General features: G+C 39.8%; 1 long non-coding RNA gene across 1 annotated transcript; it reads right to left on the bottom strand.

Annotated features, from left to right (window-relative positions):
* Positions 1 to 10,829: 10,829 nt before the first annotated feature.
* LOC118497107 lies at positions 10,830 to 28,482 on the bottom strand. Its single transcript, XR_004899655.1, has 3 exons — positions 28,255 to 28,482; positions 15,594 to 15,599; positions 10,830 to 10,840 (listed from the first exon to the last, which is right to left on the bottom strand). It is a non-coding gene; the product is annotated as an uncharacterized LOC118497107 (long non-coding RNA).
* Positions 28,483 to 72,089: the final 43,607 nt, after the last annotated feature.

Below are 72,089 nucleotides of genomic sequence, written 5' to 3' on the forward strand. Positions count from 1 at the left end.
TTGGCTATTCATCACCTAAACTTCCTTTCTATTTTAGGAGCACCCACTTTATGGATCTTGATGGGAGAAAGCAGCTGATGTTTTACTCACTCCCCCAGGCTCCCTTTGCAATGTGGCATGGACATGTTTCCCAGGCCCAGCCAATGAGATGCACCCTCCCTGGAACTAGCATTAAGAAACAAACACAGCAGATGACCCATATGGTGGTAAGTGGCAGCAGCTGCAGTGGCTACTTCCAGGTTGGGGTAGCAATAGCAGTGACATGGGCAGCAGCCACACAAGCTGTGGCATCCAGTGAACAGAGGCATTGATTGGTGTAAGATTTCCCTGGATTGGTTTTGTGGTATGATTTGGCTTTATTCTGATTGTACGAAACTTCTCACACTCCTGCCCTCCTGAGTCCAGGTCTCTAGTCTCCCAGTGATTTTGTGAGCTTTCAGATACCCTTTTCATAAAGTCCTGTCTGCTTGACTCAGAGTGGTTTCTGGTGCTGAAAACCCTCTTGTATCTTCCCTTCTCTTATCTTCCTCATTTTGTGTCTTATCACTCCTTGCCTTGATTTTTCATGTCCTTCTCCCAACTAGATTTTATGCTCACTGGGACTCCTTGTTCTAAAAAGAATGAAAGCCTCTGGGACATTGTTTTGCTACATATTATACTACCAGCAAGGGTGTGAAGGGCTGAAGACTGTTGTGTGGATTATATCAATCTCCAGTATCAGTTGGGACTTAACTGAGGGACCACTATTTTTAACACCTCAAAGTGTATTTAGGGCTCTTCATAAGTGCAACATGTGTGGTTTGAGCTCAAAGAACCCCTATAAAGTAAAAGAAGGAAGAAAAGTCACATAATTTTTTTAAAGGAAGGTGACAGATTGTACTTGTTAAAGATGACCACAACAATATCTTCTATATGATCTTCTACATTGTTGTTTTGCCAAATTCCATCAAGACTTGTACTCTCTCTCTCCATTTCCTTGAATCTGGATGAGCCTTGTGAGTACTTAGACGAACAGGATAAAGCATAAGTGATGCTGTGCCAGTTCTGGGCATAGGATTCAAATGGCCTGATAGCTTCTGCTTCATGTCTCTTGGAATCTAGCCACCACTTGAGAAATAGGACACATTGAAACCATAATGCTGTGAGAAGCCAATGCTATGTGGAAAGGCTGTAGTAAATGAGGTACTGTGTGGAGAGAGAGAGGCCAAGGTGCCAGACTCATGAGTGAGGAAGCCACATTGAAGGCAAATCCCTCAGCCCTATGTGCCCCAGGTGATGCCGTGTGGACCACAGACCAAGTACCTGCTGAGCTCTTCCTGTCTTCCTGATCTAAACAACTGTGAGTGAGATAAATTGTGTTCTCAGTCACTGGAATTGGGGATGGTTTGTTATGTAGCAATCAATAGCTAGAACAAAGGGCAAGGACCCATAACCGTGTAATGTTTTGAAGCATCTGTTTGTGGCCATGCAGAGTGCATTCTATAAGGGCAGAGAGTCTTCAGTGGGAACCCCAGAGCAGATGCTTCTGTCTTCTGGACATACTCAGCACCCTTAGAAAAGCCAGCCTTCAAATAAGAGAAAACTTAAATCTGTTCAAGATTGAAAAGGATCTTTTAGTCAGATGCTAGTGATTTGTACAATCATCAGGAGAGGTCTGGCATGGTGAAAGAAGACCAAGAATCATTATTAAAACTAATAAAAGCCCTTCGTCATCTGGATAGGCACAATTAATGCTCATCAGCTCTTCGCTCCCTACACCTAATGAATCAATTCTTGGAATCCTTCTGCTTCCAGGCACTGGAGGAATTAAGGAGGTTTCTTCCCCTGACTCTTTCATTCCCCTACAAAATTGCATTTACCTAAAACCTTGGAGAAAATCAGATTGCAATCAAACATCATTACAACAAGCACACACTCTGATGCATTTTATTCAAAATGCTACAGCATTTTATGTAAAACCCTCAAGGAAACACAATTTAAATAATCTCTTGTGTACTTATGCATTGCTTATATTTCTTCAGGAAACACATCTATAGCTTGCAGTAAAATAAAAAAAGGATTGCTGTTCTATTTTGTCTCATCTATGGCATTCTTTGTATTGGGTTTGGTAGCAGCTTGCAGTCGAAATCTGAGTGTTTCTGAGTTAATCTGTAAACAGATAATTCCACAAGGTTAACCTGGAAGTTAATAACTCCAGATTGCTTTGTGGTATGTGTACAGGTACTATTGGAGCTTCCTTCTGGAAACCTCTAGGTAGAGCAGTGTCAACTAATGGTCATTGGTACCAATCCAGTGCCAAGGGGAATCTCCAATCTGGGCTGCAGTGAAGAAAGAAACTTTATTCAGTGCAAACAGGTAAATTGTGATACAGCATAGCTGTAGAACAGCTCAATTATAAAGAAGCACAGCTGTGGAACCACATAGCTGTGGGGTGGCCTGGGGGTGAGGTGGCTCTGGCATGAGGCTCCTCTCCAAGTAGATAGCTCTGCTCTGCTCTGCCCGTCCTGCTCTGCACTGGCCAGCGAAGTACAGTCCTTATTCTTAGGGGAATGGGAAAGTACAGTCCCTGAGCCAGAGAGGAACTGAGTTACATAGACAGAAGTCCCCGCATGAGTCCTTGATTTTTTTCATCATTATACAAATGTGGACTCTGAATCCTTGCAGTTTGATTGGTCCAAAAGACACTATCCTGATTAGTCAAAATAAAGATGTTCTGATTGGTTAGTGAAGGTGCTGATGGGAATACAACTGCACAGTTGTACTTGGATGGAAAAAGTTTCAATCCTGTTGGTTGAAACATAATTCCAGGCACTCCTTTAGAAGGGCTGGCTCAGATGGCAGAACAGTACAGGCAAGGTAGTTTAGTGTGAGAGACAAGCAGTTCAGTGCAGACTTCTCCCTCAAATGCGATTTATGTGAGAGGCTCCTGTTTTAAAACAACTGCTAGGTTTTGCATTTTAAGTTTGAGCCCAGTTAGCCACCAGGAGCCTTTCTTGGTAGGTCTTTCTTAGGGTTCACAGTAGGTTCTGTCTTTTGCCTACCCAGGAGTCATCCCCCACCTTACTTTGATTTTTAAAAAGCAACAAGTGACCAACTCCTTTAGGGGTATACCAAGCAGTTCTTTAGCCCAAGGAAGTGACTCTTAAGTAAACAAATAAAATTCCATTCTCTTTGTCAGTGTTTAGTTCATAAATGGGCATGTTACACTATTTGGGCCCATGAGGGTCAGAAGTCTGATGTAAGACTTCAGGGACGTGTCTCCTATCTTTTCAATAAGCATACAAGGAAGGAATATTCTCCATTCTGGCTTCTGCCATTTGAGTACTAGGTGAAGCATGATGCCTGGAGCCACAACCTTGTCCCCATGAGAGAAGCCAGCCCAGAGAAAAAGTCAATGTGCTGACCAGAGTGAAGAGAGAAAAGGACCTGTGTCCTTAATTGTATTGTGAGATTCTAAGCAAAACTACCTTGGAACTGTCCTAACTCTGGGTTTCTTGCTATGTGAAAGAATATTTTTTCCCCACTTTTAGTTGAATTTTCTGTTACTTGCAATGGATAACATCCTGATACAGTAATTAAGATTATGGAATAACAGATGATTACTCTTGTACTAAAGGAAAAAAACACCTTTATCCCTGGGGAGACAAAAATATTGCATGCTTTGTATAGTAAGGATACGGGAACACATGTTGCATTATCTGTTGCTTTTGGGGGTCCATGTTTGTTAGAAGAGAAAGCAAAAGCCCTTAGGAGCACTTGAATTGAGCTAAGTTATGAAGAGCTCAAAATAAAAAGTCAAGAACAAAAAGTCACTGATATGCAGTGTTTCTCCAAGGCTTCATTAGTCCACAGGGAAAATGCAGAGTGTCTGAAAGATCTGACAGCCTAGAGTGAGGTTGTCACAGCACTGTGAAGAAGATGCATGTGTATTCCTAGGCAAGGATGGAATAAAATGGGGAAAGTAGGGTTTTAATTATTGCATCACCTAGTCATGATGTCTTAGAGTAAATGCATATTTACTGTAATTCATCTATGAGATAAGTAACAGAAATTCTTTGCAAAACATTTCTGGATAGCAGAGGGAGCTGTCCAGCTCCAGCTGGCTATCCCCAGAGAGTTGTCCCAAGATGTGGGTCTCTTGGACATGCACCAACAACCTGGCTTGTGTTTGGACACATGCTGCCATTGGTTTCTTTGACAACAATAAAAATTATGAAAACACTCTTGACACTTGGAACTGCTCATATTTTAATTCATATGTTGCAGTATCAATGGGTAGCCTGTATGCTCGGAACTAAATCCTAATGTATTTATTAGGATGAAGAAAACATACATTTTCTGATCTGACAGATAACAGCAATTCTTCAACAAGCAGCAAAAAGGCTAAAATGAAAGAGTAACCACTTCTCATAACCCTACCTCCTTGCCTCCACAAGGTCAATTTGGGTTTAATGGAGGATTTTTTTTTAAGTTGATTTCTCTCAGAAGTTTCCAAAAGAGATAAAAGAAGCCCCTGTTGTCCTAGAGCCTGGTGTTCTCCCATTGAACATAAACAGTTTTATAGAATACCAACATAAGATGAGATTACTCCATAATTTTAACGAATCAAGATGGAAAAGAGTCCATTTTGTAATCATGTCTGAACACAAATACAACTTGAAAAATGTTCAAGTCACAGTACACCAAGTGTACACCTCTCCTGGCTAGTAGTGACTGCTTCTTTAGCCTCCCTATAGTGTGCCCTCCCTCTAGATAAGATTTACTGAGATATTGTTTTAGTTTCCTAAGGCTACCATAACAAATGACCTTAACTGGGTGATTTAAAACAACAGACATTTACTGTTCCACCGTTCTGGAGTCTGGAAGTCTGAAATCAAGGTGTGCAGGGTTGGTTGCCTCTGGAAGCTATGAGTAAAAATCTGCCCCATGCCTACCTTGTAGCTTCTGGTGGCTGCTGTTAATTCTTGGCATCCCTTGCCTTTTAGATGCATCACTATAACATGTATCTCTGTCTTCAAATTGCCTTCTCTCTTGTGTTTCTCCTCTTTGTCTCTATGTCTTCTCTTCTTGGAAGGATTCTTGTTATTAGATTTAGAGCCCACCTGGTTAATCCAGGATAATCACATCTCTACAACCTTTGTTTAATTCTTTGTGCAAAGACTTCTTTTCCAAATAAGGTCACATACATAGGTACTAGGGTTTAGCATTTGGACATATCTTTTGGGGTAGGACAATTTTACCCACTCCAGATCTCTAGCCACAGAATTATTCCATCTTTCTGACAGCATCCAATCCAGAACAAGTGTCACTTTCTTAAACCCTCTCCAAATTACCTAAACATAAACTCAAATCTTATCACAATCTTTTCTAAAATTCTTACTGAGATGACCCCTAGTTCATCTTGTTGTATGTTCTCCTTCACCACAATGGGTAATGAACCCAACTTGTACAACTATAGGAGTATTACTAGTGGTCTTTCACTGGCAGGCACTGATACTTCTTAATACTGTACTTAACATTTATTGTCCCATGTCAATGCTCAGATGCAAGAATTCACTGAATCTTTGCAGCAATTCTATGAATAGGTGTTATCAATTCTCATTTTATAGATGATGAAGTTGAGGCTTAGAAACATTAGCATCTGTGTTAGGGTTCTTCAGAGAAAGAGAACAAATAGGATGATCTATCTATCTATCTATCTATCTATCTACTGATACTGTAACAGTAGGGAATTGTAACCTACTCTACCATTCTTTTGACATTGTTTCTATAAATGCTGACTCTGACTAATATGTAGCTTGTAGATAAATAACATGTTTGCATGAGAATCTAAGGAACTACATAAGATACAGACTCCAACATTCAGTCATCCCAGCTCTCAGAGATTTGCTGAACTTCAACAGTAAAACTCCAAACCAGACCATCATTTTCAAGGTCCTTATTGGAAAAGATTGTGCTGGTCTGCATGTAGAGAACTTTTCAACCCACCCCTTGACCTCTTTGTTCTGCTTTCACTTTCCCCTTTGCCTGAGTTCCTTGGACCCACAGGGCCCACAGGGCCCACAAGCCTACCCACCTGGGAATCAGCACAAGAAGTGCCCAATTTGCTTATGGGTAGTGGAGGAAGTGACTGAAAGCCAGCCAAGAGTTGAGCAAGTGGCATTGTTCCCTCTCAGAACCTTCTCCCACCTATAGACCCACAATGTAGTGACGTGGGTTGTCCCACCCTGGTGAATATCCCTAACAAGACTCTGACCCTTACAACATAATAGGTGTACTGAGACAAAAATAATGGACCAAATGAACAGATCAAAGCTCCAAAGATAAAACTAAGTGATGAAGAGATAGCCAACCTATCAGATGCAGAGTTCAAAACACTAGTAATCAGGGTGCTCACAGAAATGGTTGAGTATGGTTATAAAATAGATGAAGAAGTGAAGGCTATGCAAAGTGAAATAAAGAAAAATATACAGGGAACCAATAGTGAAGGGAAGGAAACTGGGACTTAAATGAATGATTTAAAACTGAAGGAAAAAATAAATATTCACTCAGAACAAAATGAAGAAACAAAAATTCAAAAAATAAGGAGAACCTCTGGGACAACTTTAAACATTCCAACATCTGAATCAGATTGCTGGCATTTGAAGCACCTCTCTCACAAGTTTGGCTTTCATTGTGGTAGGCAGCTGGACCTGTGTTCAGTTATCATATGTGATATATAGCCTAAGTCCCAAGATCTGCAGTTGGCAAAATAAATACCCTGGAGAGTCAAAGCTATAGTTCCAGTCTGAGTCTGAAGGCCTGATAACCAGGAGAGCCCATCATTCTAGTTCTAAGGCTGTTTTAAGGCTGGCCAGCTCAGGTCTGAGACCCAGAAAGAGCTGATGTTTCAGTTCATGTCCATAGGCAGGCCATAACACTGATGGTCCAGTTTTAAGGAAGTCAGATGGGAAGAAGACTCTCTTACTTAGTAAAGGTCAGCCTATTTGTTTTATTCAGGCCTTCAACTGATATGGGTGAGGCCCACCCATATAGGATGATCTGCTTTACTCATTCTCTTAGGGCAATCTACTTTACTCACGCCACTGATTTAAATGTTAATCTCATCCAAAGACATCCTCACAGAAACACCCAGAATAACTGTTGACCAATCAAGTTGACACATAAAAGTAACCATCACAGCATCTTTCCCAATATCTCACAGCTGGTAATTGGTGGAGCCATAATTCAAACCTTGGGCTATCTGACTCTCAAGTCCATGTTCTGCCATACTGATCCCCTATTATCTCCCTTTTCATAGGTGGGCTTTATCCAGAGACAATCTACAATGGATTCTATACTAATTCATACTGATCTTAGAATCTGAACCAATAGTTTGGAGCCAAATTACATATTGTCTCATATTTTTGCTGTTGGTTCATGTATGATTTTACTCACCTCACCTATTAGATTATAAGGAATTTGGGAATAAGGGCTGTACCTCAGGCTTCAATAATATCTAAGATTATTAAATACTGCCAATGAAAAACTGAGTCTCTGTAAATCTAGGAAAATAAATTTATTTGAGTCAAACTGAAGGCATGACTGAGAACAGAGCTCCATGAAACCTTGAAATAGTGCTCTAACTTTAGAAAAGTGAAAGAATGTTGACATGGACAGGAGGATAAATAAAAATATAGCTATGCATCAGCAGCCTTAGTTAGTTACACACATTCAAGGATTAATAGTTTTACATCAAGTGGAGAGAATGTACAGTTAAGGTAGTGCTGCCAAACACCTGGAGTTGGGAAGGGATCTGGAAGCAATTATTTTGAAACTTTTATCAGGATGTAGAAAAAATAGGTACTGCCTTCTATAATAATTTATCTTTGTAATAGGTACTGTTGGAAAGTATATATGACTATCCCCATAGAGGACCTTGGTTAAGAATTTATTGTGTTGCCTTGGTTACTGATTAAGTTGGAGCAGCTTAGACACACTTTCCTTTCCAAATACTTACTGTGGACTTGGCACTTTACATGTAGTTATCCATTTAATACTGACAAAAACACCCTAAGGTGCTACCTCTACTATCCCATTTTACAGATGAGAAACTATAGCCTAGACACTGACCCACCTGCACAAGGTTAGTGGGGCTGGAAGTGGAGCCAGGATTCCAACCCAGGCAACCTAGTCCCAAGCCCTGTGCTCTTAACTATAATTTGCTTTGCTTCTTGTATTCTTTCCCCCAGTTGCTCTGACTTCCAGCATTGCCTTACTTTGGCACCCAGAGGCTCTCATTAAGTAGTTAATTTCAGGGAATAAGAACTGTTTGGGAGGCAGAATGGCTTTGAGGTTGGCTGATCAGGAGTGTGGGGTGGAGTCCCCTTGGCAGGGTGTACTTGGCTTGTGGTTTGGCAAGTGCTACTCTCTAAGACTCTCCTGCCCAGATTCTTGGTCCTCCACTGATCTCAGCTCAAGGACACACCCTCTGGGAAGCCATGGTTGAGTGTACTCTCTAGAGAGGCACTCAGGCTGTCCTCACCTGCCTGTGTCCCTTCCAATGTTGGCCTTGAAAATGCAATGTCACCTTACTAAGCACAAACTGGCTCTTGATATTATTAGAGGCTTTCCCACCAGGAGATGTACAAACAGGTTCTGTGCAGGAGAAGAGATCTGCAGACTCATGCACGAGTGGCATAATGCCTGGGTCACTAAGCTTGGGCACACCTAGTCCTCTCAGGCTGCTGGAAGAAACTCTAACTCAGCATTTCAGGAAGTTGGAGTCATAAGACCCATCTCCTAACTCCAAGCCCACTCAGCTCCACATTATCTGAATAAGCAGGTGACATTTAAACTTCTTTAAAGTTACAGCATTCTTTAAGTGTTCCAACAACCTTAGAGTATCTGCATGTTGTCAGATTCAGAACGGGCACACAGTTTTCAGCTTGGGAAAGTGCCTCTTCTTGGTAGCTCTAAAGTAAATAGATGTTCTGTCATATGAACCTGAAGAGATGTTTATTGTTGAGGTGTCATATTTCTCAAAGACTAGACCATGAGCTCTCTAAGAGCAGTACCATATTTTATTGATCTGTGTTCCCAGTACCTAGTAATGGCTTGCAACATAGGAGTCCCTTAGGGACTTTTTTCTGAATATAAAATCTTTAGGATTCCCCCTGATCTTTTATCATATTATCATCAATACAAAACCTTGCTATAGATCATCTTACATAACCATCTTACATGAAGGTAAGAGGCTTATGTCCCAGCTCTGGGGTAAACCAGCTCTGTAACTTTGGCAATATAAGTTTACTTCTGGACCTCAAATTTATTTATTTGAGTGAACAAGTTTGGATTTGAGCAATTCTAAGTTCCTTTCAAGTTTAACATCCTAGGACTCTGCTTGTGAAATGCTCTGCAGAGAGAGGACCTTATAGAAAGGTGTTTCCTGCTGTATCTGACTTTGTAATCTAAGAGTGAGAACGCAGGCCCTGGCTGGGTGACTCAGTTGGTTGGAGCATCATCTCATGCACCAAAGGGTTGCAGATTTGATTCCTGGTCAGGGAACATACCTAGCTTATGGATTTAATCCCCAGGTGGGTAGTGTGTGGGAGGCAAGCAACTGATCTCTCTCTCTAAAACTCAATGAACATATTCTTGGGTGAGGGTTTAAAAAAAAAGAGTGAGAACATGGTCACAGACACACTGTTATGGCCCCTTGCTCTGGAGCTACCATCTTGAGGGGATGAATGAAGAAGGAGTGATGTGATAACTCCTCCAGAGCCCTTGGGGAAGTGGGGTTAAAATCAGGGTCCCTGCCTTATGGTCATGGCACCTGCTGCCAGAAGCCCACATTAGAGACTTTGCCATAGTTTCTTCTGCCTCTCCCACAACTAATCTCTGCAATCCTACTGTCAAAATATGATGCAGGTACCCCACTTTATGCCATATGCTTAGGAAAAACATCCTCACACAGACTCCTGGGGAAAAAGGAAGGACACAACTCTTTGATCTTGATTCCTGACAAAGAATTTGTCTTGGGTCTTTGGAATTTTGGGAGCAAAATAAAAAGACCTATACTTTCAAAGCTTCCCTCCTTTGATGTATAGTAGATTAGGGTGTGGTGGGGGCAGATAGTTCCCTCTGGGGCAAATATTCCTTTGTTCTTGGAGGACACCACAATGGAGATGGATATTTGATTATTCTAGAATGCAGAAATTCAGACGCTGCCTTTCCAAGGGGATCTGGTGTAATGCACAATAACAAAAAGCTGTTTTCATCGTGGGTGGAATGTAGCTCTGCAAATTGTTTTCTATAGGAAAGTGTTTCATCTTTAAAGAAGATTTAGTATTCAGAGTCTGTGAAAAAAAGTGTTTCCTCTTCTTGGAAAGTATGTGGATATTCTCACTGGAGTGGAGGCTAGAAGTTGGATGCTGGAGGGGGCGTAGGAAACCCACCCTCACTCAGGCTGATGGAGGGATCACCAGGAGAGATAGACAGGGAACTCAATTCAATTCAATTCTATACAATATTCTAGACTAATTAACCCAGGCCTTGGAAAGGGAATGATGTTTAATTTTTTGTATCCTAGTTTAATGTCTTATTAGGGACCCTCCCAGATTGGTGAGGACATTTCAACTGTTAATCATGCTGGGACATGTTAAAAGGGGATAAAAAATAAGGGAGGACTTGGGGAATACTGAACAGAGATCATGAGGAAAGGACTCCATGGAAAGAAGAACCAGAGGTCCCTTACTCTCCTTCTCCCTTCCCCTCCCTCTCTCTTCCTCTCATTTCTCCCTCTCCATCTCCAATGGAAAGAAAAGCAGAGTCTAGGTCCGGGGAAGTGGCTGGAGCTGGGCTAGGTGACCAGCAGAGGTACTTAGAGAGATTTGACCTGTGAACTTTACAATTCCTCATTTGTAGTACCAGTTTTAACTCTCTCAGAGTTGTAATTCCTGTCTGTTATTTCCAAATGTTTATTAAAGCCTTGTTATTCATTAAACTTGGGATTAACCATGCTCTTGGAAATTAAAGGCCTGGATAATCATTAGCACTAGTTCACAGGATTAGGAAGGACTGGCAGCAAAGTGAACAAGGTCCATGGAGGAAGAGAGGATAAAGATACGGACTGAGTGAATGTTAGTAGCACAATGTGGTTGCAGATTGGTGAGGTAGTTGTCATGAGGTAACCCCTCTCCCTAAATATATGAGAGCAGAAGGGATCTTCAAAGAGAGAGGCCAGGACCTACTAGATTTATGCTGGTGGGGAAACCCTGTCAGCATATTTAGTGAAGTTTCTCCTTTTTAGTGAAGTTTCTCCTTTGCCTAGAATGACACAGGACGAAGGATTACAGGGCCTTACCCTTGTGGGAAGAAGGGGATTCCCAGGGCTGTGATGAGCATGCAGGAAGCTATAGTAATGAGAATGAGTGTATGTAGAGAGGAAATAAAAAAAAAGGTTTGCTTTTGTTTTTTTGCCTTTTGTTTTTGCTATCAGGCATCTAAGTGTAGAAAGAGCATTAGAGACAGGTGTCCTGTCCTAACGGTCACAAACAGGGTACTGTCACATTTTTCTCTAGACATCACTTTTCCCACGGTGAGTGATTTGTATACTCAGGATGCTTCCACCATCCCCAACTATGTTCTCTGTCTAAGCAAATTTGCCATCATTATGCAGCAGTTTGACAAACATACCTCTCTAGTCTTTACTTCCTTTTTAGATCTTTCCGGGGGTCTACTTGGAGCTACTTTGATTGCAGCATCTAATGATCCATTGATCAAAATAGCAAGCACCTCTATGGAACTGTGCTGCTGCATCTGGTTACCCAAATTCGATCTGGTGGTTCAGGGAAAAAGATGCTCAGAGGGCTTCTCAGGATGATACATCTCAATAGTTACTGCAGTGGAAATTGTGAATTTTGCCTTTCCAGGTGTCTGTCTCAATTTTGGAAGACAGTCATTTATGTATTAGAATCTCAGATGCTATAGACATATCTATAACTACTCATCTGTAAGCCCTAGGTCCTGTTCTCTTTGCATCTGCGGTGACACTATTAGCCTGATACACATGGACACTTAATATATGTGTGTTGAATAAATGAATTAATAAAATCTGCAAATACTTATGGGAACCACATTTTCCAAGCCAATCATCAAACCATATTGTCTACCATGTTGCTTCCAGATGTATGAGAGAGTTTGGGAGTCGTCATTTAATTGCTGAAACTTCTAAGTGAATTTGGGCACAATTTTGGAGGTTTCTGGGAAGAATTTAGCATCCTTAAAAATGTAGCTGAAGGACAGTATTGAATGTCCTTCCTGACCTTAAAAAGCAGAGCCCCAGTTAAAAGCCTGAAACAAGTGAGAATTATCCTTTGTCACTTATGGTCAAGATGGCAGAGATGAAAAATATGCTACTCACTTCTTCCCACAACCACATCAAAATTACAACTAAACTACAGAACAACAATCATTCAGAATGACCATAAACTGAACTGAATAGAAGTCCTACAACTATGGAATTAAAGAAGAAACCACACCAAGACTTGTAGGAGGAGCAGAACACAGAACAGGCTGGTCCCATGCATATGTGTGGCAGATAAAAATTGGGAGAGATATCTTGACTAGCAGAGGTCCCTCTGAGGAGCAAAGGATCCCAGTTCCATACCAGACCCCCAACCCAGGGTTCCAGTGCCAGGAAGAAAAATCCCCATGACTTTTAGTTGTAAAAACCAGCAGGGATTGAGACTGAGAAAGATGGAAACTTCTGGAGTCCCAGGCGGTTCCTCTTAAAGCACCTACACATGGACTTACTCAGACTCATTCCCTCTGAGCTCCAGCATGGGGGCAGCAGCTTGAAAGGCACCAGAAATATACAGGGAGGAACTGAATTATCTAGTACCAGGGAATGAGCTGGAGGAGTAGCTTTCTCTCAGATAGAAGTGCTGGCAGAGGCCATTGTTCCTTTGATGAGGCCTTCCCACACAGAGTCAGCAAACTCCATCAACCTGGCTCACAACCTGGCCCCATGTTAGTGATTCCTTGATGCCAGGAGGAGAAGGGAGAGAGCGAGAGTGAGAGAGAGAGAGTGCACAAGAAATTAAAACCTGTTTGAAAAAGTAATGACAGAAACCTTCCCTAATTTGGTGAAGGAAAGACATAAAAGTCCAGGAAGTACAGAGAGTCCCAAACAAAATGAATCCAAAAAGGCCCACTCCAAGATGTATCATAATCAAAATGCCAAAGGTTAAAGACAGAGAATCCTAAAAGTACCAAGAGAAAAACATTTAAGTTAACTATAAGGGAGCTCCCATAAGACTGTCAGCTGATTTCTCAAAAGAAACTTTGCAGGCCAGATGGGATTGGCACAAAATATTCAAAGTGATGAAAACAAGGGCCTAAAACCAAGATTACTCTATCCAGCAAAGCTATTATTTAAAATCAAAGGACAGGTAAAGAGCTTCCCAGAAAAAGCTAAAGCAGTTTATCACCACCAAACTGGTATTGTATGAAATGTTAAATGATTCTCTTTAAGGAGAAGAGGAAGATAAAAAATATGAATGATAAAATGGCAATAAATACACATCTATTAACAGTTGAATCTAAAAAACAGAATAAATGAACAGAAAGAAAAGAAACAAAATAATAGATATAATGAATGTTTTGAGGGTTTCCAGATGGGAGGGGTGTTGGGGGGATGTAAAGTACAGTATAGGGAATATAGTCAATAATATTCTAATAACTCTATATGGTGTCAGATGAGTGTGAGATTTATCAGAATAAACAGTAAATTATGTAATGTCTAATCACTGGGATGTATACCTGAAACTCATATAATAGTAAATGTCAACTATAATTGAAAAAAATGATAAAAAGAAGAATTATCCTTCATGATCTCAATTCTCCTCTTAGAATTCTTCTTGCCTGCAGAGGGAAGATGGCAGTGGGGTAGGAGGGAGTGGATTCCACTTCTTCCTATACATGGGAGAAAAAACTAGCCAATCTATGGAGGAACAGAGCAAACAGACAACAGTAACCCAGCATATATGAAAATAGGAGACCAAAGATTGTAGCAAACATTGAAAAACCAGATGGTAAGGAGAGTGCTTCAGGACAATAAGGTCCCAGGGACCAGTGCAGGGACCAGGGAGGCTGCAGCCCCAGGCCCAGAGCCACCAGGTCTGCCACAGGGTTCTTGGGAGACAGCTGTGTCAACTGCTCCCTCCCTGGCCAAACATGGTTTGAGCAGCACCAGGAGAAATCTGGTTGCTTGAAGTCACAGAGAGGGGAATAAGGAATAAGTGGCAAACACACAGGGGCCGTGAGCACCCATGGAATCTGTGGATGCCAGCTCGGGAGAGTTAAGAGTGGTGCGGTGGCAGGCCTTGACCCTGATAGTCCCCGGTCTGGCTGGAGAATTGGGCTGTGCAAGAGGCCAGGCTTGAGTAGGAGGAATTTCTCAAAAAGGAAAAGTGAAAAGAGACAATATGGAGTTTTCCTGCAACAATCACTCTGGCTTCCTCACCACCCAGCCAGGCAGTGATCCTGAGGTAGCGCGGGAAGCCCTGTGCACTTCCCTAGCACTGGGAAGGGTGCGCCCCAAAACTGTGGAACTGGAGGCAGCCTGGTTGATTGCATGCCTGCAACCTGGGGAGAGTGCACTCTGAGGAAGGCCTGGATTCCACACCCAAGGCCCTGCTGAGAGGTGCCAGGCTAGCTCTGGGGAGAGTGCACGAGAGGCTGACTGAGTGCTGATCATGAAGGGAGAAAAGCTGCTCAGCCTGTTGCAGCCAGCAAGACCAGAAAACCTGGTGCGGCCAGTTTGAAACAAGCTAGAGGTTTTTATTTTTAAATAATTTTTTTATTTCTTAATTTTCATTATTTTTTATCCCTCAATTCCTTTTTCCTCTCTCCTTCTTTCTTGTTTTATTTTTCTTCCCTTATTTCCAATTTTATCTCTTCTTCCTTCCTTCTTCTGCTTTATTTCCTTTTTTTTTTAAATACCCACAAGTGAGACAAAAAAACTTGGAACTGTGAAAAGACCAGAGCTGGACCCAAAGAGGGGGCATCCCAATAGCTGAGACAGTGACAAAAATTTCACTTTACTATTACAGAGAACCTGCAAGTTATTGCATATTTGTATTATTATTTTTTCATTATTCCTATATCTTTTATTTTAATAGTACTTTTGTATTCCTTTTCTTTCTGTTTAGTCTTCTTTGCTTGGCTGATTATATTGTATTGTTTGACAGGTTTTCCCTGTTCTCTCTTTCATAGTGTATTGTTAATTTACTGTCCTTCACTTCACTTGTGTTCCATCAGCACACTACTGAAGGTCCTATACTCCCTATTCTTATTACCCAGATCACACAGATACTGTTATATGATTGTTGCTTCAATATTATTGTAAACAATAGCTGTTCCATACAATTGCAAATACTACACAACACCCCTCCCAGATCTTAGCCGACTTCACAGTTTCCTGAACTCTATTATTGTAGTGGTTAACTCTATTTTCTCACATACTACACCTATTTACTATCCTTTACTCTCACCTTACCTCAGAATCTGACTTCCCACAACCTCACTGCCTTCTACATCCAACTCACAACCCTCCCCTCACCAACAAGAGTCTTATCTCTCTATCCTTTCTAAAAAGTGGCTAGTTGGACGGAATATCACAGTTAACACTATACATAGCCAAAGGATTTCCTATATCCTCTCTACTGGCTGCTACTGTAAATATCATAGAATACTCTCTTGCTGTCTTAAACAATTTTGCCTTCCCCTCCAACTGATCACAGAAAAGAGTAGGTGAAAGCTGTGAACAGCAGGATATCTGCTGGAAGAGGAAACCTGACAACAAAGGAACCACCAACATATAACAACAGAAGAAGGTGAAGGAGGGAGTGGAAGCCACACTAATCTCAATCCAGGACCTATCTGGAAATGCAACTAAGTAGTGGAGAAACTACCCAGGACAAACAACTGAACAAGAGCAAGAGAGAATCCTCAAAACCTTGTACACGTGGAAGAACCAGCTTCAACACAACGTGCCCTCACCAGCACAACAAAATACAAGAAGTGGTGGACAGAGTGACCCTCAATTAACCAGCTGGTGGAAAGGACCCACCAAAGAAAGACCCAACAACAATCAAAACCCAAAGACAAACACAGAGCCAACTTAAATGACAGCCCAAGACCAATGAGCTCAGGAGATCAAGGAGACTGCACCACTGAATCTCACAGGTATTCTACACACAAGTTCACACCATAAACCCAGGGAGTCAGAACAGATCAATTTAGGAAGCTGAGGCTAACAAGAAGAGCCTCACAAACAATGGGGAGACAAAGAAACGATGCCCAAATGAAAGGAAAGGAGGAAGCCTCAGCAAGAATGCTAAATGAAATAGAGGCAACTAAAATATCAGATATTGAGTTCAAAGCAATGGTTATCAGGAAGCTCAATGACCTCACAGTGAATTACCAGAAACTGCAGGGAAACTACAATGAGCTCACTACAAACTATATCAACATGAAAAAGGAAATAGAAACTATCAACAACAGCCAAGAGGAAATGAAGAATACAATTTCTGAACTTAAGAACACCAAAAGCAGGATCAATGAGGCAGAAGATCAGATCAGGAAGCTGGATGACAAAGTAGAAAAAAAAACCACCCAGAAAGAGCAAAAAAAGGAAAAGAGGCTCAGAAAGAATGAAGAGGGATTAAGAGAAATGCAAGACAATATGAAACGTAATAATATTCATATAATAGGGATACCAGAAAGAGAAGAAGAGCAAGGGATAGATAACCTAATTGAAAAAGTAATGATCAAAAACTTCCCTAATTTGATGAGAGAAAAGTCACACAAATCGAGGAAACACAGAGAGTTCCAATCAAGAGGAACTCAAAGAGGCCCACTTCAAGACACATCATAATTAAAATGGCAAAATGGCAAGACAAGAGAGAATCCTAAAGTCAGCAAGGGAGAAACAGGAAGTAACATACAAGGGAGCCCTAATAAGGTTAGTAGCTGACTTCTCAATGGAAATGCTCCAAGCCAGAAGAGAATGGCAAGAAATATTCTAAGTAATGAGAACCAGAGGCCTGCAACCAAGGTTACTTTACCGAGCAAGGCTCTCAGTCAAGATAGAAGGCTAAATCAGGAGCTTCCCAGACAAAAGAAGTCTAAAAGAATATACTTCCACCAAAGCAGCTCTGCAAGAGATTCTAAAGGGACTGCTTTAAGGAAAGGAAGAAAGAGAGAGAGAGGAACACAGGTATGAAAATGTCAATGAATAAGTACCTATCAATAATAACCTTAAATGTAAATGGATTAAATGTTGTAATCAAAGGCACAGAATAGCTGAATGGATAAGAAAGCATGACCCACACATATGCTGCCCACTAGAGACCCACCTCAGGACAAAACCTACAGAGACTGAAAGTGAAGGGCTGGAAACAAATTTTCCAAGCATATGGACAGGAAAGAAAATCTGGGGTAGCAATACTCATATAAGACAAAATAGACTTCCAAAAAATGTCCATAAAGAGAGACGTAGAAGGTCACGTCATAATACTCAAGGGAAGAATCCACCAACAAGACATAAACATTGTAAATATATATGCACCTAACATAGGAGCACCCAAATACATAAAGAAAATCTAAGAGGACTTCAAGAAAGATATTGACAGCAACATAATAATAGTAGGGGATTTTAAGACCCCACTGTAAAAAATGGACAGAATTTCCAAACAAAATATCAAGAAAGATATTGTGAAATTGAACAATGCCTTAGATGAAATGGACTTAACTGATGTATATAGAGCCTTTCATCCCAAAGAAGCTAAATACACATTCTTTTCAAAAGCACATGGAACATTTTCAAAGACAGATCACATGATAGGACACAAAACAAGCCTCAACAAATTCAAGAAAATTGAAATCATACCAAGCATTTTATCGGATCACAAGAGACTGAAACTAGAAACCAACTCCAAGGAAAAAACCCCGAACACTCAGAATCATGGAGATTGAATAGCATGCTATTAAACAATGAATGGATCAAGAATGAAACTAGGGAAAAAAATCAAAAAGTTTCTGGAAACAAATGAAAATGAACTCACAACAACCCAAAACTTATGGGACACAGCGAAGGCAGTCCTGAGGGGGAATTTCAGAGCAATACAGGCCTACCTAAAAAAGAAAGAAACATTTCAAACAAACAACCTGACCCTACATCTACAAGAACTTGAGGAACAACAACAAAGACAGTCCAGAGCAAGTAGAAGAAAGGAAATAACCAAGATCAGAGTAGAATTAAATGACATAGAGACTAAAAGCACAATTCTAAGGATCAATGAAACCAGGAGCTGGTTCTCTGAAAAGATAAACAAAATCGACAAGCCTTTAAGTAGGCTCATTAAAAAAAAAAAGAGAGAGAGGGCCCAAATATACACAATCAGAAATGAAAGAGGGGAGATTACAACTGATACCACAGAAATACAAAGGATTGTAAGAAATTACTACAAAGGACTGTATGCCAAGAAATTTGAAAACCTAGGTGAAATGGACAAATTTCTAGAAAAATTTAATTTTCCAAAACTCAATGAAGAAGAGGCAGAAAGCCTGAATAGACCAATAACAGCAGATGAAATTGAAGCAGTAATCAAAAAACTCCTGACACACAAAAGCCCTGGACTGGTTGTCTTCACAGGAGAATTCTACAAAGCATTTAAGGAAGAGGTAACACCTATCCTTTACAGACTATTCCAAAAAATCCAAAATGATGGAAGACTCCCAAACTCTTTTTATGAAGCCAGCATCTTCTTAATCCCAAAACTAGATAGATAAAGACACAACAAAGAAAGAATACTTCAGGCCAATATCGCTGATGAACATAGATGCTAAAATCCTCAGCAAAATATTGGCAATTATTAGAGAATGTCCAGATTGTCAAGCACTGTCAAAAGTGCCCCCTACTTTTGGCATTAACCCTAGAGGATTGCAATCTCAAGTAATTTGGCAAACAGATGTTAATATCCCTCTCTTCATTTCATAGTATCAATCTAATCAGGCTTAAGTTTTAAAAGACTTGTTATGCTTATTTTGGAATGTTATATGGGTTATATATGTTGTAAAAAGTTCAAATAAGTGGTAAATGGTCAGTGAATAATAAGCATCTAAGTCTTTGAAACACTCCAAATTCTAGACCTAAGAACTACCAGGTCCTAAGAACAATAGAGTAATTAACTTGCTGCTCAAACTCATTGCAGTGTGCAGAAACAGCAGGGGGGCCTGTCTTTCCAAGCAGACACATACTCAGGTGTTCTACAGGCCACTCCCCTCTCTGGGGAGTCAACAAAAGAATATTAGAGCTCATTGGCTCAAGGTCTTTAGCTATCTAGGCCATCCACAAGAGATCAAGAATGATAATGGCCCAGGATACATTGCACAAGCCACTCAGGGAGAATGAGGAATTCGGAATAAAACAGGTATCCCCTATAACACTACGGGCCAGGCAATTGTTGTAAGAGCTCACCAGACCTTTAAAATATTATTAAACAAACAAAAAAGGGGAAGCCAAGAAACATCCCCCAAGAATTTAACCATGCTAGCAATATATATGTATCGTTTTTAAAATTGTAATGATAATTTAAAGTCACCCATAGATAAACACTTTGTAAAAAACAGGCCTACATGCCCACACCCTTTGGTCTTATACAAAGACCCATTAGGGGAAGGAAAATAGAAAGGCTCAGTTGAACTGTTAACTTGGGGAAGAGGGTATGCTTGTATTTACTTTTCATAAGGACCTTTGGGGCTGCCGGTGAAGAGGGTGAAGACATATCACAGTAAAAGGCTTTCCTGGTTGTGATCCACCTTTGCTCCGTTGAACTCCCCGAGTCCGGACTTCTCTAAGCATGTGTTACTCCTTTAAAGTGCAATTCCAGTCAACATTGCCGGGCAGATATTCATCATTGCCTGCAGGACTCTTTTCCTACCAATCTCAAAGGACAAATTGATGAGCTCCAGCTTGAGTTCCACCAGCAGCTCAGTGACTTCAAATGCCTAACTGAACAAAAAGTGTTCCAGACTCTCCACAGAAATCTACAATGGCTGAACCCTAAAAACTGGTGTGATGGACTGAATTTACAAGTTTCGGTCATGGCAGCCCTTGGGTGCCTCCTTGTCTTAATCGTTATTTGTGCTTTACGATGTATATGGAAGTTGTTTTCTCATGATCGCATTTGAAAACAGCAAATAGTAGGTTTCACAGACTCAATAACTACAATTGTTTTAAAAAACAAAAAGGGGGAGATACTGGGAACTGTCCTGCCTGGTTTCAGAAGCTGTAACCCCCCATGGCTAAGGCTGAGTGAGCAACCTTCGGACCATAAGTCACTAAGAAGACAAAACTTATCTCTCTGGCAGGAGCTCCACTTTTGCTCTTTTTTCTTCACCCTGCCTGGTCCCCAGTGCTTGATCAGTTAGCCAATGATGGGTAAGATTCCTCAAGGGAGAAATTACCTAAAACAGGCATGATCACAAGGAGGCCCCAGGGAAGGACTTGGGGGGCTATAGCAAAAGGGGGTGATGGGCCCTTGCACCTTGGCTTTGACATGGCCTGAGTCCTCATTCTGTCTATGAGAAGTCTCCTAATCTCTTGGCTGTCTTACTTCCCCTGCCTGACTTAAGCCTGAAACAATGACGGAGGGTGGTGCAGCCCTGTGCTGGAAAGGGCGAGTTCCTTGGGTGATCAGGCCTAAGAAAGAATATATAAAATCCTGTGAACCCTGCTTTGCTAAGAATGCTCTCAATTAAATGATAAGAGTCTGAGCAGGAAATGAGTTTGTTTCCCAAAGTTTTGCAGCCCTTTAGCTACAAGACCCTGACACAGAATAAGCCCTCATAGTTCTCTTACTCTATTGTTTGATCCTTACTGCCTGACAATGATTAATGAGCTTTATCTGTATTCCTGTGCCAATTGAATCCAATTAAAGCATGTTAAGGCAATGGTCAGTGCCCTTTCCCCTTGACAGAGTGGCCAGGCCGCTCTGAGGCACTCTCCCCTTGAGAGAGTAGCTGTGCCATCCTTTTCCTCCACGGGACTCAGTAGTCCATGTGAATGTCTCATCTCATCCATAATGCCATGGACACTGCGAGCCGGTGTCCACAACAGCAAACCACATCCAACAATACATTAAAAAGATCATATACCATGACCAAGTGGGATTCATCCCAGGGATGCAAGGATTGTACAATATTTGCAAATCAATAAATGTAATACATCACATAAACAAAAGCAAAGACAAAAATCACATGATCTTATCAATAGATGTGGATAAAGCATTTGATAAGGTACAGCACCCATTTATGATAAAAACATTCAGCAAAGTGGGAATAGAGGGAGCACGCCTCAACATAATAAAGGCCATATATGAGAGACCTACAGCCAACATCATACTCAATGGGCAAAAACTAAAATCTTTTCCACTAAGATCAGGAACAAGAAAAGGTTGTCCATTTTCACCACTTCTATTCAATATAGTATTGGAAGTTTTAGCCACAGTGATCAGACAAGAAAAGGAAATTAAAGGCATCCAAATTGGAAAAGAGGAAACAAAACTGTCATTGTTTGCAGATTACATGATAGTGTACGAAGAAAATCCTATAGACTCTGCCAAAAAAACTGTTTGACCTAATAAATGAATTTGGCAAAACAGCGGGATACAAAGTCAATATCCAGAAATCAAAGACACTTTTGTATACCAACAATAAAACAGCAGAAGCAGAAATCAAGAAAAAAATCCCATTTGATATACCAAAAAGAAAAATAAAATACCTAGGAATAAATCTAACCAAGGAAGTAAAAGACCTGTATACAGAAAACTACATAACACTGAAAAAAGAAATTAAGGAAGACACAAACAAATGGAAACATATACCATGTTCATGGGTTGGAAGAATTAACATCATCAAAATGTCCATACTACCCAAAGCAATTTACAGATTCAATGCAATACCTATTACAGTACCAATGGCATACTTCACAGACATAGAACAAACACTTGAAAAATTTATGTGGAACCATAAAGGATCCTGAGTTGCTGCTGCAATGTTGAGAAAGAAGAGCAAAGTAGGAGGATCACAATACCTGATACCAAACTATATTACAAGGCCATTATAATCAAAACAGTCTGGTGCTGGCAAAAGAACAGACACATGGACAAGTAGAACAGAACAGAGGGCCCAGAAATAAGCCCAAGTCTCTATGGTCAATTAATATTTGACACAGGGGGCAGCAACATAAAATGGAGTAAAAATAGCCTCTTCAACAAATGGTGTTGGGAGAACTGGACAGCTACATGCAAAAAAATGAAACTTGATCACCAACTTACACCATGCACAAAAATAAATTCAAGGTGGGTAAAAGATTTAAGTATAAGTTGTGATACCATTAAAGTCCTAGAGGAGAACATAGACAGGAAAACCTCAGATATTCCACGCAGAAATATTTTCACTGATATGTCCCCTAGAGCAAGGGATATAAAGGAAAGAATAAAGAAATGGGACCTCATCAAAATAAAAAGCTTCTGCACAGCTAAAGAAAACAGTATTAAAATAAAAAGAGAACCAACTGTATGGGAAAACATATTTGCCGATGATACAGCAGACAAAAATTTGATCTCCAAAATATATAAAGAACTTACACGAATCCACTCTAAGAAAACAAGCAACCCAATTAAAAAATGGGCAAAGTACTTGAACAGACACTTCTCCAAGGAGGACACATAGAGGATCCAGAGACATATGAAAAGATGCTCAGTATCACCAAGTAACAGAGAGATGCAAATTAAAACCATAATGAGATACCACTTCACACTGGCGAGGATGACCATCATAAACAAAACAACAAACAAGTGTTGGAAAGGTTGTGGAGAAAAGGGGACCCTAGTGCACTGTTGGTGGGACTGCAGACTGGTATAACCACTATGGAAAACAGTATGGAATTTTCTCAGAAAACTAAAAATGGATCTGCCTTTTGACCCTGCAATTCCACTGCTAGGATTATATCCTAAGAACCCTGAAACACCAATCCAAAAGAACCTATGCACCCCAATGTTCATAGCAGCACAATTTACAATTGCTAACTGCTGGAAGCAACTCAGGTGCCCATCAGTAAATGAATGGATGCAAAACTATGGTACATTACACAGTGGAATTCTATTCAGCAGAAAGAAAGAAGAAGCTCCTATCCTTTGCAACAGCATGGATGGAACTTGAAAGCATTATGCTAAGCGAAATAAGCCAGGTGGTGAAAGACAAATACCGTATGATCTCACCTTTAACAGCAACCTAAACAACAAAACAAGAAAAGAAGCAAAATATTACCAAAAACACTGAAATAGAGAACAGGCTGACAGTGACCAGAGGGGAGAAGGGAGGAAATTTCAGGGGAAAAGGGGAAGGGTTTATAAGAACAAGTATAAAGGATACATGGACAAAAACTGGGGGGATGGGGTGGAAATGGGAGGGAGGTGGGGAGGGCTGGGTGGGTGGCCTGGGATGGGAGTAAAAGACAGAAAACTGTAGTTAAACAACAATTAAATTAAATTAAAAAAAAGGATTCTTCTTGCCCCAAGGCTGGTGACTTTACTCTCTCCCAGGCTGTCTACGCCCTCCTGCTACTGTGATCAGACACTGACGCTGACTAGACCCTGGATTTTCTGTGGTGTTGGTTTAAATGAGAAAGAGGAGAGAGAAGTCCCCATGCCTTGTCAAACCAATTTGGAGCTTTACAAATATCCTCCAGAGACCTTTGGGCAGTTGAATGCTTTACCCCATCCAGAAACCTAACCATGTGCTGTTACCTAGCTTTGGGTCCAAGCTTCCTTTGTCTCCTTATTCTTCTTTATTTTATGGGGTGTATGCATCTTTCCAAAGAAACCTGGAGAATCTGCTGGAGTCAAATATTTATTTCTTGAATCTAGTAATTTGGGGAGTCTGGAAGAATATTCAGATAGGTCTGGGAGTAGAAAGCAGCCTTGGGAAATGTTTAGTCCCCTGTAAATGGAGCCTAAATGATTTTTTTTTCACTTTGATAAAAACTATGCATCCCACCTTTCCATTGTACACCTTGATGGATTAAATGTAAGCAGGTCTAGTAGGGCTAGTGCTGGAGAGGCAGAGTAGGGTCCATGGTTGACTTGGAAATTGACTGTCTGGATTTAAATTCTGGCCCAGATCCACAAAGGCTGAGGGTTGTTAGGCAGGTAGCTTAACCTCCTTAAAATCAGTTTCCTCATTTCTGAAATACTTACCTCATCGAGTCATTGTTACTACAGTTACCATAACAAAAAATACTTAGAATAATGCCTAAGTATGCCCTGCTATTATTGTTCTAGGAAGTCCTTGTGTCTGTGCTTTTCTAGAATATTTACATGATCTTAGGACACAAGATCCCCCAAGGGTTTCTGGTCAATGCCCAAAGGCTTATGGTAAGAAAAGAAAATTCACTGATGTTCTCTGGATATCTAAAAAGTAGGCCTAGTTCTCAAAAGTGTTTGTGTCCCTTAAAAAGTTCAGCTAGAAGAGTGTCTATTAGCAACCAAGGTAATGCTGTGTAGGGCCAAGGAGTCCGGCACACCAACCATGTGCTCTAGTGTCAGCCCAATCTGACATTCTTCATTCCCACTGAAAGTCCTGTTTTTGAGTGGCTACCACTGTGCTTGGAGTTGGGGCCTTTTCCAGTTCTGAGGGCTACATTTCTTGCCCTAATATGAAAATGAAATGTATACAGACCTTTACATTGTGAATGCCCGATCTTAAATAGGCGAACCCATGCACACAGTTTCATGGATGCTTCTCCTAATTTATGGGGGCTTTGCTGAACAAATTTACTAAGAACTCTCAATTGTTTTAGTGTCCTCCAAAAGACCCTGAAATTCATAGAAAGAAAATAATAGTTCTCTTATAAATTGGATATCAGATGTAGACAAACCATCAAAAACTTTAGTTGAAATCCTCTCTAATACATGATATTTAAGGATTGGAAAGCAATTTCCTCCAAATAATAATAGGGTCACCCACTTATCACTTCAGGTTTTGTATTTTGTTTTAGGAGGCTTAGTCCTTGATTTTGGTGAGGGAAAAGCTGCAATAGAGCAAAAAGCAAAATTTCATATTAGGCTCATCCCTAATATAAAAGTCAGTGTCTCAGCAAGTGTATTGTTTAATATACTTATTAAAAATGTCTTCCATTAAACAAACAAAGTAACCTCATAGGTTGATCTGATCATAAATTCCTAACCAGTCAGGTCTTGGTGGATAGTCACCACCCAGGCATATAGTAATTTCTTCAGTAAAATGTTTATCTTTGCCATAAGCAAGTATTTTTCTAGTTTCTGTGCATCATCTAGGTTAATACACCTTAGAAATAAACTGTAACCACCCTCAACAAAGCACATAATCTTGTTAACTATCCTTTAATTCAATTCCTGCTTTGCTTTTTCACCTCCATGTAATCTTCCTAACTTTCCCTCCTTAATTTCAAATGCATAAAGGAAGCAGCACAACTATTATTCACAGGAACATTTGAGATCTTGCTCCTTGGCATATGTCATCAACTTCGCTCAAGTAAACTCTTATAAAAATTCTCCACAGGAGAATTTTTGGATATTTCCTATGTTGAATTTTTGGATATTTCCTATGTTGACAAAAAGAAAAAAATAATGCTAGAAAATCGAGGCAGCATGGCCTGAGCATTCAAGTGTGCAAAGGAGCAGCACAGGGCACATTCATCCACTGGATTACATCTGCCCCACACAGAATCAACCCAACTACCAGAAGTGGCAGTGGTACAGTGAAAGAGAGGGTGTTTACACCTGCAAAAGCTTGGGCCAGGGTGAAGTGAATGAACTCACATTGACTTAGGAATTCTGTTTTTCCAAAGAGCACTCAAAAAATCTCATCCCTCAAATCTGCTCATTCTCCAACCTTCTAGCTCCCACATCTCAGATTAAATAAATAAATAAATAAATAAATAAATCACATGATTTTAAACAATGTCCAGAGATGAACAGGCAACATCATGTGGCCTTCAGCAGCCCCTCATGTTGTGTTGAGCTATTTAATCCTATACCAACCCTATGGAATGATGTGGCAAGCACAATCACATCATTTAAAAGTTGGCATAGTCTTGTGTGTTGCAGCTGGTCAAAGCCTGGCAGGTTCTCTCTAGATTTGGGGAAACAGAAGAAAATGCAAGGAGCCATGGGGGTGCTTGACACACCTTTATTCATGGGTGGGTGAGCCATGCACACTGCAAGCTGCATGCCCCTGCATGCCACACTGCATGTCACCTGTCTCCTCTCTTGCCTGTGTCCCAGTGGGGAGCTCCTATCCCCTTAAATACTTAAGACAGACAAAGCTGGAAGGAGCCAAAACAGGTTGAGATTCTGTATATGCGAGCCCACTCAGGGCCGTGGGAGTAATTATTGGGCCCAGTCTCAAGGCTATGAGAACACTATTTATCTTAGTTCCCCAGACACCTGGGTGAGAAAGCAAGATCACCTTCGTTTACCCTACAATCCACCCCTCTGGGTTCCTCACTGTACAATCTATGACAGGATATCTTCTGTAAAGGTCCCTTGGCAAGGAGGGCAGAGCCCTGAACCCATAAACCACAACAGCAGTACAGGCTACAGCAACAAGCAAGCAAAACACAAGTGCTGCCACCCAAGACAGCAAGAACCCACTGCCACTCAGTGGTTAGGGATGCCCACCATTCCTGCAAGGGATCACCTGTCAGGCATTCAGTGGCACGGGCCTCAGAAGTTAATGCCTGTAAAGCTTGACTAACATGATGGACATCAGAAACATATACATAGCATTCTGCTCCTACTAGGGCACATACCCCACCTTGGGGTGCAGTAAGCATATCTAAGGCCATACAGTTTTGCAAGGCTACTTTTCTCAATTGATACATTTGAAGAAATGCACAATTCCTCATTTAATAGGCCTAAAGAATCATGTGTTGCATTCAATGCATGAGCAGTGTGCGAAGCTAAAGCAATTATCTTAGTCTCAGTGACTATAGAAGGAGCTTGAGGAGAAAAAACAGCCAATGAGTAAAACCACCAGGGAGTATGTTTTACTCGGTGTCGTGCCTTAAATGCTGCCCAATTAACTGGCCATACTGTAAGAGTTTTCTGAACTTGAGCAGGCAAATAAGGCCATCCCCAAGTACAATGACCAGTCTAATTCCCAGGCAGATGAGGCCACCCATGTGAGCCACACCTATAGGGTTCCAGTGGCAACCTCAGCCCATGTGTCTCCCAGCAATGCCCAAGAACATGTCTTTGACACAGGTCTACAGGAGTTCAGTTCACTTGGGCTTGTCCTTGAGGCTTTTAACACAGAGAGGGACTGGCCCAGCCAATCCCACAGTCCCAGCCATGAGCCAACCCCAAGCCATCCCACATGGAGCAGCCGACCAACAGCCGGGGCTGGTCATATGGCTGCTTTGGCCCAGCGCAGTTGCCATTCCAGGTCAAATTCCACAAGGAATATGCACTGTTTTATCTGTAGACAGAAGCTGGAGAGATGTGCCATGGGAGACCATAGGACGTGCTCACGGGGATTTCAGTGCAGACCCAGCACGCTGACTGGTTAGCTACTGAGGCATAGGCATGTACCCAATCCACTATACCTAGGGGTGAAAAAGCATACAGTTATAGACATCAACAATGACCAATCACTACCCTCAGGCAATATACAGGCACATTTCTGGTCCATCAAGAAGATGGCTGGCAGATGGGGCCTCCCTGGGTGTGAATACTGCACCTTTCGTGCCTTAACTGGAGGTTCAGCATCTACTTGTAACAACAGTGGGGAACTCGTAATGGGCCATAGGATATCACAAATGTACCATGAAGAAGCATTTCATGGTCTGCTGGTCCTGGGTATGTCACCTTTAAGACTGGGGGCCAGGTTCCAGTCACTCAGGGCACTACTATTTGCAAGTTTCTCTCTACCTCCTGTCCCCAAGGGGCAACAAGAGTCACCCAATGCATGTGGGGGGCTTTTATTTCCCAAGGCCACATCCAAGTGGCTGTTTGCCCTTGCTCTTGGCCTTCAGGTACAAACAAGAGAATATTCCCCTGTTTTCCCATGCCTGGTTTCAGCAAAGCAACCTTAGTCTGTAACTGCAGCTGAATTGGAGCTGCAGTCCAGTGGAGTAGCACCTGCACCAGAGCTTCCCCCCACCTCCAACTACTCTCATTTAGAGTCAGGAGGACAGTCCATAAGCATTTCATCCAACCCCTCAGTGTAGGGGTGGCAGCTGCAGATTGCAGGCCCTGCTTTAAGAGACTATTGTACCATTCAATCATTCCAGCAGCTTGGGGATGATAGGCCACATGGAATTTCCCATCAATCTGCAAGTCCTGAGCCCATTGTTGTACCAAAGCCCCAGTAAAATGTGTCCCTGGATCACTTTCAGTGATCAAGGGTCACCCATAAGCAGCACATAGCCACTCCAGCACAGCAATTACTACTTTCTAATCTGAGTGCCATGTGAGATAAGCAGCTAAAAGTCCTGTAGCTGTGTCCACACCTGTAATAACATACTTATATCCCTCTGAACTAGATAGGGGCTCAGTTACATCCACCTGCCACTGGGTCAGCAGTACCTGTCCCCTCACCAACTGTCCAGTAGTTCCCACAGGCCTTTGGGGATGCTCTTGTAAGCAGACAACACAGGTCTCACAAGTTTTTTGTAATTCTGCTAAGGTGACAGGTAGTCCCCCAAGTTTTGTTAGTGGATCACATGGTCTTTTGTCCAGCATGTAAGAGGTAATGGTGTAGCCACTGAGCCACTTTCCTTCCTGTGAGACTGACAGGTACTGTTTCTAGCCACCGCACCTTGGGTAGAGTATTAGCCTCATGCATCCCAGGGGTGCATGTCCAGTAACATGATATACAGTGATTTGTTTCTGGTGGCTTACCTCCCAGAGATCTTGCCACAAGATCTCTGTTCCCACAATGGCCTATGCAAAACCATCCATTTATTTGCATACCATCTAGAAATCCATAATATTAGCCCCTGGTACATGGCCCAACTCTCTGTGCAAATAGTCAGGGGCTGTGCTTCATTAATAACCATGAGCCACACAGCCCAGAGTTCTGCCCACTGGCTACTCTGACCCATGCCAGTGTCAAACCAGATTATGTCTGTCTCTAGTTGAATTGCTACGGTGGTCCACACGGTGGTCTGACCCCTCCTGGGCCCATCAGTGTACCATGCATCTGAGGGAATAGGTGGCTGGCCTTTGTGGAACAGGCTAGCTTCTACTTCTTCTATAGGGACAGGAACACTAGATTTCTCATCTACATAAGTAACAGGACCCAGCACTTACTGTAGCTCAGCCTGCAAGGGCCTAGTGGACAGAGTACTCCTTTGTTGTAGAGAAGCCCCCCACTTAGCCAACTTGGGCATCTGAGCCATTGCTCTATGAGGCTTGGCCATCCAGTCCTGGACCCACCCTGCAATGGGATAGGTGGCCTGAACTGTCACAGGGACAGTTCCTGTTATAGCATCTGTGGCCAACAGGGCAGTATATACTGCAGCCAATTGTTTTTCAGTCAAGGAGTATCATACCTCTGCTCCCTTCCATAGTTGGGACCAGAAACCTGAGGGTTGACACGGCTGTTCTGATCACTGCCACAAACTCCATCCAAAGCCTTCCTGTGTCACATGCACATTTAGCTCACAGGGTCTAGCAGGGTCCAGAGCATGCAAGGCCTGGGTGCACTTAATGCTGTGTTTTACTTGTTGGAAAGCTTGTTCCAAGGTTGGGGTCCAGTTCCAGTTTGCTTCTCTTTTCACCAGTGAATACAAGAGACAAACAACCTGGGCTAGATGGGGCACAAATGCTTTCTAGTGCCCCAACAGGCCCCAAAATGTCTGGAGCTGTTTCACCATGGTAGGGATCAGAGATGGCTGAATATTATCTATCACTGCAACAGGGATGACTTCTGTCTAACCCACAGAAGACCCCCAAGAATCTGACAGACAATCTAGGCCCTTGCAGCTTAGTTTCATTGACTGCTCAGCCTCATGACTTCAGGTGTGACAACACTTGTGGCACTGCCTTCTCTGACTCTGTAAAAGCAACACTGGTTAGCAAAATGTCATCAATGTAATGGAACAGGCGTACCTCTGGAGACCTTGACCATTTAGCCAGGTCCTCTGCCACAAGCCTGTGACAGGTAGATGGCCTGTGCAAGTACTCTTGAGGGAGTACAGTAAAAGTCCACTGTTGGCCTTCTCATGTGAAGGCAAAGTGATCTTGACTCTCCGGAGCAAGGTCAATGGAGAAAAAGGCATTTGCTAGATCAGCTACAAAGTGTTAAGTTCCCAGCTCATTAGTTAACCAGTTCATTAAATCCACCACAGAAGGGACTACTGCATGTATTAGAGGAATGACCTTATTGAGCTCCCAGTAATCAACTGTCATTCTTCATGTACCATCTGGCTTTTTTACTTGCCACATAGGAGAGTTAAAAGGACCATGGGCAGCCCTAATACGCCCACCTTCTCCAACTCCCCGATAGTGGCTGTAATTTCCTCCTATCCTCTGGGCAACCAATATTGTTTCACTGCCATTACCAGTGGTGGAGGTGGCAATTACACAGGGAGGTGGCTAGCATGTCCCCTCAAAATGCCTTTTACCACTCACACCTGCAGGTGAAACTCTCCTGCGGTTGTGTGTAGCCACAGACTCTGGAGTATGTCAATACCCAGGACATACTAGAGAGTGGGGGATACATAAATGGTGTACTCATGGGGGAGGGGCAAATGCCCTATACCCAGAAAGAGTTGTACAGCCTTCACCCTCACACTTTGTCACCCATAGCCGTCAACAGAGACCTCAGGCCCCAGACACTTCTCAGGCTTTCCATGTAAGAGGGTACATTCAGCTCCTGTATCCACAAGAGCTAACACTCGCTGGACATTTTCAGGGGACCAATGAATAGGCAATTCGACATGCAGCCTCCGGTCCGTGCCTGTCTACTGAAGATGGATCCTTGGCCTCTCCCCTAGCCAAAAGTCCAAAGGATATCTCCTCCTTCATCTCGGGAGATTGATGCAGCCAAATGATCTTCCCGCTAGATTAGGACGGGCTTATTGGGGCTCTCAGGGCACACCCCCAGATTTCCCCATCCATTTCTTCTTCTGGGGCTGCAGGAAGTGTTGGTCAGCTTGCAGCTGCTTCCAGAGCTCTAACAGGTTCATATTTGATTTCCTTTCAATCTTAGTGTGATCACTCCAGCCCCTAAAAGATCTGACCACACCTATGTTCTAGTAACCTGCGCGAAAGCACAGTTCAACCAGGAAACAGAAGGACTCAGAGAGACTGTACAAACAGCTTTTTGTTGTTGGCGAGACTGCTTCTCCCAGATTGGCCACCATAGTCCTGACGTTGTTTATGTGACAACCCACATACTGTACCAGAATCCCCATTAGTGAGCTGAAGGAGGTGCGGGGATTGTGCTGGAGCACAAGATCCTTCATTCCAGCTGTAAAAGATTCATCATCAGGGCCCTGTATATTGGGGTTGAATATGACCTGGCACATGCCTAACTCCTGCAAGATTTGCACTAAGTCTGTAAAGCACTGCCACTTACTCACCGTATCTGGCACGTCACCCACATTTGCCTAGACAGTAAGTATAGCCACCATTACCCGCTCCATCAAAGAATGTGAGCCCTGTCCCCCACCTTGCCTCCAGCTATTCTGCAGCTCCTGGCACAAGGATGGGTGTGTTGTGATGGATGCTAACTTTTCCATTTGAGTGGCATTGCACATGATTCTACCCACTCCTAAATCCCACAGGCCAAGAGCCATGCAGCTAAGAGCTCCCCAGGTTGCTAGTGAAACTGATTCATAAAATCCACCAGTTTGTCCTGTGTGTAAGGTCTATAAGTGATATGTTCTACCACTTGAATGAGACCTGCAGGGTTCCCCCTAGGTGCCATAGGTTGCTGGGATTTCATTTTCTGTAACACTATGGGGTGGGCCTTCCAGGAATGTGATTCTGCATCTATGTCATCTCCCTCTGCTTAGACTGGCCTGCTGCAGCAGGAGACGGGGATTGGCGTTGCTGTTCTGTTGCTGGCAGATCTTCTTCTAGGCACCAATTCTGGCTTCCAGGGCTTCTTCTTGTCCTTAGATCTCATGTAGTTTCGCTGCACTGGGAAGCCTGGTCTCTGTCTCAGCTTGCAAAGCTGTAAGAAACACCCATCCTATGGCCTCATCGGCTGCATGGGTGCTGGCCACTCCAGGGTCTCTCCAACCTCCAGCAGGGCTTTCTCCATGGTGTCATGTGCACCACTGACATCCAGCCACTCTCTTGGTGGGGCCCGTGATGCCAGGACGCTTGCCACCAGGTGCCACATCCTGGTATGAGACTACCTATCAAGGCTTACCTTAGGGAGCCCCAGGGGCTCCTCTGTGTGAATCCGGACTATGCCAATTGTGTTGCAGCTGGTTAAGGCCTGGCAGGTCCACTCTAGATTCCGGGAGATGGAAGAAAATGTGCAGAGTCATGTGGATGCTTGGTATGCCTTACTCACAGGTGGGCGAACCACGCATGCTGCAAGCTATGTGTCCCTAAATGCTACACTGCATGTCACCTGTTCCCTCTCTTACCTGTGTCCTAGCAGGGAGCCTTTACTCCCTTAAATACTGAAGACAGACAAAGCTGGCAGGGAGCCAAAAGAGGTTGAGATTCTACACATGTGAGCCCACTCAAGGCTGTGGGAGTACTTAACAGAGCCCAGTCTCAAGGCTATGAGAACACTATTGATCTTAGTTCCCCAGACACACAGGTGAGGAAGCCAGATTGCCTGTTTACCCTATAGCTTGCTTTAGTCCTACCCTCTGGTTTCACTCATGAGGAAAATCACTGTTCATTTCATTTAATAAGCTTTCCTTATTCATCTGTTACCTGTTAGTCACAGGGCAAGGCTGGAATGCACTACTGTGAATAAGTCCCACCTGATCTCTGCTCCATGGTAAAGTCTCATGGCAAAGGAAGGGAAGCAGCACATACATACACTGTATTGAGTTCTGTGATGAGAGAAGCCCAAGATCTTTGAGACACATGAAGGGAAATACAACAGGTGTGGAGCATCAGGATGGGCCTTGAATAGAAGGTGAAGGGTGAGAAGGAGGAAGGAGGGCAACCAGTGAGGGGAGTGGGAAGAGAACTCCAGACAGGGTTGGAAATGAGAGAGGGTGGCCCTTTGGGAGAGATAAGTGATTAGCTGAGTGTCACATAATTGGTGGATAACTGCAGAACTGTGACTTGTAAAGGAATGAGGCTTTGATTGTATTTAGACTTAAAATTTATAAAAAGCCATTTTATTAAACTCAAGCTTACTGTAAACAACTGTGGTAGGGAAAGAGCAATTAGGAAGAACTGTATCAAATACTGGAAGTTGCAGTAAGGTTTTTATATAATAAAAATGAAGGAATAAGCTCTGGGAAATAAAGAGCTCCCCAATTTTTACTATAACAGTATATATATAATAAACACTATAATAAGATAAATAATAATAACCTTTCATGATTTCATTGAAAGTTTATTTTTGGAGTAATTAACCCGTACAATTTATGTAGCTTTACTATCTCCTTCATTAAACTGTTTTTTTAACTTTTCACAATTATCTAAAATATATTTTTCCAAGTTTTTCTGTCCTGATATGTTTATATTTTAGATAAATATAGGCTCTGTAATAAAACTTGGAAGAATTTTCTTCCTTTTTCTACTGAATGTCAGGTATTCAGCAAGTATTTCCTGAGCAGCTGGTGTGTGCCAGGCAGTGTTCTAGGCACTGGGGATATAGCAGTGACCAAAACATATGCAGTACTGGCTCTCCAGGAATTTATATTGTAGTGCGGGGAAGATTATATGTACACCAACCAGCCAATAAATAAAAGTATTTCAGGGGAATTGGCGTTATAAAGAAAAATAAAGCAAGGTCTGGGGGCAGGGGGAGTAGGGAAAAAGAGAGGTCCTATTTGTAAGGAGATCAGAAAAGCCTCTCTGAAAATGGGGGTCAGATTAGAGTGGTAATGGTGAACATGGGGAGAAGTGGGGAGATTCTTGATATATTTAGAATGCAAAGTCTACAGATCTGTGGAGGATTGAAAGAAGGTTGAAGTAGACACATACGTTGGGGCAAGAAGATGAGAATATAGAGAATTTTGTTAATGACAGGCCCGGACCAGAAGATAAAAGTCTGGGGCTTGGGGTTGTATGTGACATTGGGTCAGATTAGGGAATTTATGGAGCCATATGATAATGACAGTCAGGAAGATGTCAATGACTTAGGATCCCTAGGTGCTTAGGGTGACTGAGGTAGTCAGGGATGGTGGACATGACAGGGTTGTTCCTGGTGAACCCCAGGGCAGGTTGTGATGTCAGAAAATGAAGGCAAAATTCCCAGGAGCACACAGGGCTTTGTGGGACTTCACCTCAATTACACTGAGATGGGGTAAATTGTGGTGGAAGAGTGGGGCACTGGGGCAAGCTAAACTCTATGTGTGCTTTCTGGCACCTAGGAGATGCAGGATCAAGGCAAACATATTTTGTTGGGCCCCTATCTGTATAAACAATGTGATTAAAAAATGTCTCACAAAATTGATAGGTCCATTGGAGGTGATTCATTCATAAAGATTTAAAATAATGGACAAGGAAGTGGTACTTAAGTATTTTTAAATTTTTCAATCTAAGGATGTGATGAGTTTTCATAGTGCCCAAAAAACATTTGTTTCCATTCAGATCCAAAAACTATGTTCTTCATCTTCTTTCAGGGAGATGGGAATATACTTAAACTCAAATGTGCCCTTCCTGGTTAATTTCATATCTTTCACTGTGAGTGAAATAAAAGGTAGTAACCATTATTACTCATATCATCATGGCTCTTTGAAACTTGTATTGAAATGACATGAATCTTCTTGACGGTGCAGTTTCCTAGTACCAACTATTTAATACTGTTTATATCATAACTCATGGTGTGACATCATCTATGATGCCATCTGTGATACTGGTTTCGATTGATTCTCACTGTGCTTCAGGGATGATGCCCACAGATGTAAGCTTTAGCCAGAGTGTGCAGAGAAGTGAATTTTGGTCACGTTGAACCTTTTTTTCATGATTTCTTAAATACAAACATAGGAAAACACACCTTACACAAATTCTCTTAAACTCTTTAGCCCACAATCACTGCATTCCTAGAATATGATCTCTTTCAGTGTTGGTTGCATTTTGCCTTCCACATGACAATCAGTGACGAACATAGGCCAGCAGCCTATGCACAGAGCAACTAGAGTTTCATTAGCAAATGCATGAATCTTCAATCCTTTTCCCACAGGGGTTGGGACAGACCTGGGAGATGGCAAAGTCATGATATCAATCATTGGCAAGAGACGACTTCAAGTAAAAGGGCTTGTTGGCATTGCTGAGCTTACCTGGCTACCCACTACGACAAATTCAGGTAGCAGGACCCCAGATCACCTTACAGGTGCAAGTCCTAGAGTTACTCTAGACATCTGATTGACCCTGAATAGGCAGGGTTTTAAAAGTTTGGAGAGCTGCTGAAGGGGAGAAACAAAAACCAGGCCTATACCACCTGGACAAGGGCTCAGGAACCCCACCTGGTTGGTAACTATGGGATGGGGAGAGACTCATACTCCAAAGTGTGCCCTTACTTCCCCTCCCTGATCCTTCCCTCTTCTGTGCTTGCCCAGGTCTAAGAGTAGTACTGTCTGACCCCATAGCTCACAACCTAGCAAAATCAAATTTAATTTTATTTAGGCTTTTGCTTCAAATTTATTAGTCAGCAAATCAAACCTGTGCTTAGTCCCTGGGTTATAAACATTCTATATCTTTCCACACTCTCATCAGCACAAAGAAGGTATATACAGAAAAGTGGCTGACTAAACAAAGAGATTTTTAAACCCAGGTGACTCCTCAGTTTTCTTTTAATTAAAATCATATTTTTAAGGGAAACTTGTATTTCTGATATCATATTTTTCTTTCCTGATGGCTTATTACACTATTCTTTTCCACAGGCTAGAGTGCAGATCTCCTGGTCCTGAGGCCAAGGTGACCTAGGACACACAAACCACATCTGTGTACACTGGTAAATACTGGAAGCCACAGACAACAAGGAAGGACTGAGCTCAAGCCCCACTTCACCTTGCCACACCCCACCCTGAAACACCAGTGGGCTCTCCCTGGCCATCCTCTCTGTCTATTGGTGAGCAGCTTAAATGGGAGCATTGCTGAGTTTTCAAATTTTTGGCCCTTGTACATTTTTATATTTTGTTCTTCTCCTACCTTTATTCCCTTCAATTATTCTTGGTACCTGGGCTATATACTTTTAGGGAAAGAAAGCATACTCACGAAGTTTTGTAGAAAATAAATTTCTAAATTTAAGAATATTCCCATAAACTAATGCTACAATACCTGTAATGTTTTATCTTTTAGTTAAACTTTATATCAACATTGACTGTTCCTCAAAGAGGTTTATGTAGTCCTTGACTTTCACACAGCCTTTCCATGGTCTCCCCACTCTCATGTGTTGGACGTCCAGAGCTCTGCTGCTCAGGGCATTTATGCTCCAGCCTGCAAACAAATGTTAAGCCATGTTATAGTGGTTCTGTCTTTCTGTCAACATTCTATTCTTGCCAGTCATTGTTTGTGGATGTTCATACAATTATTTAAATATCAATAGCCTTTTGCTTTTATTTTCTTATAAAAATACCTGAAGGGTGGCAAGATGAAAGGGCCAGTATCGAAAATGATGCAGTTAGGTATGCTGAGGGCAGGTCATTGTGACCTTTATTTGGATGCCCCATGGACATGAAATGTTTGACTACAAGTTTAGTTGCAGAAGAAAAGAGCCAACTAGAGGGCACAGATGACAGACATCAAACAAAGGCAAGGTGTGCTGAGGGTGAAACTGGGGTGCCCACACAAATGCTGATTGAGAATGAGTAGGGATCCAAATGCAGGGAAAAGTACACCAGGCTATAAGGACACAGCTTCTTGCCTGCCTCTTCTTAAAGAAGATGGCTGGCATTCCACTTGCACTTGAAGACCATTTTAAGAAACTTGACTTACACCATTACATAGAATTAGCTAGTCCTTAAATAAGTTTTAAATAAGTTTCTTCTTTAGGCTAAGAAACTGGCAGTTGAGGTAGGGAAGAAATTATTTCAAAATATGTATTTTTATCTATACTTTAAGTTTATTGTTTTTAATGTATTAAATAATGTGTATATATTACATATTCAGGCAAAAATATTTTAAATGAAAATTGTGGATTTTATAAAGTTCTGGGCTGTCTAAAAGCAGAACTCTCTGTGTTTGACTATCAGACTTCCAAATACATTTTCAGGAAGTCATTATATACGAATGTAAGGGACTTTATCTGTGTATATCATTTATTGGGGGACCATCTAGTTAAGAACACTGTGTTGTTCTTTGGAAAAAGGATATTCTCTCTTATAATGCAAATGTTTTGAGTCTATTTTCTGTATGTTTCCCTAATTAAATAGAGAAATAGCCTTCAGTATCAAGGTCACTTGCTCACTGGCTTTTAGACTGCTGCCTGAAGACATTTAAAAGGCAACAAGTTAATAACATTCCGAAACCACTGACAGTTATGGACCTGACCATGTGCTAGAAATATTGTCACCATGATTGTAGAGCTGATCATTTTATGGTGAAGAAGACAATAATCAAGAGACCTCTGTTTAGTTTTCACAGGAAAAAGTTGGAGGTAGACCCTACTCCCATCCCCATGGCTTGCCTTTTCCTGGAGTCTCAGGCTAAAACAAATCAAAACCTTAACAAAATGCTTACTTGAACTTCTAAGTGAATCAAGTATATATTCCTTTGCCAGTAGATCTGTTTTTACTTTTTTCAAATATTTTACAGGAGAGTTGCTCACAGCATCATGCTCAGAATAGCTTGAAGCTTGTGATGACCTATTTTTGAACAATCCCCAAAATATAGATTTCTAAATATATGTTTTCTTAATTTATATTTTGAAGTTATAATCCCTAGTCTGTGACTAAATGTTTATAGATACCAAAACAAAACTTTTCATTTAAAGCTATATCTTACTTGCATTTTGAAGAAAAAACAAATTTTAAAATCTAAATATTTAATAATTTCATCCACTTGATTTTCTGGGTTAGGTTGGGTTTTAAAGTATTTGGTGCCTTTTGAACCAGATTCCCAGTGGAAGATGAAGGTATTCCTGTAATAGACAAAGCAATTGAAACATTATTGAATATGATGATGGGTGGGAATTTATGTTTTTTTTTAAGATTTTATTTATTTATTTTTTTAGAGAGGGAAGGGAGGGAGAAAGAGAGAGAGAGAGAGAAACATCAATGTGCAGTTGCTGGGGGTCATGGCCTGCAACCCAGGTATGTACCCTGACTGGGAATCGAACATGCAACACTTTGGTTAGCAGCCCGCGCTCAATCCACTGAGCTATGCCAGCCAGGGCTGGAATTTATGTTTTTAATAATATACACACATTGCATGTTCAAGCAAAAATGGATGACTTTAATCACAACTATGGATTTTTATAGTGCGCTAAGGTCTCTAGAAGCAGAACTCTCTACATACATACTATCTAACTTTCAGATACTTGATTTTTGTCAGAAATTTGAGAAAGTGCAACAGACTCTATAATATCTGAAACCAATTTTGAAAATATATAAATGCACAGTCAAGAAAAGTCTGGAAAGATATACTGAATTACTAACAGTGGTTATACTGGTTGATGGGATTATAGGTTTTATTTTTTTTTCTGTCTTTCCCAAAAATTCTATAATAAAAATGCATTTTTAAAGTAACTCAAACCATGCTTTTTAAACATGGAAAGGAAAAATTTTGGAATAGGTAGGTAGTACTGTTAAGGCCTTGCGATTCCTCTGGTTCCCGGTAGTTCTAGAATTGAGATTGGCCTAGTAGAGGTTTAAGAAACAAAGTATTTCAAACATTGCCTGTTTTCATCAACAGTGTAATAATCCCACTTTGCATTTCATCTGTGAACCTTTAATGCTTTCTTTATACCTAATAATAAAACATAAAGTTACTAAATAGCTCAAGCCCCAAACCTTGAATAAAACCTTTTTAAACCTGAAAGTTTTAAAATTTGTTAAAAATAAACTTGGAGCCAACACTAAGGTAGAGGTGCTCATATTTAGGCATAAGTAGATGTTTGTAAATATTTATTGTAGATAAAATACACACTGAAGTCAAAGATCCTATCTTAAAAGATCAATGATTAGATTAACTGATTAATTACTTGGGAGAAAACAGTTAGCTGTTGCCTAAGACAGGACTTTTTACAGCACTTGCCTGAGAAGTGAGAGGATATGAATTGTTCTTCACATTTTTTTTAATCTCTGTGAATGCAGGCAAATCCATTTCTAATCTCAGCATTTTCAGTTTGATTTTCTGTAAAGCAAATTTGCCTTCGCCAGTGAGTGACAACTCCCCTTGGTTCAGGGACTACCAGGAGTATTTTAAACAGCTGTGCTAGCCCACACTAGGCCTTTAAGAATTTAGTAACCTTTCAACTGATTTCTTCTTACTATTTTTATGCTGGCCTTGCTCTGCCAAAGCTGAAACAGTTTATCTGTCTTATCTCTCCTAGGAGAGCGTCAGGCTGTAGAATTCAGTTTACTTGGTTTTTCTGTGATTACCTGTCTAAAGTCCATGTGCCGGATGTTTCAAAAGGTCAAAACTCAAAATGTCAGAGTCTGGAGTAAGGGAAGGTTTATTGGTGGAGGAGGCACTGACAGAGAAGATGGGAGCCCTGATGGTATCTTAAATCCATCTTCTGAAAGGACAGAGTTCAGGCTTCTTTTATGTCAAAGGACATGGGAAATGGGAGGGGCAAGAGGTGCTGGACAACCCCAGACATCTGAGCACCAGCAGGGGTCTGAGAAAGATCAGGAAACCTCTTTGTTCTCAGTCCATTGACCCCAGCTGGTTTGAGTACACTCACAAGGCTCCTGCAAATTCATAATCAGTAATAAACAATAATAAATGATCATCATTTTTGTTCATATTTCCCCCATCTCCTCAGGAGAGGCACCTTCCAGCAAGAGGCTTTTTTTTTTCTAAAAAATCAGGCTGATAGCAAAATTTATGTAATGATCACCATGTCTGTATGGAAGACTAAGCAGAAGTTATTAGCTTGAAGGTCATGGGAACGGAGCAGGCTTAAAGGTGGAGTAAGAGAGACTGAGCATTTCACTTTGTTAGAATGTGATCTCGGTATTGATGGATTCAAGAAAATTTATGATTTTTAAACCATCCAGTTTTTTTTCATTAGTGTGAGAGGAAAGTTCTCTTAAAGCTTTCTACTCTCTAAATTCTAAGTGGAAGCAGAACCAAAATCTTTTCTGTTCTGTCTTATATTTGGGATCTAGAAAAAAAACTGGCTTTTTCAATTCCACCAGACTCCGGATTCTAAACCCTCTCAATTCAGTTTCACTTTTGCTTGCTGTTTCCTTCTTGTGTTTGTCTCTTTCTTGTAATACCTAGCCAAAGGCAGCCAGTATACGCTATTTGCATTCTTTTTTCTAACACCTTCCTCCAGAAATTATGCTCTACCTCCCCAAGTTATTGCAGCTGGAAACTTTAGAAAATGTTTTGCTATGGCATAACATGGCTCAACAGCTTTTTAATCCCCAATGTCTGTGTCTTCACTGCTTCCCATTAATAAACATTCTAAGAAAAAGCCTTATGTTTCTGTTATGCAGTATCCACAAGGGACTGGTTTCTGGTTAAGAAAAATTATGTTACGCTGAGCAGTTGTTTTAACACTGAGGTTTGTGTCTCACATAAACTTAGATGCAGATTGGGTATCTCTTCTCTGTCTGGTAGCCACGCCCTTCAGGACACATGGCCTCAAAATTTGTATGTCAAGAGAAGGATGAAAGCAGCACATTGACTTTTAACCATTTTGGTCTAAAAGTGACCATGTCACTTCTGTTCACAGTCCAATGGCCAGAATTACTCACAGCCCCGACCTAAATACAATGATGCTAGGAAACAGAGGAGAGAATAGACATTTGGTGAGCACTACCGTTGTTACTCTGTACTCTGTCATTCCAATATCTGATCAAAAGAGGAACAAGATTCCCCTTTCTCTTATTATTATATTTGAAAAAAAGCTAGTAAATATATGTCAGATAGTAGTATTGTCTGGTAATGCACAAGCAGGGATCAGGCTACCAGAAATTATTCATTAACCTCTGCCCTACCTCTCCCCTCAAGTTTCTCATGAGGCTTAAGTTAAACTTACACTGAAGGACATTTAAGCTCACACAGCCCCTTCATGCCTTTCTAGGCAAATCACTTCCAGACTTAGAAAGCACTGATAACCATAGGTGACATTAGACTGGCACACACCAGTGTGGCACACTGCTGTTTATAGCTGGTTATCATTACACTTGGTTGAGTATCCACTTTATTGGTATCCACTAATGGGTCAGTGCACCCATTGAAGTGCAACCTAGGTTGGACAGGGTGGAGCCTTAGATAATTGCCAGGGAAGGACAACTCGTATGAACCAGATTGATGGGGTCTCACATATGGTGTCACTACTCTGTGGTTCTGTGTGGAAGAGGGCTCAGACAAGGGACAATGGCCACTGTCTGGACTCTGGAGTTTTGTCTAGGAGGAAGCTTTCCCCTGGCAGTCACCCTGATGTCAGACACTTCAGTTTCTCCCTGTATGCCACTGGCATTCCAGTGCTGGAGCTCAGAGGGAGTGAGTCTGTGTGAGTCTTAAGGCCACTGTGGGCCCTTTAAGAGGAGATGCCTGAGAATCCCACAGTTTCTTCTGCTACCCCAGTCCCTACTGGGTTTTACAGCCAAATGTTATGGGACTTATCTTCCTGGCATGGAACTCTGGGCTGTGTGGTCTGACATGGGGCTGGGACCCCTTGCTGCTGAGGTATCCCTCCCAATTCTTATCCACCACATGTGGGTGTGGTACTGTCCATTCCATGTCTCTGCATCTCTGCCCCTCTTACTCTTCTGTATGAATGTGACTCCATTAATTCCTTGATTGTTGGACTTCCATACAGCTTGATTTCTTGAAGATTCTGGGCAATAGTTGTTTGCAATATAGTTGTAACTTTTACTGTGGTTGTGCAAGGAGGTGAGCTGTGTTTACCTGTGCCTCCATCTTGACCAGAAGTCTCCAGTTCTAAAGCTACTCGCTTGACTTTTGAAAAATGTTTTCTTTCACAAAAACCTTCACATAGGAAAGTTCCTTGCCTTGTTCGGTGTTAGTCAAATGTTTTCTCTTTAATTTGAAGACAGATTATCCTCTCTCAAGGATACTTTGTATTTCTTTTTTTTATTGAATTTTTGGGGTGACATTGGTTAATAAAATTATATAGGTTTCAGGTATACAATTCTACAATACCTCATCTCTATATTTTATTGTGTGTTTACCACCCCAAGTCAAGGCTCCTTCCACCTCTATTTATCCCCCTGTACCCTTTTCTACCTTCCCTACCCTCCTTTCCCTCTAGCAGTCACCATACTGTTGTCTGTGTCCATGAGTCTTTCTTTTTTTTCTTTGCTTAATTTTTTCACCCTTCATATCCACCCCAAACTACCTCCCCTCTGACAGTTGTCCGTCTGTTCTCTCTATCCATTTGTCTGTCTCTACTTTGATTGTTAGTTTATTTTGTTTATTAGATTCCTCATATAAGTAAAATCATGTGGTACTTGTCTTCCTCTGATTGGTTTATTACTCTCCACATCTATCCATGCTGTTGCAAATGTAAGATTTCCTTCTTTTTTATAGCTAAATACTATTCCATTGTGTAAATGTACTATAGCTCTTTTATCCACTAATCTACTGATGGCGCTTGGGCTGCTTCCAAATTTTGGCTATTTTAAAGAGTGCTGCAATGAACATAAGGGTACATATATTCTTTCATGTTAGTATTTTGGGATTATTTGAATATATTTGCAGAAATGATATTGTTGGGTCATAAGGCAGTCTCATTTTTAATATTTTGAGGTAACTCCATAGTGTTTTCCACCATGGATGCATCAGTCTGTATTCCCACCAACAGTGCACAAAGATTCCTTTTTCTGAGCATTCTCACCAACACTTGTTTATTTATTTATTTTTTGGGAGAGATGTGAAAAACAGATTTATTTGATAAAGTAAAAAAATCATAAACAAGAATTGGTATGTGGGACTTCATCAAAATTAGGAACTCCTGATATTTAAAAGAAAAGCCACAGACTGAAAGAAATGTTTTCATATGGCATATGATTAAAGACTTATGTTCTAAATACATATTTCTAAACTCTCAAAATGCAATAAGAAAATAAACAATCCAATAAAATATATGCAAAAACTTTGAACAAAAACTTCACCAAGGATGATATATGAATGACAAAGAATGTGAAAAAGTGTTCAACATCATTAATTGTTATGTAAATGCAAATTAAAATCATTACAAATTTATTACAATGGATGAAATAAACAAAAAACAACTGACCATAACAAGTGTTGCCAAGGATGTAAAGCAATTAGAACACTGCCGATAGAAATGAAACAGGTACAACTACTTTGGAAACAGCTTGGTAGTTCTTGTTGTTATTGTTTTTAGTTTAATTTTTTGATTCAATTTATTTAAACTAAAAAAAGAATTCAATTCATTTCTCACACTCAACTGCGCACCTCTGTCAACCACCAATTTGTTTTTTGTATCTATAGAATATGCATATTCTATAATACATATTAACATATATATTCTATGTACAAAAAATCATACAATATTAATCTTTGTCTGACTAATTTCACTTAGCATAATGACCTCAAGATCCACCCATGTTGTCACAAATAGCAAGATTCATTCTTTTTATGGCTGAATGATATTCCATTGTAAATATAACCACAATTTATTTATCCATTAATCTATCAATGGACACTTAGCTGGCTCTTTTTTTGACATCTTGGCTATTGCAAGTAATGCTACAATGAACATGGCAGTACATATATCTTTTTGAATTAGTGTTTTCATTTTCTTCAGATAAATACACAGAAGTAAAATTGCTGGATCTTATAGTTCTGTTTTTAATTTTTTGAGGAACCTCCATACTGTTTTCCATAATGGCTGCACCAAATTGGCAGTTTTTTAAAAGTTAAATGTAAATTCTCCATACAATCTAGCCATTCTACTCCCAGGTATTTACCCAAGAGAAATGAAAGTATCTTTCCATAAAGGATATACACAACTGTTAGACTTGAAACCATAAAAATCCTAGAAGAAAACAAAGGCAGTAAAATCTTGGAAATATAGCAATATTTTTTTCTGATACATATAACCTTGGGCAAGGGAAACAAAAGGAAAAATAAACAAATGAGACTACATCAAACTAAAAATTTTTTGCACAGCAAAGGAAATCATCAACAAAATGAAAAGACAACCCACTGAATGGGAGAACATATTCACTGATACATCTGATAAAGGCTTAATATCCAAAATTTGTATGGAACATATAAAACTCACCCCCCAAGAAAAGAAAATCCAATTAAGAAATGGGCAAAGGAACTGAATAGACACATCCCCCAAGAGGATATACAGATAGCCAATAGACATATGAGAAAACACTGATTGTCACTTATCATCAGAGAAATGCAAATTAAAACACACAATGAGATATTACCCCATACCTGTCAGAATGGCTATCACCTATATACCCTCTTTAAGTATCATTTCCTCAATCTAGTATTTTTCACTCATAGAAGTGACCACAATTTCCTTTCTCTCTGTCCTCACACAATCCTTATTCTGTGCTGTGTTTTTTTTTTTTTTTGAGTTTTTATTCTCCCTCCCGCTTCTGGACACCTTACATATGGCCCTCCCTGCTGCACAAGTTCATTTGAATAATGTAGTCTGATCCCATTTAAACTATTTTACCAGTAACTGAAAATCTGGTGAATGTACTTATTAATCACTATTTTATATAACACCAAACCAATTCTTCCATCAATGATACTAAAATTTTTATTGCAAGAAAAAAATGAGAAGATAACTACTTGTAAGATACTAACATTTTTGCCACAGATAGAAGCTGAATAGCTGGCTCACCATATTGTACCAGGCAGGTTTTCAGAAGCAGGGTTTTTATATATCGGTCGCTGCTGATGAAACCTTCTGTAAAAGCAGATCCGCTAACTTCCTCACAGATGCATTGGAACGACAGGTTTCCCCTGCCTCAGACATGAACAAACTACAGATGGTAAATACTCCTTCCCTCTAAAAAGTGAATTTATTTCTCTTTTAAATGTCTGTTAAAATGTAAATTCCCCCCAAAATAAATGCAGCTCTGCCACTGCAGGTTTGCCAAAGTCTTTGTTCTTAAATATTCTTAGATAAAACTGCCCTTTGGGAAGTTACACTCTTGGAATAAGTAGCATTTAATGCTTGGATAATCAAGCTGATTTTGTCCAGGATGCTGTCATTATTTCTAAGAGAAAAATAGCACCAATCATGATAGAAATGGCTCTTCTCAAATTGGTGGTTTAGAGCTGTAATTCCTATGCCTCCCCGAAATGATACATGATAGATAGACAGACAATTATGTAAAAATTACACAAGGGATAAATGAAAATGGAGCAAAAACTGACATCACATAGAAGGTATGTGACTGGAGACTGAAGCATTTGTGTGACAGGAAAAGCATCAATAAGGAGAGAAATAGTGGTTAAACTGCCCCCTTAGAAGTGCTGGGAAGAACAGTTTGGGGACGTTAGCCTGCCTGTGTGTCTTGATAAAAGAAAAACTTGAAGTCAGAATAGAGAAATTAACCAACCTATAAGGTTTCAAACTTTCAAAGAAAACAATACCAGCTGATTCTAAGGACTGATCCCGGAAAGTGAAGATCTTGTGCACAGGTGGCAAACACAGGCTGAATCTGGCCCTCTACCTTGTTTTATGCAGCCTGGCACCTTGTTACTACCAAGTGGCAGCACTGAGCTCTCACTTAACTATTAAGGAGTAGTTACATTTGTACAGTCCTAAAATTACATTCAGGCCTTGGAAGACTACCTCAAGGCTGATGTGGCCCTGGAGGAAAATGAGTCTGACACCCCTGTAATTATTGTGAGAGACTGTTTCCCTACAATCATATGGCTAGAAAGTGGTAGAAGCAGAAATTGAACTTAGGTCCTTCAGATCCCAGAGCTGCTGCTTTGCATCATACCAGATGGCCACATATTAAATTGGGAGGTAAAGACTTGAAGAAGAAAGAGGAGAAGGGTGGGGAGGGGGAGGGAGAGAGTGGGAGAGAGAGAGAAAATTAAAATCAATACAGCACAGTGGTGGTGGGGATCCTGAAATGCGATGCAAATAGAAAAATCACCAGCATGTACTTACAACTTTAAACATATATTTAATATAAATAAACAGATATATATGCATTTATAATTACATATATTTAGAATCAATATAACCCAATATTGATAAACGTATCATGTGCCCAAATCTTGATTTCTAAATTCCATTTTCCAATAAAATAATATTTTGGGCAAAGAAAAATTCAAGATGAGCCTAGAACATCTTATAGTTTCAAATACAAAGAAAGTGCTAAAAAATGAGGACATGTCAGGGGACACAAAAGCTGGATTGAGTGGGCTTCCACTAGCTAAACTGAGAACAACTTGAGAAAAAATAAACTTATTAATGGTAACAATGGATTACAACTCATAGCATAAAATACAAATTCACAAATCCATATCTATATAAATAATTTTTAAAATAAATAAATGGCAGAGGTGGGAAAGCTCTTCTTTACAGCATAGTTCCAAATGACAAATATAGAAAGTATGATGAAAATTAAAAATCACCAGTTGCCCAAATACCACAATAATTGTTTCAGGTAAGAATTACTAATGGATATAAAATTAGTGAGTGAAAATGTGATGAGATACAGACTGTTGACAGTCTCAAATGTCTCCCAACAACATACATATTTAATAACAGAGATAAATAGTGCTGGAAGACAACACCTTATTCAAGAGAACATATTAACATTATTATTAGTAGGATAAATTTAAATGTTTTGTCTTATGATATGATGCACTGAGGAGGATCCAGTGTCACTTCTGTGATATTCTTGGCCCAACTTTACCACACAAATTTAATCCTGATGAAACATCAGACAAATCCAATCTGAAGGACATTTTACAAAATAACTGGCAAGTACTCTACAAATGTTTCAAGGTCATAAAAAATATAGAAAGATATGAGAACTAAATGCAATCCAAGATGCTGGTTTGGATCCCAGATCAGAAACAGGCAATCAGTGGGAACAATAATAAAACTTGGATATGGTCTGTAGATTAATAGTACTATACCAACATTAATTTTCTGATTTAGATCATTGTACTATGCCTAAGTGAGATTTAACATTTAGGAAATCTCTGTGAAGTATATACAGACATTTTTGTACTATTTTTGCAAATTTTTTGTTAGTATGAAATTATTCCAAAATTAAAATTAGACACTAAGAAATATTTTAAATGAAGTGAATGACATTTCCTTTGTTTTGTCCAACAGTGTCCAATCCACAGCTTTCCAGGATGGGAGAAACTGACAGGCTCCTGGGCAGAGACTGAGGTGGACTAAGTTATCCTCATTTAGCCACAAGATGCACTATCCTTAAAGCACTATCCATGGACCAGCCACAGAGGTTATCATCTGGAACCTATTAAAAATGTGGGCTCTCCAGCCTATACCTACTACTACTACAATAACTGAATCAGCATCTACATTCTAACAGAATCTCCAGGCTATGTATATTATATATGTATATTATAAGTTGAAAATCCCTGATTTATCTTAGTGGTTCTCAACCTTGGCTGCCCATTGGGATCATCTGGGGAGTAAAAAAACATTCCTGAAGCTTAAGTTCTTAGAAACACTGATTTAATTGAAGAAAGGAAGACCCGGAACCTAAGGGGTGAAGGTGAGGGATGAAATACCAGAAGGTATTTTAAAGGTCTTATTTATTTACCCCTTCACTGGACAACTAATTTCGAGCCCCCATTATGGGCAGACACTCTTCAAAGTCTTAAGGTCACAGCAGTGAGCAACACAACCTTTTTGCTGTCATGAGCTCAACTTCTAGATGGGGAGATAAAAGATAAATACGTCAAGAAAATATACATCATACATGTATATTTGGGACTGTGATAAAAACTACAAAGAAAAAATAAAACCAGGTAATAGAGTAAAGTGGTAGACGTAAGGATGGAGAAAGAATCTTTAAGGTGGTCTTTTCTAAATGAAGGAAGGAGGTAAGAATATTCCACTAGAGGGAATAGGGAGTGATAAGGGAACAAGTTTGGGCAGTGAGGAGAATGGCAAGGCCAGTGTACTTAAAGTGGAGTGATGAGAAAACAGTGAGTGGTAGAAATTTCTCAAAGACATTACTGTGGAGCCTTGTGGACTGAGATAAGGAATTTGATTTTTATTCTGAGTACAATAGAGAATGATTAGTAGGGTTTGAATGGGGAAATTAAATTATCTGCTATACCTCTTAAAGATTTTTCTGGAACCTGGGTGAGAAATTGAGAGCAGGGACTGGGGACCAAGCAGAGACTGTGGCTTAGGTGAGAGATGTTGGTGGTGGTAGAAGAAGGAATTATATTTGGGATATATCTTGAAGGCAGAGCTGATAAAAATTCGTGCTACACTGGATTCAGGATATAAAGGAGAAAAGAAAGTCACATATGACCATTAGGTTTTGATCTCAGCAATAGGGTGACTGGTGATATCAGTGACTAAGATTGGACTACATAATGTACTTTGACTAGAAGGGATCACTTAGGTGTGGCTAGAAGACAAAACAAAACGAATAGAACCAACCACTGTTTTGAAGCCCCTTTCAGTTGAATCTGTACTATTTGCTTCTGATGAAATACCCACATCCTCTTGCCCTGGTGAGATGCTAGCCCTTTACTCTCCTCTCCAGTAAGAGTCTGGACTGAGCTGGTCAGACGTGGATGAAGAGAAGACATCTATGAGTAGGAGAGCTGAGGGGTCTTGGGACCCATTCCTCCTCCTCTTTCCTCTTCCCAGAAAACTCAGTATGGTGACTGACTGGCATTTCCTTTTTTCCAAGACACTGTGATCAACAAATGGTGAAGAATTTGCACATGTGAACTGATATTAATTCAATTATAAAATGACACTTCTAAAAAACTTCAGACAGATTTTGTGCTGTGCATAATTATTGTACAACATGGTGGATGAGCATACATGTCATAAATTTCCATTGTTAGGATTGCTATCATATAGCGAGGCTGACCAATTATATAATCAGTACTGTCCTGAGGTCTGAGATATCCAGAAAGACCTCTTAATTTGACAAGTTTCCTCTTGTAGAGACGTGGACACGAGGAGCTCTAAAGAGCATAATACTCTTCTTATTTTTTATCTAGGGAAGGGAGTTTTTAAATGAGTACCAATTTTAGAGAAGTGATGTGATCTAGAGAAAGAAGAGAAAGGCAGAACAGGCTGATGATAATGGCATTACGACTTATTAAATATCCCCTAAGCTCCAGGCACTTGACTAGTTGCTTTGCATATATTTTGTCTAACAATGATAAGAATCTTCAAAGAGGATATTACCATCCTCATTTATTTATAAGGTTAGTGAGGCTTAGATATAACCAGTGTTATTTTCTAAAGACACTTGGACTACAAGTAATATACCCATAATCTCACACCAGGCTACTTTGAACCACTCTCAATGGGCTAAAGAACTCTGTAGAGCCAAAATGATTCTATAGGGAGAGCATGACAGATCAATTTCTCACTTGAAGAAGATGTATAGACATTGTTTATATAGTATTTTCATGTTGAAGATCCTGTGTATGCAGAAACTGCCAACCTCATCTCAACAGTCTCATACTTTGGGGGAGATGAATATGTAATAGTAGGTCTTTCCTACTTCCGTGTGGTTTGTGATCTGCTGAGTCATACAGTTCACAACTCTTTCACCCTTTAAGCCCTTTATTGTAAGAGTAAGACTATCTACACTGAGAAAAGGCAGGTATATTTCTAAATTCAGGTGTCTTTTCTAGAAAATTACTTAATTTTTAGAGAGAGGGGAAGGGAGGGAGAAAGAAAGGGAGAGAAACATTGATGTGGACTTCCAGCCAAGGTGGAGGCATAGGTAGACACACTTTGCCTCCTCACACAACCATAAGAAAGATCACAACTAATCTCAAAACAAAATACAATAAGAACTGCCAGAAAATTGAACTGTATAGAAGTATGACCACCAAGGATGTAAGGAAGTAATATTCATCCAGATGGGTAGGAGTGGGGGAGACAGGGAGCTGCAGCAGAGAGGATGCAGTGAGGTGGCAGTGGTGAGGCAGTGGTAGCAGTCCCACATACACTTGTGGCAGATAAAAATTGGAAGGGACACCTGGGGTGCAAGCTATCCCAGCCCTGGGCCAGACTGTGCAACTCAGTGTTCCAGTGCCAGTAATAAAGCCTCATAACTTCTGGCTGTAAACACCAGTGGGATTGGGGGCAGCAAAAGAAACTGCTGGTTCTTCAGGAGAGTTCATTTAAAGGACCCGCATGTCCTAGAACATATGCAAACCCACCCACTCTGGGGATCAGCACCAGGACAGCAGCTAGAAGGGTGCCAGTCGCACACAGGAAGTGGAGGAAGTGGCTGGAAATGGGGTGAGAGCCAAGTAAGCAGCATTGCTCCCTTTCAGACCCCTCCCCCACATACAGTACCACAAAATGGTGAAGTGTGTTGCCCCATCCTGGTGAATACATAAGGCTCTACCTCCTATAGTGTAACAGGTACACCAAGATAGAGTATCATTCTTTTCTAAAAGCAACTCACTCAGGGTAGGGTAGAATTGCCCCACCCTGGAGGTGGGTGATGCTAAATGATAGAACCCAAATACAAATTTCAGGTTGGCTGAGAGACAGTCCAAGAACATCTGGGTTTATATTCAGTTTGGTCCTCCTTGTGGGTTAAATTGTGTCCTCCAAAAATATAAGTTGATATCCCAACTCCCAGTTTCTGTGAATATGATCTTATTTGGAATTAGGGTCTTTGGAGCTATAATCAAGTTAAAATGAAGTTATGCTGGATTAGGGTGTGACCTAATCCAATGACTGGTGCCCTTATAAAAGAGGACAACTTGGACACAGATACACAAGGAGAACAAACACCATGTGATGACAGAAGCAAGTACGGCTGCAAGCCAAAGAATGCCAAAGGTCACCACCAACCATCAGAAGCTCCAGAAGGAACCAATCTTGCTGACACATTGATTTTGAACTTCCAGTTTCTAGAACCACGAAATGTATTGTTATAAGCCACATAGTTTGTGGTGATTTATCATGGAAACCCTAGGAAACTAATTCACTCCTGTTATAAACAACAAAGGTGGATATAGTAGAAGACCAGTGGCAGAGAGAAGTGTCATTACTAGACTGAAGGACCAGTGGTAGGATGGAAGAGACAGAGAAATTCACCTCACCTCTTGTGATATCCCTCACAGGGTCACACAGAAACCTCTATATCTCCTCTCCAATGTATGTTGATAAGCTTGAAACCATCCTCAAGTTGGCAATGATGCAAGACAGCCTATCTAAAGACATGTAGGCTATCGGAACTGTTTGTATAGCTTAGAGAAATAAAACCTCAGCCAAAAAAGCAGTTCAAAATGAGTGAATAGACTTCTGGCCAAGATGGAGGCATAGGTACATGGGCTTCGCTTCCTCACACAACCAAAAGAAGGATAATGATCAATTTAAAAACAAAAAACAACCAGAACTGCCAGAAAATCAAACTGCATAGAAGTCCCAATAACCAAGGAGTTAAAAAAGAAATGTTCATTCAGACTGGTAGGAGGGGTGGAGATGGGCAGCTGTGGCAGAGAGGATGCACGGAAAGGCAGTGACTTGCCCCACATTTGGTGCAGATAAATCTGGAGGAACAACTGGGGAGCAAGACAGACCATGCAACCCAGGGTTCCAGCGTGGGAAAAGAAAGCTTCAAAACCTCTGGCTGGAAAAATTTGGAGGAGGGGTGGTGATGCGGCAGCGGAAGAAACTGCCACTCTCACAGGAGAATCCGTTGGAGGGACTGAACATGGGCAACTCTTATGGGTCTTCGAATTGAAAGTTCTGCACTAGGCTGTGCTATCTTGGATGGTCCGATCACTTGGGTTTAAATGCATCACAATAACTATGTGACAGCTATAAGATTGTACTGTCTGACACCCTCACTTGGGCTGGAAGATGTGAGTGGTAAGAGGGTTTCTACTGTCCCAATTTGCTAAGGGCACACCCTATCTATCTCCTCAGGATTCTGCTATTTTGATAGATGGTCTTTCAGTATCACAGAGAATTTTTACTGAGTGTTTTCTTAGCCCCAAACTTTAACATTTAAAGATATCTTCTTATCTGCCATCAACTTGGATGATTTCCAGAGATCTTACTCTATGTTACTTATGAGGCAGGATAGTAAGAAGCTAGGAAAATTCATTCATGAGTGGAATAGGGAAACTGAGACAGACAGCTGAACAAATGGCAGAACAATTTACAGGCAGATACAGGAGGTCACCTTCCTAGAGATAACATCTAGGCATCAGTTATATTTTTACTCTAGGCCCAGAAAGACAGCAAAACCAGGTGGGCAAAGCCAGGGCCAGCTGCAATGATTAAAGATCTCCTGCTCTGTAACTGACCAATCAATGGAGACCACGACCCTGAAAAAGCACACATGGAAAACTGATGAATATTCTGCTGAAACCCACCCCCCCGCCGCCACCCCCCTAAGATTCCTGCCTGCAAGGGAGGGATAAAAACTCAAGATAAAGGACCCAAACCAACATTTGTGCTCCCCCTCTGGGGAGCAGTCTGTATCAGTCCCTTTCCCATCTTCTTCTCTGACTTCTTCCCCCAGGCACATCCCCCTCTAAACTCTAAGGGACCCCAAGACTTATAATTAGGGGAGCAATGGGTAGCAGTAGCTCTGCCCAGACTAATCCCCTGAACCTGTCCCCAATGCCCCCTTTTCTCTGAGGGGGCTAGGCTAAGGCAGTCCAGCCTAGGCTTGCCTGTTGCTTCTTCTATGCTAACCTCTTCCTTGTTTTGCTGTCCCCAGCTTTAATAAATATACTATCATAGTCACTTGGACTCATGTAAAATCTTTCCTGCATGAAACTAAGAACCGACACACTACTAGCTGGCTCCAGGTAGACTTACTCAGGATCAGCTCCCTGTCTGGTAACACTTAAGTGTAGAACAACAAAAATTGCTTTCTACTTTTTGTCAATCCCAGGCAACATTTATAATCCTATTCAGTTGATAGTCAAAGCACAGCGAAACCAAGAAAAACATTGTGGATTGTCAAGAAGGGGACTTAAAAGAGTATGTTTTCACAAATCTCTCTACCTTACATAATATTTGGGATTGTCCATCCCAAATGATATTTTCTTATGTTTGTTTGGTTAACAAGCTGGGAAACATTTTTCATTTCTGCAATTGGCTCTGATTTTTCTTAGTTTCATAATCTTTTTGGAGGAGGGATAGGATATGTTCAAAAAAAGAACAATTTACTTAACAGAGGGAAGCTCTGAACTGGTCACAGTTTTCAGAAACAGAGAATATGTATATACGCAGCTCCAAGGTCTCATTTGACCAGAGACACAGTGGTGGTCTCAGTTTATGTCTAGAATTCAGAAAAACACCCAAATCATGCAGCTAGATGGCATGGGGTCATCTACCCTGAAGCTGGAGAATGGATCTTGCCAGCTTTTAGCCTGCAGAAACTGGAGTGCTTGAAGGTCCTTGGATCTAAAGTTTTTGCTATATATATTTTAAAAAATGCAATTCTTTTAATAATAATTTAAAAAAACAGAAGGGAAGTACAGAGAAGATATGGATTTGGAAAAAGAATTGAATAAAGTTCTGGAACTATTAGAAACCTTTAGATTGTAATGCAGTCACCTAGAGAGACCAGACTGGCCAGAGAGGAGTTGTGGGTTAAATTGCCTAGTAACTTACAGTTTTGTATTTTTCCTGCCATAAAGGGAAGGCAACTGTAGTTGAATTTGTTGGTAGTCTGTTAGAAAAGAACAAAATTTTCTTCAGTTGGATGCTAAGCCTTGTGTGTGGCACTCTATCTACATCACTTCAATTAATCCTCACCACAATCCAACCAGTTATTATTGTTTCCCATTGAATAGTTAGGAAAGGCTATTAACCAGGAAGGTTAAATGCATGTACAAGCAACCCCCAAATCTCAGAAACCTAATACAAATACAGATTTATTTCTTGCCCAGGAAAACCTTCACTGTGGGTGTTCCTGGCTGGGTGGCTAGCCTGGGGGCTCTCCTCCCACTTATAATTCAGTGATCTGCGCTTCCATAGTGAGGCTCCATCGATGGGGGTGAGGGCAGTGAAAAGAAGGAGCAAAGAGAATGATGTGGCATAATTATAGCTAAGCTTGTAATTATTGTATATTTGGACTCCCCCTCAATTGAATAGAACTCAGTTTCACATACTTATCCAGATTCAAGGATGGGTTGGAAATGCACAGTAACTATGTATGTGCCCAGAGGAAGAGGTGGGGTGAGTACAGGTGAGCATTAGAAGTTTTGTCACAAACACTAACAAATGAGAGGTTGTTGATTTTTTGTTGATTTTCTATCTTCTTTCAAAAAGATCTAAGGCAGAGCATTCAAGGTACATGCTCCAAGTCACACAGCTGTTAAGAGTGAGGCACAGCAAGGACTGAACTCAGGTTTGCATGGTTCCAAAGCCTGTAGTAGCCTGAACCACACTATATGTGGTTTCTCAAGCTATACTATACCTAGGAGGAACTTTGTCGTATACATTTTCAGACGCTTAAGAGCATAAAGCACCTTTTTCGTGCTTCACAGGACACATTTGCCTCAAAAGCCTATTAGTGAAGACCAAAGACAAATGTAATTGAACAGTAAACAATGTGTGTGTTTTTTCAGGATATAGGGAGGAAAAGTTTAAAAGAGCAGAACCAGAGCCTGTTTTGTTTCTTTCATTTTTATTTTATTTTTTTTCAGATGCTACTTAGACCTATGCATTTGCCACCTCCTACCTTTTTCATCTGGGCATAGAGATGAAAATGCTTCCAGAAAGGGTGCTTAGCCCCTTGATGTTTTACTCTTGATATAACTGTAGGCTTAATTCCAGCCCCAGGTCAGCCATTGCCAGGCACAACACCAGTTTTCCCATATCCCTGGGAATAAAGGTCTGCCGTCAAAGCAAATCCTTCTCTCTCATCTCAGTTTCAAAAAAGTCACTCAGGGAATATGTATCCTGAGGCAAGCAAAGAATGTGTGTGCTCTCTCTTCCTTTCTTTCTTCTGTTAAATTTGTTTTTTACTGTTTATACTATTACAATTTTCCCCCTTTGCCCTTCCACCCAGGCACCCTCTACAATCAATCCCTACACCATTGTTCATGTCCACAGGTGATGTATATGTTTTTTGTCTAATCCCTTCACCTTGTTTCAACCACTCTGATCCTCCTCTCCCCTCTTACAGCTCTCAACCAGTTCCTTGTCTCTGTGTCTATGATTTTCATTTGACCATTAGCTCATTTTGTTCCTTAGATTCCAGTTATAAGTGAGATCATATGGCATTTGTCTTCCATCACCTAGCTTGTTTCACTTAGCATAATAGTCTCCAGTTCTATACATGTTGTAGCAAAAGGTAGGGATTCCTTCTTATTTTACTGCTGCAGAGTATTCCATTGTGTAAATGTACCACAGCTTTTTTATCCACTCATCTAATGATGGGTACTTAGGCTGTTTCCAACTCTTGGCTATTATAGATAATACTGCTGTGAACATAGGAATGTTTATATTCTTTTGAATTAGTGTTTTGAGTTCCTTTGGATATATTCCCAGAAGTAAGATCACTCAGTAAAAAGGCAGATACAGTTTTAATTTTTTGAGGTACCTCCATACTGCTTTCCATAGTGGCTGCACCATCTGCATTCCCAGCAGTAGTGCAAAACGGTTTCCCTTTCTCCACATCTTCAACAGCTCTTGTTGATTTATTGATGATAGCCATTATGACATCTGTGAGATGATATTTCATTGTGATTTTAATTTGCATTCCTCTGACAATTAGTAATGTTGAGCATCTTTTCATACATACAGATTGGCCATCTATATGTCCTCTTTGGAGAAGTCTCTATTCAGGTCCTTTGCCCAGTTTTTAATTAGATTGTTTGTTTTCATGGTGTTGAATTGTATAAGTTCTTTATATATTTTGTAAATTAACCCCTTATTAAATGTATCATTGGAATGTATGTTTTCCCATACAATGGGTTCCATTTTGATTTTGTTGATGGTTTTTTTTAGCTGTGCAGAAACTTTTCAATATGATGTAATCCCATTTGTTTATTTTTTGCTTTGTTTCCCTGGCCTGGAGAGATATATCTGATAAAATATTGCCATAAACAACGTCTGAGGTTCTGCTGCCTGTGTTTTCATCTAGAATTTTTATGGTATCTCGACTTACATTGAAGTCTTTAATCCATTTTGAATTTATTCTTGTGTGTGGTATAAAAAGATGATCTAGTTTCATATTTCTGTACATTTCTGTCCAATTTTCCCAACACCATTGATTAAAGAGACTGTTTTTACTCCATTGTATGCTGTTGCCTCCTTTATCAACTAATCAATCAATAGTTTATCGACTATTGATTGATTACAAAGATGTGGATTTATTTCTGGGGTCTCTGTTGTGTTCCATTGATCTTAGGGTCTGTTTTTATGGCAGTACCATGCTGTTTTGATTACTATGGCCTTATAGTATAGTTTGATATTAGGTAGCATGATTCCTCCAACTTCATTTTTCTTTCTCAAGATTGCTGTTGCTATGCAGGGCCTTTTGTGATTCTATATTAACTTTTGAAATATTTGTTCTAGATCTGTGAAATACATCACTGGAATCTTGATAGGAATTGTGTTGAATTGCTAGATTGCTTTGGGTAATATGGATATTTTAATGATATTAATTCTTCCATGAACACGATATGTGCTTCCACTTATTTGCGTCTTCTTTAATTTCTTTTTCAGTGTCCTAAAGTTTTCCAAGTACAGGTCTTTTACGTCCTTAATTAGGTTTATTCCTAGGTATTTTATTCTTTTTGTAGCAATTGTGAATGGGATTGTTTTCTTAATTTCCCTTTCTGTTAGTTCATTGTTTGCATATAAAATGCAACTGATTTCTGTATATTAATTTTGTATCTTGCTACTTTGCTGAATTCATATATCAGTACTAATAGTTTCTTGGTGGAATCTTTGGGGTTCTCTATGTACATATCATGTAATCTTCAAATAAATATAGTTTTACTTCTTCCTTTCTAATTTGGATGCATTTTATTTATTTCTTGTGTAATTGCTGTGGCTAGGACTTTCAGTACTATGTTGCACAGGAGAGGTGAAAGTGGACAACCCCTAACATTAAGGGGAGCGCTTGTAGTTTTTGCTTGTTAAGTATGATGCTGGCAGTGGGTTTGTCATTCATGGCCTTTACTGATTTATTTTTTATCATTTTTATTCTTATTTTATTACAGTTGTCTCAATTTTCCCCCTTTACTCTCCTCCACCCATCCCACCCTGTGCTCCCACAGTCAAATTCCACACTGTTTTCCATGTCTGTGGGTCATTCATACAAGTTCTTTGTCTAGTCCTTTCCCCTCCTTTCCCTTATTACCCCCCTCTCCCCTTCCCTCTGGTCACTTTCAGTCTGACCCATGTTTCCTTGTCTGTGGTTCTATTTTGTTCATTAGTTTATGTTGTTCATTAGATTCCTATTATAGGTGAGATCATATGGTACTTATCTTCTATTGCCTGGCTTATTTCACTTACTATAATAGTCTCCAGTTCTATCCATGTTGTAGCAAAAGGTAAGAATTCCTTCTTATTTTACTACTGCATAGTATTCCATTGTGTAAATGTACCACAGTTTTTTTTAAAGATTTTATTTATTTGTTTTTAGAGACAGGGGAAGGGAGGGAGAAAGAAAGGGAGAGAAACATCAGTGAGTGGTTGCCTCTCATATGCCCCCAACTGGGAACCTGGCCTGCAACCCAGGCATGTGCCCCAACTGAGAATCAAACTGTCTAGCCTTTGGTTTGCAGGCTGGTGCTCAATCCACTGAGCAACACCAGCGAAGCATACAAGAGTTTTTTTACCCACTCATCTACTGATGGGCACTTGGGCTCTTTCCAGCACTTACTTGACTATTGTAAATAGCAATGAAATTCTATCCATAGCAATCAGATAAGAAAAAGAAATAAAAGGTATCCAAATTGGAAAGGAGGGAGTAAAACTGTCATCATTTGCAGACAACACGGTAGTGGATATAGATAACCCTGTAGTCTACCAAAAAACTATTCAACCTAATAAGTGAATTTGGCAGAATAGTGGGATATGAAGTCAATATTCAGAAATTAATGACATTTTGTACACATTTTCATTTACATAAATTTGTAAATAAATTTAACCAAGTAGGTAAAACATCTGTACTTGGAAAACTATAGATCACTGAAGAAAGAAATTAAGGAGGAGACAAATAAATGGAAGCTTATACAGTGTTCCTAGATTGGAAGAATTAGCATCATTAAAATGTCTATACTGCCCAAAGCAATCTATAGATTAAATGCAATTCTTATTAATATACCAATGGCATGTTTCACAGATCAGAAACAAATATTTCCAAAATTTATACTTTTGAAGGAACCAAGAAAGACCTGGAAAGACTTCAGCAATCTTACAGCCTTTATTATGTTTAGGTATATTCCCTCTGTTCCCATTTTCTGGGGGTTTTTATCATAAATGAGTGCTGGATTTTATCAAATTTTTTTCTGCATCTATTAATATGATCATGTTTTTATTTTTCATTTTGTTTATGTGGTGACACACTTATTGATTCATGAATGTTGTACCAATATTGCATTCAAGGAATAAATTCCGCTTGATCATGGTGTATGATCTTTTTGATGCATTGATGTATTTGGTTTGCTAATATTTTATTGAGGATTTTAGCATATGTTCATCAGGGATATTAACCTATAATTTTTTGTAGTATATTATTCTGGTCTTTAGAATTAGGATAATGCTGACCTCATAAAAAGAGCTTGGAAGTCTTTCATCTTCTTGAGTTTTTTGAAACAGTTTGAGAAGGAGAGGTGTAAGATCTTCTAGGAATGGTAAAATTCACCCATGAAGCCATCTGTCCAGGGCTTTTGTTAGTTGGAAGTTTTTTTATTACTGTTTCAATTTCACTAGGTATAATCTGTTTATACAGACTTTCTAATTCTTTTTTATTTAGTTTTGGAAGACTGTATAATTACCAGAACTTACTCATTTTATCCAGGTTGTCCAGGTCTTGGCATATAGTTATTCCAGTATATTCTTACAATTTTTTTATATTTCTTTGATGTCAGTTGTTATTTCTCTTTTATTTCTGATTTTATTTATTTTTGTCCTCTCTTTTTTTTCTTGAAGAGTTTGGTTAAAGGTTTGTCAATCTTGTTTATCTTTTCAAAGAACCAGCTCTTGAATTCATTGATCTTTTGTGTTATTTTTACCTACATTTCATTTATTTCTGCTCTGATCTTTAATATTTCCTTTTTTTGTACTCACTTTTAGCTTTGTTTTCACTCTTTTTCAAGATCCTTTCAATGTAAAGTTAGATTATTTATTTGAACTGTTTTTTTTTAGATAAACCTGTAAAGCTATGAATTTCCCTCTTTGGATTGCATTCCCTGTGTCCCACAGATTTTGGATTGTGTTCTCATTATCATTTGTTGCAAGGTATATTTTGATTTATTCCTTGATTTCATTGTTGACCCATTCATTGTTTAATAACTTGCTATTTAGCTTCCATGTCTTTGTGTGTTTTTCAGTATTCTTATTGTGATTGATTTTTTGTTTCATAGCATTGTGGTCAGAGAAGATGTTTGATATAATTTTAATCTTATTAAATTTACTGAGACTGATTTTGCCTCCCAACATGTAGTCCATCCTAGAAAATGTTCCATGTGTATTTGAAAATTATGTGTATTCTGCTTCTTTGGGGTGAAATGCTCTGAAGATATTAATTACATTCATTTGACCTAGTGTGTCATTTAAGTCCACTGTCTCCTTGTTGATTTTCTCTCCAGAAGATCTATCCATTGAACTCAATGGGGTGTAAAATTCCAGACTATCACTGTATTTCTGTTGATCTCTCCTTTTATGTCCATCAAGATTTGCTTTATGTATTTACATGCCCTTATGTTGTTGCAAAAATGTTTACTAAGTTTATATCCTCTTGTCCTTTATCACTGTGTAGTGTCTTTTTTTTTTTTTTTTTTACTATAGCCAAGCTTTTAAAGCCTATTTTGATGGACATAAATGTTACTGCTGCAACTTTTTCCCCTTTCAATTTGCATAAAATATCTTTTTCCATCCTGTGCTTTTAGTTGTGTGTATCTTTCAGTCTGTGGTAGACCTCTTGGAGGCCATATATATATATATATATATATATTTCTTATCCATTCAGCTACCCTATGTCTTTTGGTTGGAGCAGTTAAGCCATTTATATTTAAGGTGATTATTGATAGTTACATATCTAGTGACATCTTATTGCTAGACTATTTTCCTCTGTTATTTTTTCTTTCTTCTTCTCAAAGCAAGTCCTTTAATATTTGTTGCAGTACTGGTTTGGCATTAAAAAAACTCCTTTAGCTTATACTTGTCTGGGAAGCTCCTTATTCCTCCTTCAATTTTAAAAGATAGCCTTTCTGGGTAAAGTAGCCTTGGTTGTAGGTCCTTGCTTTTCATAACCTTGAATATTCCATACCACTTTCTCTGGCCTGAATTGTTTCTATTGAGAAATCAGATGACAGTCTAATTGACAATACCTTGTATTTAACTACCTGCTTTTCTCTTTTGGCTTTTAGAATTCTCTCTGTTTTAAGGCTTGACATTTTAATCATGATGTTCTTCAGTATAGGCCTCTTCGATTCCAACTTGTTTAGGATTCTTTGAGGTTCCTGGACTTGTGTGTCTTTTTCCTTCACCAGGTTAGGGAAGTTTCCAGTTATTATTTCTTCAAATAGGTTCTTGATCCCTTGACTCACTTTCTTCTCCTTCTGGTATACTCATGATGTGGATGTGGTTATATTTCATGTTGTCCCAAAAGTTTCTTAAGCTCTCCTCATATTTTTAAATTCCTTTTTCTTTTTGCTGTTCTGCTTAGGTGTGTTTTTCTATCTTGTCTTCTCATTGCTGATTTGATCCTCTGCTTCATCTAACCTACTGTTTATTTCTTCCAATACATTATTTATTTCTGATATTGCATTATTCATTTCTGACTGGTACTTTTTTTATGGTTACTATGTATTTTTCCATGCTGTTGAGTATCCTTGTAATCATTACTCTAAACTTTCTATCTGATAAATTGCTTGCTTCCTTCTCAGATAGTTTATTACTGGTGTATAGAAATGCCATTGATTTCTAAGTATTGATTTTGTATTTTGTATCCTGCTACTTTTCCAAATTCATTTATTAGGTCTAGTAGTTTTTTGTTGGAACATGTAGGGTTTTCTATATTCACAGACAATATCATGTTGTTTATGTTCACAGTCAACATGATATTGTCTGTGAATACTGACTGTTTTACTTCTTTTTTTCCGTTTTAGATGCTGTCTATTTCTTCTTATTGTTTGATCACTGTGGCTAGGACTTCCAATACTGTGTTGAATAAGAGTGGTGAAAGTGGACATCCCTGTCTTGCTCCTGATCTTAGAGGAAATTCTTTTAGTTTTTGCCCATTGAGTATGATATTGGCCATTGGTTTTTCATATATGGCCTTTATTATGTTGAATCATGATCTCTCTATTCCCACTTTGCTAAGAGTTTTTATCATAAATGGGTGCTGGATTTTTTTCAGTTGCTTTTTTTGCATCAGATGATATGATCATGTGATATTTATCTTTCATTTTGTTTATGTGATGTGATCACATTTGTTGATATTTGAATGTGATACCAACCTTGCATCACAGGGATAAATCTGGCCTGATCATGTAGCATGATCTTTTTAATGTATTGCTGGATCTGGTTTGCTAGTATTTTGTTGAGGATTTTAGTGTTAATGTTCTTCAGGTGTATTGGCCTATGGATTTCTTTCTTAGTCTTTATCTGGTTTTGGAATTAGGATAATCCTGGCCTCATACAAAGAGCGTGGAAGCCTTCTCTTTTCTTGAATTTTTTGGAATAGTTTGAGAAGAATAGGTGTTAGTTGTCCTTTAAATGTTTGGTAAAATTCAACTGTAAATTCATCTGGGCCAGGGCTCTTGGTTGTTGGAAGTTTTTTTCTTTTAAGATTTTATTTTTTTATTTTTAGAGAGGGAAGGGAGGGAGATAGAGAGAGAGAGAGAGAGAGAGAGAAACATCAATGTGGGGTTGCTGGGGGTCATGGCCTGCAACCCAGGCATGTACCCTGACTGGGAATCGAACCTGCGACACTTTGGTTCGCAGCCCACGCTCAATCCACTGAGCTATGCCAGCCAGGGCTCTTTCGGAAGTTTTTTTCATTATTGCTTTTATTTCATTAGTTGTTATTGGTCTATTCACATTTTCTGCTTTTTTCTGATTCAGTTTTGGGGGATTGTATGATTCTAGAAATTTATCCATTTCACCCAGGTTGTCCAGTTTCTTGGCACATAGTTATTCATAGTAATTTCTTACAATTCTTTGAATTTTGGTGGTATCTTTTGTTATTTCCCATCTTTCATTTCTGATTTTATTTATTTGGGTCCTCTTTCTTTTCTTTTCTGCTTATATGTTCAAATAAACAGTTTCTGAATTCACCAATCTTTTGAATTGTTTTTTAGTCTCTATGTCATTTATTTCCCCTAAGATCTTGATTATTTCCTTCCTTTTACTCCCTTTGGGTTTGTTTCTTGTTGCTTTTATAGTTATTTTAAATGTAGGGTTAGATTGTTTATTTGATATCCTTCTATCTTCTTGTGGTATGCCTGTAATGCCATGAACTTCCTTCTCAGGACTGCTTTCATTCTGTTCCATTGGTTTTGGGTCATTGTGTGTTTATGTCATTTGTTTCCAGGTACTTTTTGATTTCTTCCTTGATATTGCTAATGACTCACTCATTATTTAATAATATGCTACTTAATCAGCATATATTTGAGTGATTTTGAATTTTTACTGAGGTTGATTTCTAATTTCATGCTGTTGTAATCCAAGCAAATATTTTATATGATTTCAATTTTCTTGAATTTGTTAAGACTTGTTTTTTGTCCTACCATTGGTTTATTTTTCATAATGATATATGTGCACTTGAAAAGAATGTGTATTCTGATACTTGGGCATGAAATATTCTCTAAACATCACTTAATTCTATTCCTTATAGTATGTCATGTAAGGTTGCTGTTTCCTTGCTGATTTTGGTCTGAGAGATCTATCCAATGGTTACAGTTGGGTGTTAAAATCCACTACCATAACTGTACTGCTGTCAATCTTTTTTTTTAAGTAAGTCCACCAATATTTTCTTTATATATTTAAGTGATCCTGTATAGGGTATTTATATATTTATAAGAGTTATCTCCTCTTATTGGAATGACCCCTTTAGTGTTATGTACTAAACCTTGTTTGTCTCTTTTCATGGCCTTTGTTTAGAAGTCTATTTTGCTAGATAAATATTGCTATCTCTCTTTTATTTCATCTCCATTTGCATGGAATATTTTTTTCTGTCCCTTCACTTTTAGTCTGTTTAGTCTTCTGTTCTGAGGTGGGTCTCTTGTAGACAGCATGTATATGTGTGCACGTGCACATATACACACACACACATGCATATATATACATATATACATATACATATGCATATACATTGCATTTTCTTATCCATTCAGTACCCTATTTCTTTTTATTTGAACATTTAATCCATTTATGTTTAAGGTTATTATTGATAGATACTTGTTCATTGCCATTTTATTCCTTTATACCCATGTTGCTTTCTCCATTACTTCTTGTTCTTAAAGCAGTCCATTTAACATTTCTTGCAGTGCTGGTTTTGTGTTAATGAACTACTTTAAACTTTTCTTTTTGGTCTGGGAAGCCCTTTATTTCACCTTTAATATTAAATGATAGCCTTGCTGGACAGAGTAGTCTTGGTTGCAGATCCTTGCTTTTCATTGCTTTAAATACTTCATGCCAGTCTCTCCTGGTCAGAAGTGCTTTTGTAAGAAATCAGCTGACAGTCTCATTGAAGCTTCCTTGAAGGTAACTGTTTCCCTGGTTCATTTAAGATTCTCTCTTTGTCTTTAAATTTTGTCATTTTAATTATCATGTGTCTTGCTGTGGGTCTCTGTGAGTTCCTCTTGATTAGGACTCTGTGCTTCCTGAGCTTTTGTGATTTTTCCCTTGACCAGACCAGGGAAGTTTTCTGCCATTACTTCTTCAAAAGGTTTTTGATCCCTTGGTCACTTTTCTTCATTCTGATATCCCTATGATATGGATATTTTTATATTTCTTGTTGCCCCAAAGTTCCCTTAAACCATCCTCATTCTTTTTTAACATATATTTAATTGATTATGCTATTACAGTTGTCTTATTTTTTCTCTCCTTTATTTCCCTCTACCCTGTACCCCACTCCCACCAGCATTCCTGCACCTTAGTTCATGTCCATGGGTCATACATACAGGTCCTTTGGCTTCTCCATTTCCTATACTGTTCTTAATATCCCCATCTATTTTCTACCTACCATTTATGTTACTTATTCCTTGTACCTTTTCCCCCATTATCCTCTCTTCCCCTCCCCACTGATAACCCTCTGTGTGATCTCTATTTCAGTGAATCTGTTCCTGTTCTAGTTGTTTGCTTAGGTTTTTTTTTTTAGGTTCAGTTGTTGATAGTTATGAGTTTGTTGTCTTGTTACTGTTCTTATTTTTGACCTTCTTCTTTTTCTTAGATAAGTCCCTTTAACATTTTATTTAATAAGGGCTTGGTGATGATGAACTCCTTTAACTTGACCTTATCTGAGAAGCACCTAATCTCCCTTCCATTCTAAATGATAGCTTTGCTGGATAGAGTAATCTTGGATGTAGGTCCTTGCCTTTCACAACTTCAAATACTTCTTTCCAGTCCCTTTTTGCCTGTAAGGTTTCTGTTGAGAAATAGTCTTATGAGAACTCCCATGAAGGTAACTTTCTCCTTTTCTCTTGCTACTTTTAAGATTCTCTCCTTATTTTTAATCTTGGTTAATGTAATTATGATGTGCCTTGATGTGTGCTTCCTTGAGTCCAACTTCTTTGGGACTCTGAGCTTCCTGGACTTCCTGCAAGTCTATTTCCTTTGCCAGATTGGGGAAGTTCTCCTTCGATTATTTTTTCAAGTAAGTTTTCAATTTCTTGCTCTTCCTCTTCTCCTCCTGGATTTCCCTATGATTCAGATGTTGGAATGTTTAAAGTTGTCCCAGAGGTTCCTAAGCATCTCCTCATTGTTTTGAATTCTTGTTTCTTCATTCTGTTAATGGTTGAATGTTTCTTTCTACCTTCTGCTCCAAACCGTTGATTTGAGTCTGATTTGAGTCTGGTTTCCTCCCCTTCACTGTTGGTTCCCTGTACATTTTCCTTTATTTCCGTTTTTATAACCTTCACTTCTTCCTCTATTTTGTGACCATACTCAACCATTTCTGACAGCATCCTGATTACCAGTGTTTTGAAGTGTGCATCTGATAAGGTGGCTATCTCTTCATCACTTTGTATTTTTTTCTGTAACTTTGATCTGTTCTTTCATTTGGGCCATATTTTTTCATCTCAGCACACCTCTTATGTAGTAAGAGGTAGAGCCTTAGATATTCGACAGGGTGGGTCAACCTATGATGATGCATTGTGGTGCTGTATGTGGGGGCTGGGTCTGAGAGGGAACAATGTTGCTTGCTCAGCTCTCAGCTGGCTTTCAATCACTCCACCGCTACCCACAAGCAAATTGGGCCCTTGTAGTGCTGGTTCCCTGGTGGGTGGTTTTGTGTATGTTCTAGGACCCTGTGGATCTCTCCAGTGAACACTCCTGTGAGGCTGGGAGTTTCCCCTCCTGCCTCAACCCTCACAGGCTTTTTCAGTCACAGGTTTTGAGATTTTATTTCCCGATGCTGCAACCCTGGGTTGTGCAATCTGTCTCACTCCCCAGTTGTTCCTTCCAGTTTATCTGCACTCAAATGTTGGACCGCCCACTTTGCCCACCACCATCTCCCCTGGTCCTCCAGCCACTGCCTTGCTGTGAGTCCTCTCTACCTGGCTGCCCATTGTTGCCTCTCCCACTGGTATGGATGAATGTTTCTTCTTTAATTCCTTCGTTGTCAGACTTCCATCCCATTTGATTTTCTGTCATTTCTGTTTTTTTGTTGTTGTTGTTTTTAAATTTGTTGTTGTCCTTTTGGTTGTTCAAGGAGGCACAGCATGTGTACTTACATCTCCATCTTGGCCAGAAGATGGGATGTTATAGTTTTAAAAATATTTGCTAATTTAATAAGAAAAGACTCATTGATATGCATTTTTTTTTTGCAAGGCTGAGAATTTTGAAATGTTTACCAGCCTTTGTGTGACTTTGGTCCCCTCTTTTTGGTGGTTGTTACAGAGTCAGTATTTTTAAGTGATTGATTTTTTCCCCAGTTGTTTAAGATTATTAATCCTAATTGTCAAAGTATATTCTGCATTGGACAAAACCAGGATAGGAAAATCCCTATTAATATAAAACATAAATGAAAAAGTTGATATTTTACTTGTTTTATAAGAAAAACCCTCAGCTTAGAATGCAAGAGTTGGGCCAGAGATTGAGAGGATCGCTTTCAAGTTACACAGTAAATGGCCAGTAGACTCCAAACTTATATGCTTTCAGAATTAAGATTTTAAAATACTTTACTCAATTAAGTAATTAGAAAGATTATTTTCTCATGTCATATTTAGTGAAAAGGCTTGACGTTTATTGAGGGTCTATTACTGTTCTTTACCTATTAGCTGTTAATAGTTCAAATAAAAACTTGTAGTAAAATCTGGGTCTCTAGAATGCTCTACATATATGCAAGACATTTTTTTTCATAACTCTTCCATATCTCATTCTCTTATTTTTTTCACATATCACATCCTGTCCAACATCAAGTATTATATAACTCTACCTATAGATTTCTGTGGTGATTTGCCACCATCCAGAACACCCTCCACTGTTAGTCCTTCCTAAATTCCAGAACCACTTTCTGGGTTGTGTGTATGTTTGTAGGGGTTATAAATTAACATAGTTGTGGGATGGGCCAGGGCCAGGTAACTTAAATATGAAATAGTAGGTTGTATCATTATGTAGGAAAAAGCACTCAGTCAAAAAGCAGGAAATTCATAAGTTAATGTAGTACAGTTCTGCCTTAATTCTTTTCTACTGGAGTCCTCACATTTCCCCCATGCATTTGTGGTTTGGTTTAGCAGTCACTAGGGATTTGGGCAGAGTTTACACTCAGAATTGGGGTCTCACCATTTCTGTGGCTCATCATTTTCAGATTTCTCTCTCCCAAATTTCTAGTTGCTCTGTCAGTCCTGAATTTCTTTCCCTGTTACTTTAAGCCAATAAAACCATAGTTTTGGAACTGTGGGGATTAGGTAGTACCTTTAAGCAAAAAAAAGTTAATCAATTATCTTTGATTCCAGTTTCAGTCCCATAAACATTAGATGTGATAGGAAGAGATCCTATGAGCTGAAATCTACACTTGCCTAATCCTACCTCTCCAAGACACTTGGTAAGTTCCCTGCACTCAGAGATATGGATGTGTGGGAAGATTATAAAGTAGGAAAGTAGTTGTATTAGTCAATATGTTGGTGTAAATAAAGGAAATAAATTCATTCTTATAAATCTTCCAAGATAGTAGAGATAGCTTAGCAAAACAATATTTTGAAAGATCAAAGATCTGAACTAGAAGGATATTGAACTTGAAAGGTTTGAATCTAAATATTCAGAAAAGTTATCCCTAATAATATATAAGACTCATCTGTCAAGTCATAGACCCCAAGTACAGAGAAGGTGAAGGGGTGTTCCACAGGTAAATAGGAAATCTAGGATCCTAGGGTTGATAGAGGGTCAGATAGCTCTGATCATCAATGCTCCACATTGGGGCCACATTCAATGGGGTGGATAAACTTAGAATAAATCCAAGGGTGGATAAACCCAAAGATGGATCAGCTTGCCAGATACCATCTGCTCCAATGTGTCATGAAGACCAAGCATGTTACTTTCTTATTCAAAGATCCCAGGATTTTCTAGACCTTCTGCCATTTGCAACAAGAAGCTCTTTTCTTTAGCTCAGAACCAGGCAGCAAGATGCAAACTTGTCTTCCACTTCCTTCTTTCTTTCTTTCAGTCCATAGAGTGGCATGAGGAGGGAGAAGCAACAAAACATTGAAAGAGCCACAAGACACGAGCTTGTATCTCTTTCATTTCCAGTGTTATACTGACTAGCCTCTGGGTAAGAGCAAATTGCTAATGAGAAATTTAGAAAACACATTAGCAGAATGAAATTCCATTCAGACACTCTTAACCAGATGTGCTTTGTGTGCAATAGCTCAGAAGCCTTGTACACAGTCACAAAGGTTGAGAGGTAGGGATTTACTGAGCTATTTACATTTGCCAGGCTCTCCAGATGGATCACTCTTGGCTGAATCACAACCTGACCAACACAAAGCATTTGTCAGTTCCCTCAGCATCTTGACCAAACAGCATTTAAAATGCCTCTGCTGGCCTTGGCTGGGTAGCTCAGTTGTCCCAGTATGCCAAGTTTGTGGGTGTCACCCCTGTCAGGGTACATTCAAGAATCAGTCAATGAATGCATAAATAAGTGGAACAACAAATCGATGTTTCTCTCTTTCCCTCTATATTTTCCTTCCCCCCTCTCTAAAATCAGTGACGATGATGATGATGATGATGATGATAAAAATATGTGTCTGCTGAGGATGCTGTAGAGGAAGCCAAGCTCACTTTGGCTGCAGTAATCTGCATCTTGAAATCTCAGGAGTGTTTTCATCTCTGGAGTGTGAGCACTAGCCCATGAAGGGAAAAGGACCTGGATACCCTGGTGCCTATTCCCATTCCTATGCAACAGTTGTTAGGTTTATTACCTGTGACCAACTGGACCTCTCCTCCTACTGTGGTTTTCTTTTCTAGGAGGCTAGGCCTGAATCTTAACTATAACTCTGACATCTTGCAATGATTGTTCTCAAAAAGTGCTCTACTTAAATTATTCAGGCTGTTATAACTTCAAGTGGTTGTTTGCAAACTTAGAAAAACCTGGAAGAAGCAGAAATTTACCTTTCTAAAAATGAAGTAACACATTTTTAATGCTTTATTTCATACTTCTGGAAAAACACATATCAGAGTTATATTTTTGTGATGATATTACTGAGAAAATGCTCTAATACAGCTTATTGTTTCAGTGAATTTGTGTGCACATTGCTTTATTGACATTAATATATTGTGTCTTACTTTTGTTTTGTAAATATGCACATGCTTCAGTTCCTAAAACATTCTAAAATAATTAACCAAGAATTTTTTAAAACATTCATCTACCTGTTGGTTCACACCATAAACATTAAATGAACTATTTGCCTGAATTTCCCATCTTGCAACTGGTGGCTTTTGCACGATATTTACAAAGCTTCAGGTTCCTAATTTATCAGCTTATAACCTTCAGTCAACAACACTGAGTACATGTTAGGCCAGGCACTGTTATAGTTCCAGGGACTTTGCTTTGCATGAACATAAATTTTTTTATATCAGGGACTTGAGACTAATTAATGATAGATAAGTATACAAGCAAATAAGAAAAACTGTCAAATAATGTTAAGTGCTTCAGGGAAAATAAAGTGATGTGCTGGAGAGTTTCTGGTAGGCTCATTAAAGAATTCAGTACATGAAGACCTGTGGGAGCAGAATTCCAGACTAGTAAACAGATAGAGCCATGTTCCTGAGGCAGGGGCCAAATAAAGTGGCTGAACAATGCAAGTGGTTGAACCAATCCTCCACTGGAGGTCTAGTGGCTCCCTTCCTTCCTTCCTTCCTTCCTTCCTCCTTCCTTCCTTCCTTCCTTCCTTCCTTCCTTCCTTCCTTCCTTCCTTCCTTCCTTCCTTCCTTCCTTCCTTCCACCAAGGAGAGCAACAAAGAGGTCCCAGCTCCTGTCCTGCAGTCTGATTTATCTCTGAATATTTAGGAGTCATTCTTTTCTAACTCAGATTTTACCCATAAAGTGCCTGGGGTCATACCCACCTCTCCATCTGTGGTTCTTCTAGCTTCTCAGTGGAAATCTCTATAATTAGGGCTTATTTGGCTCAGTTACTCTGCATCTTTCTTCTTGCTTTCCAAGAAGTTTCCTGTTTATACATTTCAATGTCTGGCACCAATTGGTTGCCAGATTCATTCCCTGGACCCTCAGCCAAGCTCTCCATTTAGCTTTCTTACTCTTTTATCATAAATCTTTTATGATAGATTTTATGCCAGTTCCGTTTACTTTGATGTGGGTTATGATAAAATACTGGAAATAGAACAGATTAAAAGTACTGACCTTCAGAACTGTAGGAGGAGTTTGCATTTTCCTTAGTGAGACATGTGGCTTCTGTGGTGGAGGCCTTTGGTGATCTGCACCAAGAATGCCTGACAAGGAAGAGATCTGGAAGCTGCTGAGGCTCTTTGACCTTCCATCCTAATTCCTCTCCAGGCACTTCAAGTTGTGCAATAGTCTTTAGCTGCTCACTGCCTAGACCTACATTTCTGAAAAGTTTGCAAATAAAGCAGCAAGCCTTTTCTAATAATTCTTGGGGAGCTTCAAGGTATACTCTTTGGCCAGGACAGAATCTGAGATTATTTTACTTTGTCTTGACTGCTTCTTCTCTAGAAATCTTGATGAAAAGAAGGTACACTTGTTTTTCAGGGGCCCCTGAAATGCGAGCAAGCCCTTGTCTTTCAAATACCTCTGGAATCCATTCACTTCATCCCATCACCACCACCTGAGTTTACCATCTTGCTGCACCTGGACCACTGCATTTGACTCAAAATTCATCTCCCTTCACTTAATTCATTCTCCACTCAGCAGCCTGAGTATCCTGTTCAAATTGCAAGTGTGAATTTTCCCTGCCCATGTTTAAAACCTTTCATTGGTGCTGCTTTGCTCTATGGTAAAGATAAAAACAGAAAAGCTCCTACATGCCATGGCTGTCCCAGACCTGTTTCCTTGCTGTGCTGTTCAGGGCAATTTACCCAGCATCTTTGGGCTACAGTTCATTCATCTATAAAATACAGAGAATAAGGTTTATCAGCAAAGGAGATAATGTCTGCAAAAGCTCAGCAAGTATAATGGGAGGTACAGGGAAACAAAGAGGAATACTTGAGCCCTGGCTGGTGTAGCTCAGTGGATTGAGCGCGGGATGGGAACCACAGTGTCCCAGGTTCGATTCCCAGCCAGGGTACATTCCTGGGTTGCAGGCCATAACCACACATTGATGTTCCTCTCCCTCTCTCTCTCTCTCTCTCTCTCTCTCTCCCTTCCTCCCTTCCCTCCTTAAAAAAATAAATAAATAAAATCTTTAAAAAACAAAAAACAAAAACAAAAACAAAACCCAAAGAGGAATACTAAAGATGGAGACGAACATGATAACTGAGCTGCTTTAGCCTTGTTCTTTGGCATTTATTCAGAACTAAGCAGCCATTCTGTAACATAATTACAGATGTTCACCATTTTCCCTGTCTTTGCCCAAAACCACCCAGGGCTGCACTCCCCTCCCCTGGCCTTCACTACACTGTTGTCTGTACCTATGAATTATACATATATGCTCTTTGGCTAATCTTTTCACCTTCTTTTATCCAGATCCTCCCCTCTG

The sequence above is a fragment of the Phyllostomus discolor genome, chromosome 10, assembly GCF_004126475.2.
Source record: "Phyllostomus discolor isolate MPI-MPIP mPhyDis1 chromosome 10, mPhyDis1.pri.v3, whole genome shotgun sequence".
Classification (NCBI taxonomy): Eukaryota; Metazoa; Chordata; class Mammalia; order Chiroptera; family Phyllostomidae; genus Phyllostomus; species Phyllostomus discolor.